General features: G+C 39.5%; 2 protein-coding genes across 4 annotated transcripts; both read right to left on the bottom strand.

Moving 5' to 3' along the window:
* Positions 1-3,485: 3,485 nt before the first annotated feature.
* On the bottom strand, positions 3,486-32,726 carry LOC588325 (monocarboxylate transporter 12). The gene is made up of 6 exons (XM_788015.5): positions 32,148-32,726; positions 13,714-14,010; positions 12,366-12,907; positions 10,403-10,628; positions 6,466-6,609; positions 3,486-5,231 (listed from the first exon to the last, which is right to left on the bottom strand). The coding sequence occupies exons 1-6, from the start codon at positions 32,341-32,343 to the stop codon at positions 5,020-5,022; spliced, it is 1,617 nt and encodes a 538-aa protein (XP_793108.4). The 5' UTR covers positions 32,344-32,726; the 3' UTR covers positions 3,486-5,019.
* Positions 32,727-54,173: 21,447 nt separating this feature from the next.
* On the bottom strand, positions 54,174-62,504 carry LOC105438784 (blastula protease 10). 3 transcript variants are annotated; one of them, XM_030975493.1, is made up of 9 exons: positions 62,103-62,504; positions 59,937-60,171; positions 59,200-59,411; positions 58,605-58,808; positions 57,574-57,936; positions 56,859-57,161; positions 56,783-56,825; positions 55,797-56,025; positions 54,174-55,301 (listed from the first exon to the last, which is right to left on the bottom strand). In XM_030975493.1, the coding sequence occupies exons 1-9, from the start codon at positions 62,226-62,228 to the stop codon at positions 55,169-55,171; spliced, it is 1,848 nt and encodes a 615-aa protein (XP_030831353.1). In that variant the 5' UTR covers positions 62,229-62,504; the 3' UTR covers positions 54,174-55,168. The 3 variants fall into 3 exon arrangements, with proteins under 3 accessions (XP_030831353.1, XP_030831354.1, XP_011665326.2); XM_030975494.1 differs by having other exon boundaries at positions 56,783-56,831; positions 56,871-57,161; positions 62,103-62,503; XM_011667024.2 differs by having other exon boundaries at positions 56,783-57,161; positions 62,103-62,502.
* Positions 62,505-63,518: the final 1,014 nt, after the last annotated feature.

Here is a 63,518-nt window from a genome sequence, read left to right as displayed (position 1 = left end):
ACCCTAATTAAACGCCTAAAACCCCCGAGCTTTCGGGGGTTTATGGCCCCTTGAAACTTGTGGACCCCACGCTATATTACATAAACACTCAACTCGCTGCGATCTGATCTCTCCCACCCCCCCCCCCAAACTTTGAAGAACGTAACCCCCGAGCTTTTGGGGGTTTATGGCCCCTTGAAACCCGTGGACCCCACGCCTATATTATATATTCACTCAACTCAGGACCCGCGGAAATCGCAAGATTCTAGAGGGGGGGGGGGGGGGGGGGGGGGGGCGCAGGCAAAAAATTAAGTTTTTCATTTCGGGGGCTCTATTTCAAATTTTTGGGGCAATTTTCGTGGGCTACTTTTTCAACTTTCGGGGGCTCTTTTTTCTGGGGCTACTTTTTCATTAATTCATAAAAGGATAGGCCTACACTTTGTTGAGATTTGTTTAGTAGGCTAAGGTTTCAGGCTTCCTACTTCATAATTGCCTATTTAAAAAAAACAAACAACATTTTTTTAAGTTCAATAACTAAGTTTTCATGCATTGATTTGATGCAAGAACTGTAACATAATAGACCCTAGATTGTGATTATTTTTGACCATGAATTTCGATAATCATTTTTCAAAGTAAAATTTTCACAAGAAAATCAGACAGTCGTTTAAAAACGTAGACATTAGTAATACTTTTACTAATTCTAAGCTCAGGTTTCGTAAATCTTTTCACGAAACTATATTGAAATCGCGGCAATAATCATGCAAACCAACAGATAACAATTTCAAAGTGTCAAATCTCTTCGACTCGATCTAAGCTCAGCTGAACTCACACACACTACAGCGTAAGTCCAGGAAGCTCGAACACCGGCGCCGCAGGCGTCGGACGCCTGCGGTGCGGGGTGCCGGTGTTGGAGCTTCCCGGAGTTACGCTGCACTGTGTGTACTGTATGTGTGTTGACTGAAGGCAGCTTGCGACTGAACTGTCAGTCCAATGGTTTTCTTGTGAAAACTTTCTTTTAGAAAATGATAATCAAAATCCAGTATACATGGCCGTAGTAATCACAAAATAAGCTTTGATTTCATACCTCCATTCACGAAAACTATATAAAAATCGCGGCAATCATGATGGAAATAGGTCTCTAAGTTTGGACGTCGACGGGAATTAGCCCCGTGTATCTCTCTGGCTTGTGCAGCTCGTACAAAGCACACCCTATAGCAAGAGGGCTTACTCGGGGGGTAATCCCGCCCTTTGCATAGAGCATTTCATACGCAACATAATGTGAGTTGCTCGTCATCTGTCGTGTCTCTCCTTGATACGGATGTAATGTTGAATATGCATGAGGTATCTCTGTCCTGCATTATGCATATCGCGTCTGTTTTCGCCCTGGACGTCGACACAGAGGAGGACCTCGCGCGGAGTATAGCCAATTCCACAGAGTAGACTCTCCCACGGACGATGGCACCGGTCACCGCGACCCCGAGGGGAGGGTTCAGGAGGAGATAGCTGCACCAACTTCGGTCGGCGATCTCATTAAAAAACAATAGAATACAAAGGCCGGCGGAGACGTCATGCCCCCCCCCCCCCCGCGGAGCCTTCTCGTATTATTATTATAGAAGATTGACTGTTATGTGATGCACTTTGTACATTTCAAGATGTGGGGGGGGGGGGGGGGGGGGGTGGTTGTGATTTCGATTAAACGCAAATTTAAAAGAGCGATTCCTTTCTTGAAAAGTCCTCGTAAATAATCCAGGTTATAGGAATGAAATATTGATTTCTCTTTAAAAAAATAAATACAGTTAAAGGTGAAGTCCACCCTGATATAAAGTTGATTTAATAGAAGCAGAAAATGAGAGGAACAGGTCAGTCAAAGTTTGAGCACAATCAGATTAAAATGAGAAAGGTATGCATTTTTGAAGTTGTAATCAATCATACAGAAAATGGCAACCATATTTTGCGAGCTCCGTACAAATCATTTAGAAATTGCTATGTTTGCCCTAAAGAAAAGGGCAAATGGGAGAGGAGTTTACAACTTCAACATTCGTAACATTCTTATTTTTAATCGCATTTCGATCAAACTTTCACTGACCTGTTCCTCTCACTTTTTGACACTTAATATCAGGGACTTCCCCTCTAATTGAGGCAGGCATTTATTTATTATAGTGCATAACATTAAAAGGCTCAGGTTCGGACTTTGTGAGTACACATAAGAGTATATAAATATATGTGATAGCATATACAACTATATTGCAATAGAAACGGTCGCCTAAATCGAATATATGTGACCTAGAATTTAGATTGTCAACTAATTGCGTATAAAATACCCTGGCTACAATATAGTACAATATAAAACAAATATTATCGTACAATGGAAGGCAGTAGATATTTGAAAAGTTCATACATATAAAAGCAGTCATTAATACTTTTATATGCCGAAAAAAATAAATAAAATAAATAAAAAATAAAAAAAACTTTTGCCGAAGATGGGATTTGATCTCTTGCGTACAGAAGGTGATGTAACTAAAATCACCGCCTTAAACGGCTCGGCCATCGCGCTCTGTTACCTTACCGAGCAGTTTTCTCTAATATATACATTAAAATGGATTGAAAACGGCTTCGCGTGGTGGATGCTTCGCGGCTGCTCCATTAAACGGGCCCTTCTTTTACTTTTGCAATGCATATTGGCACGAACTTAGATCAAGATCTATCGGCAGATGTTGTTTTGTTCGTCTTCATGTCAACAATGCAAGATAAAAATTGTCGGTAAGATCGATCGAGATTCAATTGTATTGAAATTACCGACCAATTCTTCGCACACGTACGGTATCCTCGATCGCTCACACCATTTTTTAACATGTAAACCTATGGGGTAACCATGGAGACTGAACTATTTTCCCGGTAACCATGGTTACTGGGATTTTAGAACTGTTTTAACCATGGTTACTGGGAATTTTACAGAAGTAGTTTATGAATGCAATTTCGACCAATCAGATGGCTGGATTTCTTAAGTGAGGTATATAAAGTACAATATAAAACAAATATTATCGTACAATGGAAGGCAGTAGATATTTAAAAAATTCATACATATAAAAACAATGAGATTTCAAATGTTCACATGCCTCTCTCAAAAAATTGGATCTATCGTTGCTGTTTATTGCGTTGTCGTTTTCTTTAAGCCCTCGTTATTATAAGATGTGTTAAAGGTTAACAGCGAGGTTGACGAATCTATGATCTTTGAATGCTATTCGTAGTTAATGCCATGCTTTGAATGTTACGTCAATGAAATGAAAGGGCACATTTTTAAACCCCAAAGAACGAGATCATCATTTACACTGGGTAGCAAAATATTGGCAGAAATTACAGTTCCGATGCACAATTGCTATCAGAATCAGATACCAATAAAGTTTCTGTGGACTTTGATTTCTCAAAAAGCCTAATCAAACATTCAAAACATTCTTTAAAAACATATTTACATAAATTACATAAATCTTGCGTCGATGAATTTGACATACATGTTTAAACAAAATTATTTATTCACTGTGAAAACCTGAAGTTTTATCAACGGTCATAATTGTCATTTTTTTAAACCTAGAAAAAAAGGCACGCTGACCAAAAAGATAGACATACATGTTTAAACAAAATTATTTATTCACTGTGAAAACCTGAAGTTTTATCAACGGTCATAATTGTCATTTTTTTAAACCTAGAAAAAAAGGCACGCTGACCAAAAAGATAGACATTCTTGTTGTACCCGATGAGGGCTACCTGAAGTTCATATATCAAACAGCAAAATGGAAACCAGTGGCTTTGTTTTTATTCCTAGTAGAAACTCCACACGAGATACAGCACTTAGGAATGTAGTTTACTGAGACGAACAGATCATGATTTCAGAGCATGATTATCTAAGACTCTTAGTCGAATTTAAATCTTAAACTGTTAAAATCTAAATATTCACTGCCTAAATCCAGTGCAACGAAAAGGACTGTATTTTCAATTCCTTATCTGCTCTTCATTTATTTTATTTGTTTTCCATTTTTTTCTACAGAAATAGTGGAACAAATGTGAAGAAATGTAAAAGGGCGATTGTGTGCAACGTAACCCATACGGCATATTTCATTTATTCATAATAATTTACTTATATAGCGCATAACACTTACTTTATCAGAAGTCTCTAAGCGCTCTACAATAATGTAGCATAATGACCCTGGCTTTTAGCACAGCAGCTGTCAAGCGCTCTGCGTTTCAAGGAACAAATTCCTACCAGGTCCCCATTTACTTCACCTGGGTGGAGTGCAGCACAATCCATATTTCATCCATGAATGCAAAACCTCTTGATATGACTATGAAAAATGGTAGCGTTACCATGAAACACCATTATTTAATGCATGTAAAATGGACGAACTACTGGCAAACTTTTTAGGGGAACGATAGAACAGAATCACATGTTCCTCATTATTTTAATTTGCACCATCATTTTTTTTGGCATCGGCGATCGTTCTTTTGACAAAACCTATAACACCACCGCAACAAAAAAAAATATTATATAAAATGAAAGTATATAACAAAAAATAAAGTTCAGAGGTAGCAATTCTAACCTTTTTCTTCCTCCGACTAGATTTGATCACAACACAGTGGTAAAATGCAATTTACTCGTACAGTATAAACCATATTGCACAATTTGTGCGTCAAAAATTATTTATAGAATAATAAACTGAAAGACAATAATAATGTACATGTACAATGGGTATTTCACATTATATGTGTCACACTGATTATCAATATATGAGGTATTTTCTACTGGTCTCCATCTACATGACTAATATAATATGACAACAATGAGAAAGATATATCATATATTCTGAGCAAGAGATTCATTTCACACACAAAAAAGAAGGACCATACCACTGATCTCTACGGAAAAAAATTGTAAAGATCGGTAGTCCATATATACTTTGTATACATTTTCTCTCTCTCTTCTCTCTCTCTCTCACTATATCTATCTCTCACACCACAAATATCTCAATAATCTTTCCATTCACTATTTTATAAAGCAGTGACCCTGTCGCTAATAACCTCATTTTGTAAGGCAAAGTGTATCGAAGTTACGTCGGTGGTTGCAGGTAGTTCTTTCTCTTTTCTGGCACGGAAACGATCGAAGATTTGAATGATGAACAGCGCCACCGACGACACGATGAAGAGAACGGCGACCATAACTAGACACGTTTGGTAGGACTGTGTGAGGTCAAATATTGCACCTGCATCATGAAAAGTTTGGTGGGAAATAAGAACGGAATTATGATTCGAAGCAATGTTCGGAAGCAATGGGAGCTATGTTAATGTCCACATTTGATTTAATTTCCTTTGGTCTTGAATCAAGTTCCACCCCAAGGACACAGGCGTAAGAGGTGGTGCCCCCCTCCTCCTTTCCCTGAGGGGGGGGGGGGGGGTACATCCGCATCTCAGGTGCTTGACAAGGTAAAACTGTTTGAAAACTATACATTCTAGGGTTCACAAGTCCCCTTGTGTAGTGACGACATTATGCTCGAACAAACCGCTTTCCGACAACGCTTTGAAAAAAGCTGCGTTGAACTCTACACGATTTCCGTCTGCTAATTTTCCAAGATCCCGTTGCTAATTGAACAAAAATTGTTATAGTTGATAACAGTGTACATCCACCATCTCACATGGTTCACATTGCATGCACAACAAGCACGTAACCAGAGTTTGATGTTGGGGGCGGGGGGGGGTACATACATGTAATCGACCGATCGAGGTAAAAAAAAAAAAAAAAAAAAAAAAAAGGGGGTCTAAAAAAGTTCAACCGATCTTTTTTTTTTTTTTTTTTTTTTTTTTTTTTTTTTTTAGGGGGGGGGGGGGACACGTGCCCCCCGTGGCTACGTGCCTGATGCACAAGCAAGGACCTCAGGCATATGAGGTAGGGCCTCCCCCTCCCCCTGATAATGTTTAGATTAATAGTATTCTCACTATTCTGGCAACCGCCCATCTTATTCGTGCATCTACAAATTTTGTAATCTATATTTTTACTGAAAAGGTATCCACATTTAAAAAAGAAGGAAAGTTACTCGATAAAGAGATGCTACCCCCCCCCCCCCTCTCCTGGATATTCAGCCCGTATGCCGATCAACCCCTTAGGTGTGCTGTGGTGAGCAAGTCCAACTTATTTGGTACCGTATATACGTCACAGACCACACCTAGGATTTTAGTATATTTGATCATTGCATCAGGTTAATAGCCCTACTAAAGCTATTATCGGAACAAAATTATATGAAGTGAATAGACACTTTTTTTATTAACTCGTTGCTTACTGGAACCGGGTGGTTCCTGTGATAAAACTATGGGAACTAGATACTTCAGTAGTCAAAGGGTTAATGTACATGCAGAACTGTACACTACTTGGTAACGTATACAAGGGATATCAAAGGACCTTGGACTTGCCCGTCAAAGTGCCCTGATGAGTATATAGCTTACCTGAAGGAAGGGCACCAACAAGGTAGCCCAAGCCCTGGACAAAAAGGGTAAGTGTCTGAGCCTCGTCACCCCACCTTGTCCCGATGATCTCCACACAGCCCATGTACGGAACCACCTGGTAGACACCCCGCATACTTCCAACACCTGCGCAAAACATATCAATTCATTGATTAAATATCCATGAATTTATGAATTTATTTGTATATGCATCAATCCGATCATTAATTTACTTATTCAACCCTTCATTTCATTCATTCGCCTATCCACCCACCCATTCGTCCATCCATCCATTCATCTATCTATCCATCCATCCATCCACATACATTCATTCATTCATTCCGGTTTATTGACAAAAAAACTTGTAAAAACAGACCACAGACTGCCACATACAAAGTTCAAAAGGTTACAATTTTAAAAATCACATAAAAGCAACATAAAAATGTCACAATAGACAAGGAACACTAAACAAACAATAATCGAAGAAGAAGGCATCGTTAGCAATATTAAACTTCAATCCTCAAAAATGCAAAAATTGAGGAAAGGGACGAGAGAAAGGGTTCACTATTGAACAAAAGCAGCCATTTATCCCGGGGGTATACTCAGATTTGAATTGGACGGAGAAAACCCCTAGCCATTTTTAGGGGGCATTTCGGGGTATTTTTCTCGAAAAAAGACCCATTTTCAACAATTTTCGGATGTTTTTTTCGGGTGTTTGCATAGCAAAAGGGACACTAGTTTACGTCAGGGAAATCCTTATTTGACGACCCTGGGTCTATCATCACGGTATAAATGTCGGGTAATGTTTGCTCAATTTGTTGTAAAGGGAGATCGCGATTGGTAATGTCCACATTGACGTATAATTGCCCCAATTTAATTTCCATCAAGTTAGGCAATTTTTATCCAGGAGCTGCCCCAACACACAATCAAATGTGTTCATTATTTGGTCATTTCTCTTCTTCTTCCCCCTCCTAGTCTCCCCTCTCTCTCCCTTCTTCCCTCTCTTTCTCTCCGCCTCTCTCTCTCTCTCCCACCCCCCCTCTCTCTCTCTCTCTCTCTCTCTATCAGATTCTATTCCCCCGACCACTGTGTGTCTACCTCTCCCCTACAATTCAATTCTGCCTCTCCTTTTTCTCTAAATAAATCTGCTAGCTAATCTGCAAACATTCATCCATTTCCCATCGGGTTTTTGTCTGGAGTAGTTTGACAAATCAAATAATCCATTTGAAAACCTCTATTCACCAGATTCCTTGGGCATTATACAAAATAAACAAAACAAAACGGGCCTGCAGTTGTACCGGTGAAATGATTTTAAAACTCGTAAAGGCATGAACACATACATCATCCCATTTTCATATTTTGGCATTCAGGGGGTGTTTCACAAAGACTAAGATTGACTTAAAGTTGGACTGAACTGTGGCAGGCTGTTCATGCCACTGTTTGCTCTCACCATTTACTGGTATGTCTCTCAAGAGACTTACAAATCGTGGTCACGAATCTACAGAATTTACATTTTCTGATAATTCATTATTGAAGACTGAATGTTACCTAAAGATCATGATGGTGAGAACAGCCTGCCATAGTTAAGTCCAACTTAGTCGATCTTAGTCTTTGTGAAACACTCCCCTGATCTGAGGCAGTTTCACATGAACCTTGTTACCCTATCCTTGTAACACACTAATTCACAATGGTTTAACGATGGAGGTAGACTATACATGTTTACTGAAGAAGTGAAGGAGTAAAACATGATTTAGCATGAAACATATTAGTTATAACTCAATAAGAAATACCGGGGCCCTCGCCAGCTCTTTGGAGATTAGGAGGGCAGTAGGGATTCCTGATGGGGGGGGGACAATCGGGAATACTTTTTCTCCATATTTCCTTACTACAAAATTACACATAACAGGAGCTGCCATGAAACAGTCACACACAAAAAATTCTATCTTCTTATCTATTAGGCTATAATCAAATCTGCAAACGCCCGATCCTACCCATCGGAGTTTAGTCCGGAATCATTAATCAACCGCCTCCCCCCCCAAAAAAAAAAAACCGTTCGGAAAAAGCCGGGTGACTTTCCTAGAAATAATGTTCATTGGAAGAATTAACGTAAGAACTACCCCCTCTTAATATAGTTCTGACAGTCCTGGATACGCCACTGCTTACATATTTTGCAGGAGCAGCCCTGCACCGGTAACAAAGGTTTCTTTTATTGTCTGTCTGTCTCTCTCTCTCTCCAACAATTCTTTCTTCCACTTTTCTATAACCATATTTACTATCAAATCTGCAGACACCCACTCAGCCCGATCTGGTTTTGTCCGGAATAATTTGACAAATCAAATAATCCAGTCTCAAACCTCTATTCACTAGATTCCTATTGATCTTGATTCACTGGGCAGTGAGCCGAGCAGTGATCATTGTTTGCATTTCAGCTTCCCTCTCGTAATTTCGGGTGAAATCGAACCTATTATCAATTTCGTATATAGGTAGCCCATGTTTCACATAAAAACAACGGCTATTCGCCATTCTATTTAAAATTGAAAGCTGTACCAGAGATACATGTATAAGAAGCAGCAAATAACAATTACAGGAGTGTTGCTATAGAGAGAGGAATGGGGGTGGTGTGTCTCACAACCCCCCCCCCCCCCAGTGGCGGATCCAGGGGGGGGGGGGGGGAGCCCGGCCCCCCCCCCTTGAGAAAAAAAATCATGTAAAATCACGTGATTTTTACCTTTTTGGGGGGTTTGGCCCCCCCCACCCCCTGGCGCTCAAGGGGGGGGGGGGGGGTGCAAATTGGCCGGCGCGTTTTTCAAATTTTCGGGAGCAAAAAAAAAAAAAAAAAAAAAAAAAAAAAAAAAATTGTGCTCTGTACCCCCCCCCCCCCCCCCCCCCCCCCCCCCACTGAGCGACTTTTCGGCCGGCGCGATTTTCAAATTTTCGGGAGCAAAAAAAAAAAAGTTGGGCCCCCTCCCCTAAGAAATCCTGGATCCGCGCCTGCCCCCCCCCCCTCCAAACATTTTCTGTCGCAACTTTGAAATTGTTATAGTTTTAGACTAATTTTAGACACCGATGGTGTTGGTCACACGAGTGTAACTGGGTTATACCTCTCGCGTTATCTATCCAAAATAGTTATCACCAACACGCAATCAGTTTACCTCATGAATGGTTTATTCTTTGATATATATAACGTTTATCCTCTCGGAGCTTTATTGATAAATATATCTCTATGACGGTAAGATTGATTAAGAGTGTTGAAATGATATAAACTTTATACATCAAGAATAAGAGATATTTTCACAATCGGTGTGAAATTATTTTATATTTATAGGTAGCAGTGAACAATACCTCCAAATTGCAAGAAGTGATCGGATTGGGATTATTTTATAGTCGGTTTTGCGCAGTCACACCGCCGAACCAGACTCCAAACCGACCAATTCCTTGATATTCAGTCAGGGTATAATGTAATGCTGTTTTGTTTGGTGTGTTGGCGGTCCCGTCAATAGGCCTGCCTTCACTATCTCGAGATTGCCAAATATCCAGCTATTTGAACTATCCCGATCGCTATCCAGCTAATATGCGTTTTCATCAGACTGAAGTAGCCATTAGCGGGATATTCGGTAGGGATTGTCATCCTGAGATATCTTGGGATAGTTTGCAAAATATCCCACTATTAATTTTGGCGAAATATCCAGCTATTTGTCCGATGCGTTTTCACCAGACCGAAGACTCGCACTATGCGCCGACGCTGAGCAAAATGTCTCGAGCTAATTTCTCAAGGTCGAGTTTCAAGTTTCGAGTTTCAAGTTTCGAGTTCGAATCTCGAGCTGATGAAGACGCGATTTGTAACTTCGGGATTATTTCCCAAATCAGAAATAGCGGGCTATTTGGCAATCTCGAGATGATGAAGACGCGCCTAGTGTGACTGGGACGCTCCACCCCTTACCTAGTATAATACCAATGCCGACGCCGAAGCTGTTGATGTACATGACGCCGACTGTGAAGGCACTGGTGATGATACCCTGTATGGCCAGGATCGAGACGTTGCTGACCGGAAGACGGTCACCGAAGAGGGCAAGAAGCACTTTGGTGATTAACTCAGCTGCCGCACACGTGGAGAGGACCAGAGCACTCTGGCGCTGTGAAAACCCAACGTTTGACAGATGGCTTACCTTCAAGAAGACGGGGAAAAAATGTTTTAAGAACATCATTCTAAAATCTAAAGAAAATACAATACAATTAACCCTGTCCGCAAGTCAATAAAATCTATCGAAACGATATATTATTACGACAAACAGAGAGGACACTAAGGGACAAACAAATTTCAAAGATCGTAGAAATTTACATTTTACACAAGGAATAATAATTAAAAAAGGTGTGAAAGCCTGTGTGAAAGATACTTTTAAACTGTGTTGTAAAAAGCGGGGATGGATTCATACAAAGAGACATTAGGCCTATCACCAAGGGTAGAAATACTGGCTAGGGGCAGGTATTATGATAGACCAATAAAGCAACCTAATTCTCAAACAAAATTCATGTTAGCTTCATTTACTTGATTGATGTTAATACAGATTATTCATCACTACATTATACTGTAACTATACTTTTCTATAATTGTAAGTCCTTTGCGTTTGAGTCATTATGATGAGCGTTTTTCCTTGATAAAGCGAGCTTTAACATTCGGCGAGAACTAACATCTGTGAATTTATCCCAAATATAATTAATGCTCCCAAACTGTATTTTGGTTTTATACATTGTGACCTACTTTCTTCGTGTTCATGACTTTGTGATGCGTGAAAGATTTGCGATCGATACCAGTCAAAGGCCTGGAGAACACATTTGAATGGGTTTGATTTATCAATTAATGTCATTCTTGACAAAATTATTATACAAAAACAGATTAGGAAAACTCTTTTACAGTAGTCTTCTGTTGATATAGAAAAAAATAACCAGATAGAACCTTATTTGGCAAACTTGTTAAACATATTTTGGGGGTCTGGGCAGCGTTTCTCGAAACCGTCATAAGTACAAGTTCATCGACATCCCATTGAAAGGCGTGTATTAAGTTTAACACGCGTTTCAATGGGATGTCGGTGAACTTGTAGTTATGACGGTTTCGAGAAACACTGCCCTGTTTATTAGACATGGTGGAGGAGGGAACTAGTAATAGGGAGTTGTTAGAGGTTTCCCAGAGGACCAGCCGTTAATATTGCCTACGGCCGGTCGGTTTGTTGTCGGAGGGCCGGTCGGGCAAACTACAATGGACCGGTCGGGCAACTGAAACTACAATAGGCCGTTCGCACCCAATTTCCTTGACCAAATTTAGCCCCGTCCCAGTCCGCCACTTTAAAAGTTTCTACATTCTAAATAGAAATACAAGAAGAAACCTTCACTCAAGCAAATGATAAATGTGCTCCATCCCTGTTGTTTGAGTAATCTAATGAAAAACATGAAAAACATTAGCACGATCGGATCCAAAGACTTTCAAAAATCCTCTAATGTCAATACCCTATTGTACATTCCAGAGAAATTATATTTGGATTACGTACTACATTATTAGCCATGTTCAATCCCTGCAGTAGTAAATATCTCATGTATATTTCACTTACACCATTACCCCGTGTCCTCACACAACATTTTCTGTGATTAGGCGTGATTAGTTTTACCGTTTCGGGATAGTTATATGATGAAATTGTGTGTGTGGACGCTTACTAACGATACTATAACGAAACATCGTTTAACGAAACGCGGGTTTAAATTGCCATCGTCTGAACAAGACTAATGTCATGTTCGCCCATATCATTAATTATTGATGGGCAAGACTTGGGTTAATATTACGAACGTCTTTGCGATTGCGTTCAATATTCCTACATTATTGCAAGTGAAAATTGACGAAAGCTGCAACTTACAAGGTTAACCCAGTAAAAGCTCCACGAAAATGTTGAGATGAAAACCGAGACAAGGAAAAACCAGGATCTCCAAGAGCCAAGGATAAAGAGCCACTTCTGGCATCCTAACTTCTCTTCTTCTTCCTGGACAACAACGTTCTCTAGAAGATCAATGGCATGTTCTTTATCACTTATACAGTTTGAGTTCGTACCATGTGTCTTCGAGCCGCCGCGCAATGAACATCCCTCATCCTCGTTTTCATTATCGTCACAGTCCTCGGAAGAGTTCGTCTTCCAGACCCTCCGATCGTCCGTATCATCCTCTGGGTAAACCTTCTGCAGGTCCCGTTTGTACTTGCCTACCGAGTCCTCGAGGGCCTCTGCGCATTTGCTGTACTTTCTGTCCACCCTTTCTACCTCTTTAGCAGTCTCTTCGGGTGACTTGCAGAGTAAGGCGAAGGGAAGCCCGAGACAGAGAACGAAGATGCCGCTGATCCTTAGCGCTCCACGCCACGTGAACATTCGGATTAATCTCTCCATGACAGGACTGAACACCAACATTCCTGTAAAGCAAATAAACAAAAAGAAATGTTAAAACTATCATTTTGGCATAATATAGATCGTCAGGTTTTTGGTGTGTTCTTGTGGCTACAAAATACTCTAGCATGCAAAAGGCAAATCAACAACAAAAAATGAAACAAACAAACAAAAAAGGCCATCAGCCCATGCTTCTTTTCTTCCTCCTTTTGTTGCTTTTTCCTTTTTTATATTTCTGATCGATTATACCACTAATACATGTACAAGGTTATTCAAATATATTATTGCACCCAGGAGCGTAATGAGCAAAAACAAAAAACATCAAAAAAATCAGGGGGCCCAAGCCAAAAAGAATTGATTATTTGCCAACTGCTATAAAGGCAATACATGCGACTCGGACATCAATCTTTTAAATCGAGGGGGGAGGGCGTGGGGCAGGGAGTGAGATGGCTACACCCACTCTTTGCTGTAACAAAAATACGCATTATATCAACTTCAAGTTAGCAACGTCTCTGCAAATTACATCTGTTTCATTTTTCGAAGTCTTTCAGTGACCAAGTAAGAAATGTTTATGTTTTACACGGGGATTGGCAGTGTTGATTCATCATTCCTTCGGATAGTAATTGGCGACTTTCTCCTTTTTATTTATTTATTTATTTTTTTTTTTTTGGGGGGGGGGGGACAGCTCCTCTTTGATACAGCTTACATACTCCTCTCATTTGAAATTAAAAATACATTATGCAAGGGAGCATTTACATTTGTAAATAGTGTAAGTGCATTCTTCTACGGCACGTCTCGCCGACGATGCATGGCTTGTCCCCTATCAACTTACCAGAGGTTCCTCCGATCATGATAATAGAAGTGGCCCTGCGACAGTTCTGGGTCGGGAAGTACTGCACCATGAGGCACAGGCTGGCATGGAAGGAGAGGTTGATACCTAAGCCGTACATAGTCCCGTACGTGAAGTACAGCATGAAGAGTTGCGGCGCAAACGACGACGAGAAAACACCGACGGCGCACAGGAGAACCCCCAGAGCTGTTGTCATGCGAAAGCCAATTTTTCTTTCCAAGAAAGCCGCTAGCGGGCTGGCTAAACAGTTAAGGCCAATGTTGACAGATCCCACCCATCCTGTAAAGAGAAGAAAGAATAGAGACGAATACGCTTGTTACAATGGAATTGTATTTCGATTCACTACAGAACCCCTTGATTATCAACTACTAGAATTATCTGCTACGTATATAGCATATCACAGGATTACATTAACTTAACATTCATTTATTGTTGCTATATCAGTAAGCCTATGGCAAGCTTTTGACTTGTCGGAAGAACTTTTAATCAAGAGGAATGCAAAATATTAGTTAACAGGTTTATTGAAAATTCGCGCACACCACAAAATACGATTGGACGATTTGAAAATTGTATTGTATTTATTTATTTACGGTAAAAACTCACCATCAATCAAAACAGACTGCTTTTAAGCGAGTCCGTGCATATTGTTTAAAAAAAAAAAGTAAAATCAAAACAATACCATTGAAAAACAAATAAAGCAATCAATGGACAAAAAAAGGACATAAACTGCTTTGCTTGGGGGCAAATGCCTCAACCCCCCCCCCCCCGCGGCCCCGGACCCGCCCCTGGATTCAAACATGTCATGCACAATATGTTGTATCCTTAAATTAATTTTACACTGGAAATGGGAAGGAAAAAATGGAACTGACAATAAAAGATCCTCAATTAATGTTTTCAGGATTACTGAACTACAAGTTTACAAAATAAATTTAACATGATCGGAAACACTTTCGAAAAATCAACTTAAAGACAATTTCAATAACCTATGGCATTGCCTACACAAATCATGTTTGGATTACGTAACATGTCATAGACGCTTGCACGTTTCAATAGATGACGCACAAGGATATTACTGCGTAAGACATAATTATTTCGAAAGTTGCTAGAAAATCAAAACAGCTTCAATAAATATCTATATATTTTTGTTAAGGGATTCGGTAACTTTGTCTCAGATTCTTTAAAAATATTCTGGATTTATCATTTAGCTCATGCTGCAATGATAACAAGTCAACGCAAAGCGTAGCATCCCCTCGCAGGGTACAAATGGCCTATACGTCAGTACAAGTTACCTCCATTGGACCATACTATATATTTCTAGGCAAGGAAGTTAAACTACAATTTCACATATATAATTACGTGTTTTTTCATTTTTTTAATGAGCTATGACCTTTCACCTTTGACCTACATACTCAGAAATCGAACTTAGGCTGTACATGTATTTTGATACCATACCTTATTCAGCACTGTGTATACATGCGTACTTGTTTACTTTATAATTAAAGGTATCGTACGGCATTCCACAGGGAGAGTCTGCTAAGACATATCGTCATGACGATTTTAATCTTGTGCATTTTTTAAACGAAAGACATTTTCAATGTGAAAGGTGTATTCAAGTTTTCTTTGATAGCTAAACTATCCGTTGGTTATATTTCACAGATATTTTCCAATGCAACTCACATAATTTGAGCATATTAAACTTATATTTCTGTGTCCCGTACGACATTTCAGCTCTATCTTGCCTTGTAAGGGAATTGTATTGTACACTGTTGGTCATAATGGTGGAATAATTATTTTTACCCCAGTTTAGGGAAGGATTTTAAAAAATTATTTATTTCTAATAGATCTAGATAATGGCATACATTCTCAGATTTTATTGAATATTGATTTGCGAGTGTTTCTTTTGCGTGACTGCTAAATCATATGTGTGCTACTATGCTAATCAGCTAGGGAACCTACGTCCTTAAATCATAATTGACAGTAATGAGGATTAATGCCTAACAAAAGGGCACTTATATAGCTGATCGACACGATTTTTATCCTGGGGCCTCACAGTAACGAGGCCATTGCTTAGCCCCTGAATCATGACTGTACGCAGTGTTTGCTAGGGTACGCGGCCGCCCCCACAAATCCCCCAAAACGAAGAAAATGCAATAAATTGTCAAAAATTCATTGCAATTTCCCCCCGCCCCCAACAGGAAAAATTTCTCTGTGTGGCCATGCCTTGAACCATAATGCATGGCCCTACACTCTAAAAAAAACTGCTCAATTTGAGTCAAAATGTTACTCTTTTGAGTAGTCAAAAGGGAACCACCCGACTTTTGAGTAAACTTTACTCAGCATGTGTTGAGTAACAAATTTACTCATCTGTTGAGTAAAAATATTACTCAATAAAAGACTAAATCTCTACTCAGTTTGAATGAGTCAACCTTTACTCAATATTTACTCCTTTGTTGAGCGGTTCCCTTTTTACTCAGTACTGGGTAGAAACGTAATCAACTCATGTCGAGTAAGAAACTGCTCATGAGTTGAGCCAAATTTTACTCAATTAACGAGTACATGTTTTGACTCAAATTATTTGAGCAATTTTTTGCTCAAATATTGAGTATGATGTTATCTGGGTAACGCTTAGTTGCTCAATCAATATTGAGTAAAAACATTTACTAAGTTAAGTACATGTTTTTACTCAATACTGACTAAAACAAAGGTGGATTCAACTAGGGTTTTAACATTTTGACTAAGGGTTTAACTAAACCGCTGATTAATATTGTTCTTTTTTTAACAGCTGTTAAGTAACCATTATTTGTCAATAGAGAATATAAACCATAATTTTGCCTGATTTCTAAATTTAGCATTGATTTGAAGTTCTTCATTCACACACTATTATATGCAAATAACATAAAGTCAACGACATTTTAAATTCAGTAACATAATTTTTGGACTTTAATTTCCCAAATCAGTTTGAATCACAGTGAAAACTCAGAGTTCTCTCATCAAAGAAAGAATCTCATTATTAGTCCATCTGTACTAGGGTCAATGGTTTAATAAGATCCTTGGTACGAATTCCATGAATGAGACGATCAAAGAAGTCCCATATGACAGCTGCCTGGGCAGGGTAATCCAGCTGTAGTACTTGAAACATCTTGAAGCAGTAGTCAACTGCTGCTGTCAATGAAGAGCATGAATAGGCGCTTCTCTCGAGGACTACATAACACTGTCCTGGCTTTCTCGGTGCTCCTCAAAGCACCAACAAAAACAGTGGGCTCCTTCCTCTGAAGGAGGCCAGAAAAAAAGTCCAAGCCAGTTCCTTCCTAGATGTCGGTTGGAGCTCTTCCAAGCTCGATCCATGAGCTCAGAATTTCTTCCCAATGTGTCACAATCATCTATCTCAGTTCTTTCGCATCTTTCTGCACGCGCACATGCATGCACGAGACATGCACATGGCGGACAATGAAAGAGGACAAAATATACAGTTCCTTAGGTAGACAAAGGAACATACAGCTGCAATTATGTAAAAATGTGTAGAACAGGTGTCACATGCATATTGACAGCTAGTTGCACTTTCCATCGATCCAACTTTCACTAGCACCCGAGGTAAATTCGGGTAAGAGATCAATGTTGAGTTATTTATCACCTGCCGCCGCGTAATACCCAACCGTAGTTTACTCAAAATTGACACAAACGAAGTTCTTACTCAATGTTGAGTCATTGATTTACTCTTTATCGAAGGTAACAAATTACTCGGATGACGAGTACCACTAAAATTGACTTCTTACTCCAGCTTGAGTACTGAATTGCTCATTTTGTTACTCAGCTTGTTTTACTCGGCACAATTTACTCGCTGACATTAAGAGTGTACAGAGGAATTTTTCCTGTTGGGGGCGGGGGGAAATTGCAATGAATTTTTGACAATTTATTGCATTTTCTTCGTTTTGGGGGATTTGTGGGGGCGGCCGCGTACCTAGCAAACACTGCGTACAGTCATGATTCAGGGGCTAAGCAATGGCCTCGTTACTGTGAGGCCCCAGGATAAAAATCGTGTCGATCAGCTATATATCAGTGCCCTTTTGTGAGGCATTAATCCTCATTACTGTCAATCATGACTTAAGGACGTAGGTCCCTTAGCTGATTAGCATAGTAACACACATATGATGAAGCAGTCACGCAAAACAAATACTCGCAAATTAGTATTCAATAAAATCTGAGAATGTATGCCATTATCTAGATCTATTAGAAATAAATAATTTTTAAAAATCCTTCCCTAAACTGGGGTAAAAATAAATATTCCACCTTTATGACCAACAGTGTAGTAATTTACTACTATACTGTACTATAAAACAGATCTTCACTGCGTAGTCTTTTTCTTCAAAAGCTTGATAATGTTGTCTGAATGGGACAGAATCGCCCTAAAGTGTTTTCTTGAATTTGGTCGAAATCAAATAGTGTTAATCTTGAGTAATGTTGTCTCTGTGTCCTGCGATTAGTGTCAAAGTACCCCCCCCCCTTTTTTTTTTACCTGTGATGAGTTTCTTTATAGAGAAATGGTAGCCTTAAGTTGGAATCTGACAATCTTGGGGCGCGTTTATCGGGGCTTGCCACTATATATGTACATATCGTACCCCACTATTGAACCCCACTATCATACACAACTATTACGATCGTGATTTGCGGGATGTCGCGTTTATCGTCCCTTCACGATTCAAAATAAAGGCCTTGTGTCTGCCCAGCTGTTTTGACCCGGGAAGCAGACAGTTTCTCGGAGGTCAACTTCACACACATGCTTGTACACAACACCTGGGTGGTCCTATTTGTATGTGAGGTTCAAAACAGTTTTGCGTTTATCGATCTCTCAGAAACGTGATTCTGGCTGTATGTCACATACAAAACACACCTTTTTTGCGTTTTAGATATGCCCATATCTAAAGCCCTTTAAAAAAGGCTTTGCGTTTATCACCTTCTAAATTTGCCTGAAAGACGTTTGAGAAACCTGATTCTAGCCAAAAATCTGGTAGATAAACGCAACTTCAATGAATCGAAACGTGCCAAAATATTTGCAACATTAAACTTCTGTGTGATCAAAATACAAAAATAATCCTGTTTGACGTTACTAGGTGCGAATAATGTCAACTGTTTCAACAATCATAATATCACTCCTGAAGACGGACAGTCAACCTGTCCGAAACGTCGAGTCTACTCTCCTGCTCCTGCTCTGCAACTCTACTCGCCTACTCAACTCTCCAACTCAATCCAGTCTTCTACTCAAACCTCTCATCCCTCCTACAACTTTCTGGTTTACAGTCCTTTTCAGGACTATACTCACTTCCGAAAGATACTCTTCCTTCCAACCTCCACTTTCTCGCCTTTCCATCTCACTTCTATTTTCTATCCACTTTCCTCAGTCCCTCGAGGACTTTACACATGGTGTACCGTAAACCTCTTCCGTGATTAATCATAATATAATTGTAATCAAAAGTTACTATTAAATTATTAATAATAATCAAATTTATAGAAATTTCACAATCCCTTTTTTACCCTCATGTGAAATTCGGGAATCGCAACAGGGGTCGCTGAATCTTTGGTTTTATTTTATTATCTCACGTGAGTCTTCATTTTATTGTATACTTGGAATGCCTCATGTGAAATTCGGGAATCGCAACAGGGGTCGCTGAATCTTTGGTTTTATTTTATTATCTCACGTGAGTCTTCATTTTATTGTATACTTGGAATGCCAAATAAAAATGATACTTCTAGGATATTTCACGTGGATATGCCCGTATGCTTTGCCAGCGTAAACATATGCTAACTGTATCCTTGAACAATACACGTGTGATACTCACATGATAAAGGACGTCAAGGGTCATTGATTTATCAAAGTGCGCGGCATTGTTTAATATTGTAAAGATATTAATCGTAAAATTCGACTTTAGGATTTCGTTGCAAATTATAATGGTCTTACTAGTGGGAAAATATTACATCTAAGAATAGAAGTACACGGTAAATTCATTTTGGCGGTTAGCCTCTTTTTCATATTGGAATTGAGGTTGAAGCCAACAACGGCGTGAGCAGGAAATACAAGGTCATGTGAGTGAAAGGAAGAAAACACTATAAAATGTTATATATTTTTTTATTGTATAGAATGTTCTTTTACAGCATTTAAACCCATGTTCCTCTTCGCATATGCAGTTTAACGGTTTACAAACATTTGAACCTTCTGAACTTGAATGAGGACATTGCAAGACTTGAGACCGACCCCGATTCGACCGATTTTAGGCCACTAGCAGTAATGTAATTGCTTTTCGGTCTTTAGTCGGTCTATTTTTGAAACCAGGCTGTGGGTGTCCTTGTTCTTGGTTGCAATTAGGACGAATAAATGATTTTTTTTTTCTTCACACCGCAAAACCGACTCAGATCGACTCCAAAACCAACAGATCTAAGACCATTTTGGGGAGATGTAATTGGGTTTATAGTTTATTTTACCTGACGGCCAAGAAAGCATTAATATACTTGTAAGTAAGCTACCAGGTGACCGACGGCTTTAAGTTCTCTCCGAAGGACTTGCTAATGAGGATTAATGCCTCACCATAGGGCACGAGTGCATCGACTCGGTGTTTAACCCGGGACCTACAGGTTGCGAGACCACTGCTCTACCACTGAGCCATCACGTCTGCTTAGTCAGTCTGGTGTCTATCTGGTTGGCGTGACAGAGGAATTACAAAAAATCGCTCCGTGAGTCCCCCTGTAAAATATATCCGTCGAGTCAACAAGAGCCGTTGAATTAAAGGTGAATAAATTAAGGGAGTATTTACGTCACCATCAGAAAGTCTAATATTTACTGGGATCATAATACCACAATGAGTCCAATGAGACGCTGAGAACGTATCTTAGGATGCTGTGTTAATGCAAAATAACATTGTTCACAAATGCGTTCATAAAAAGATTTATGGCGTTGTAAAGCCCTGTGACACTCGTATTTCACATTATGTGTTGTTAGGTAGGAGTCGTAGGACGAGCTGTAATTTTGCCCTACCTTTTAGCAACAAGTATGCAATTCGCATTCTGACTATTGAAATACAATTGGATACCACTGAACTCGAAGTGTAGACATCAGTGGTGCACGCCCCATAGACAAATACATTACATGTATATGCGAGTGAGTACGCGTCCTTCAACTAGTCTACTCAAGAAGACGTTTCAATGAGAGTGTCAATAATTTGCAAGCCCCTCAACGTTTATCTGTAGCAGACTAGCAGCAAGATGATTTTATGAAATTATGTGCAAAATATCAGATCAAAAGACTTTGGTTTCTCTCTATTATTGATAATTGAAGCCCTCATTATTTGTGTCCACAACAAAGTAAGTGCTAGCTCCGAAATTCAGATTTGATAATAAATATGAAAGAATGAAATTAAATAGACGAACAATCAAACCCAATCGAAATCGCTGAGCTAGATTCCAATAGCTCCTTCATAATCAAATCTATACCAGGGGTTTTGATGATATTCTAGCTCTTAGTTTGCTTTATGACTTCATTTCCTTGAATTTTTGAAGTGGACTCTTTTGCCTTACTTTTCACATTCAAGGTCTTCTAATAATCCTCAGGACATGTCGTCATGAAATTATGCAAATCTTTATCGTAACTCCTCTTACTCTGAAGAAATTTATTTATAATATTCCTTTTACAACTAATTCTTCTTCATATTTACTTGCTAATCTACTAATACTATCTATCCTTATTATCTAATTTACACAGTAGTGCAGCCCTACGACTAGAATCAGAATTTTAATTCTTTTTCTTTTTCTAATTAATTTAGAGTAAATACACGTCTATAACTGCATTGCAGCATCACCATAAACCTGTCTTAGGAGCCTCATCATCAATATAATGCTGAGAAACTTGTTAAACTAAACATGAGTCCTATTCTGTAAACTGATAAAATTGCATCATATTTATCCAATGCATATATCTAAATGAAAATCCTTACCTTATTCTAGATGGAATAATAACATCTGCCTTTGGACAATCAGAATCAATGACTTTCAATTTCAATATAACATAAACTTTCTGTTCTTAGTCCGCCTTTAACGGGATCCGCTAGCTATTCATATTCGTAAGGACCACTTTTCGGAGGGCTATTCATAATTTGAGCAAAAGGGTCATTATTCATGAGGACCGCTATTCATCATCGAAGGTCACTTTTCATAAAATGAGAAGAAGGTCGCTATTCATTATACATAATCGGAGTCGTTATCCATTGGGGTCCCTACTAACAATACGATAAGAGGGTCGCTATTCACCCTTCTTGTATTATGAATAGCGACCCTCATTTCGTTTTATGAATAGCGGACCTTATAAGAAGTGACCCCCAATGTAAATTACGGATAGCGACTCTCATTTCACATTATGAATAGCGGTCCTCACGCCTTTACGAATAGAGACCCCCCCCCCTTTCGTTTTGTAAATAGCGGTCCTCCAAGAGTATAGGAAGTTCCAGGTTATGAATAGCGGTCCTTAAGAAAAGCGGTCCTTACGACTAACGACGTTACCCCCCCCCCCCCACTCTACAGCGGTATCATGAACATGCTCAGCCCCTACCCCTCTTAATCTCAAAAGTTCTCCATGGCCCCACCTGTTCTATCCCAAACGTTGTTAACTTTAAGTTTCCTCTAATTAATGCATATTAATAATACATTTTCAATTAAATGTACATGTACAAAGAACACCGACACATTTTCCTCCGGGAGAGGAGACTTTAAAAGAGTTTAAAGGTCATTTGCAGGCCAACAAAATGAAAAGCTTAAATTCCAACGGCATTTAAAAGACAATATTAATTTAGAACTTCCCTCAAACGAAAGGGCTTGAAATGGCTTTTAGTGGGAAAATAACGACCATTAGTTGTCGAATCGACTTGTGTGATTGCAATCACCGAAGTAGTAGTCTGATTTTCAGACCCTTTAGCCGAATGATCGTATGTTTTGTGCTGAACAAAGATTCAATCAGTTTAATTTTGGCCATTACAAGTAGTGGGTTATTGATGTAGACAAATGCTCATGTACCTGTTACAGCTCATTTTATGCATGCATGTTAATACCAAAGAAAAAAAGATGTCAGTCAGTCACCCAATAGTGTCTGACAGTGAAGTCTAGACGGTAAACGGATTTCTTTGTATAATTTGAATACTATAGGACACTGCTAAATGTTTGAATTTTACAGATAGGACATACATGACATATTCATAATTCCTGCAAAGTTCTACAGAATTTGATGTTGGCTGCAAAAGGGACACAGTATCTTTCAACCTTTTTTAAAGCTCCGCCTTCTATACACACAGTATACACACACATGTACGCATGTCATTCTTCAGTACACAAACACGAGCACATGTTTACTCAATCATCTTCATGCATATATTTACTTACATTATACATCACAACATCAAAAAAGCAATCATACAAACAAACATAAGGAAAAAAAGAAATATGCAAGAAGGGAGAAGAAAGGAAACTACATGTACATGTATGACAAACTGCTCCATGCAATCCTGGCATAAATTGGAAATTGACACAACAAAGGAAAATAAAGCAAAATTATTACCTCGCAAACGTAGCCTACACCATTTGAGTCTATAGACATAGACATGTGCAAACAATTCAAAATCTGCATTCATAGATTTCATTTATAATAAAATATAAAAGAACGTGAAGGTTTATGGATTTGGTGCGATTTGAAATGAAAGCCAATCATACAGTACTATTTAAGATGTTGTAAATTTGTAAAACCTACCAGAAGAAAGTTTCAAGCGAAGTTATTCAATGTAAATGTATTAAAGGCTCTCTCTTTTATTCTCAGGAGCTAATATTTTAATAATATACTTAATCGGCATATTGCTTGGTAAACAGTCACAAATTTAAAAAAATCCAGCGTGTCATTGAGGAAATCAAAAAGCGGCGAACACAATAGAGGACTAACCAATATGGCGGTTATCACGTGATCACGGACGCTGGCTATATTTTGAACCCGTAAGAGCCTTCTACTTATGTTCAGTTCTGTTCTGTTCAGTTTTGCCCCCGCCCTGGAATACGCCTACGATAAGACCCTCCACTATACACTCCCCTATATTAGTATTTATGCCTCAGATGTTCGAAGGAATATTTCAATTTCTCAAACGCAAAGTAAATACAATTGTCGCTCCAAATTCAACAAGAACTTACAATGGGGACTATAGACCCCCACGGAAAACACAGAGGCGGTGAGTATATTGAATTCCATTGAATTGAATTCAATTAAGTAACCATTTCTATGGACTATTTCGTATTTCGCTTTCTAAAACATAAACGTAGAAAACGTTCACCCTTATCGTGGGCACCTAACGAAAGGGAAAACGGAACGGCGATCTAGGGCAGCTTTCTGTTCGGTCGGTCTGTCATACTTCAAAATGCAATTTACTCACTCATTATTTTATCAGGTTCCGCCCTGGACGGTGAACCACTTCATTTTTTTACAAACACAAACAAAGAGAGTCAGAGGCATGATACGTATAAGGAAGACATATAAAGAGGTGAATACGAACCTAATCGTTCAGTATACTGCTGCTTGATTCACAATAAAACAAGACTACAGAATTTTCTTTTTTTTAATACTTTTCGAGATAAGCTCAATCTTATACAGTATGTTTGCGGTTGCACCATGTGTGAGAGAGAGAGAGAGAGGTTTGAGGAGTCCTGAAAAGGACTCTGACTCGGTAATCTTTCTTGGAGGAGTGTAGTCCTGAAAAGGACTATTTGTTATCTTTCTTAGCATAGTTCTCGGGAGAACTATAGCGCTTGGAGAGGATGAGTGGCTCGACGTTTCGAACAGGTTGACTATCCGTCGTGGTGCAACCGCAAACCTACTGTATATCGACACTTACAAGCAGCATCTCTTTTCACACTGGTTTTGCTTAACCCCGTACTTTGCTTAGCCCCGTACTATCCTTAACCCCGGACTATTTACACTCGCTGTTTTTAGTCCCGTACTAGCGCCTATTCCGGAATAAGAAAATTCCAGCTGTTCTCACTGCATTTCGTTAACCCCGGATATCGTGAATGTTATTATTGGACATACTTCGCATTTGGCCAGCTGCGATACGCTCCATTGCGTAGTACCGGACTATTTTTCGTTTCTGTTCTCATTCATTTGCTTAGCACCGCAATTGCGGGGTTAGCAGGAGTTAGCACCACAATTGCGGAGTTAGCCCTGCTATTTTGCAGGGTTAGTTAACCCCGTACTATAGGTGGGGTTAGCCAACTTTAGCCCACTTTGGTAAAAACCAGTCTGAACATAAAGTGGAATAGGCTTAACCCCGTACTATAGGTGGGGCTGACCCCCCCCCCCCTTAACCCCACCTATATAGTACGGGGTTAAGCAAAATATTGCCAGTGTGAAAACATTGCTCACTCTTGCTCATTAAATGCGTTTCGACGCTGTTCAATAGTATTCAACTATTCATCCACATCATTTTATTCGGTTATGTTTTTGTTGTAAACACGTATTAAAGGAAATATCATGCACACGTTAAGGCTAAATAGTAAATACTCAGTAGGCTTATACACCTTGCATTATACATAGGAGGTTAATTCGTCCTTGTTTTCACGAAGTGACGGTAGTGAGGAAAATCGTAACGCAAAGTGAATGCAATTTTTTTTCACTACCGTCACTTCGTGAAAACAGCGACGAATTATACCCCAAAATACTGTACCTTCCATCCCCCCCCCCATTCTTTTTTTTTTCACATTCACGGTGGGGAGCTAGGGGTGGGCACCATCATCCTAGTATGCAAGCACAGACCCTAATTTGACACTTCATCAACAAATCGTAAATTAATCGTTGTGCCTTGCCTTGAGAGAAGCCTATACCTACTGGTTGTGTCCTGTGTCAGGAGCAGCTACAGTACATGGCCTGTGGTAGTCTTATAGTGCAGACTCTCTTTTACGACTGACCAGGGCAGGGTTTGTGCTTGCAGACTACCATCATCCAGAGCAGTACAATCATCGAGTAAGCCAAGGTAGGGCTATACAGGCAGGAATCGTAGGATACAGTAAGTCTGTATTAACAACCAGCATAATATTCAACTTCTATCAACGGTATGTAGTATAGTTACTTGTACTTAGCTGGGATCTCGATGAAATCATATCTAATTTCATAAACAGCCGCTGATCCATAATGATCCAGGGCAGTCAGTATGTATAGTCTGTAAGCGCAGACTCTAACTTGAATGCAAACTAGGCAGTCGGGGAAACGTGACTTGCCTAAAGTCTAAACAGAGTTAACAGTGTTGTTATTTTTATCTTTTTATTTTATTTTTTTAATAGGAAATGATATTAAGGCCAAAAAACTTGCAAGTTTCTCGTCCCTGCCCGCCTCCTTTTGATTACTAATTACTATTCAGAAAAAAGCCCCCTCCATTAAAAAAGGAAGTTGGGAGAAGAAAAAAAAAGACGATATCTGGGATAAGACCGAGTGGCATCTCTGATATTTTGAATATCTTGAATTCAATTAGATAGCCACAAAATAGCAGCTTTGCCTCAAGAACTTTCAACTTTCTCATTTCAATTATTCTCATTTGCGCAGTCCCTAGCTATGTAGTTGGGGGCTAAAAGTGTAATATCATCTGTTTCTTGGCATTTGGCACTAACCCAGATCCAAGGTGATGGTGCTGCTATTCTGTAGACCAGCTTATGGTCGTTTTAATCTGTTGCCCTTTCCCGAATGCGCGCGCGTGTATGATATGCGTACTCCCCACGAATTCACCTTCCCCGAAAAAAAAACTTCCGTACGTGCATATTATGGTGTACTAGTAATATGTGAGCGCGCACGGATCATGTAGAGAACAGTCCAGGCAGTGGACTACTATTCTGCAGTGAAGGTCCTTACCATTGGTGCTATACCAAATATAGTATTCTTTTTCTTCAAATGATTTCCCTTCCAAGCAATTTGTATTTAATGTCGTGTTGGGATCGGTGTATTCATTATTGGCAGTATGAGAGGTACATAAATATGAAGAAGCAAGGAGAGATTTGTAATTCCGGAGTCATGTGAGAGTATTTATTACCTCCAAACTTTGGAGAATCAAATCTGTCACATCATTATGAACTTCCACATAATATGTATGACACAAGATGAAGAGGAGCCAGCTAGAAAGAGGGTCTTGATCTAATGGTGATCAAAACTTAACTCCCCCCAAAAAAGTCAGAACATGTAATATTTATACAGAAGAATACAGGTAATATGAGGGTAGGTTACATTGTGTCAAAGGGACAAATACATGAGTGAGAGCCGCCAAAGCAATGGACTACTTGGTAGTTTTATGTATGGGGCTTATAACAGAGGTGGTATTCCCTGGGAAGTGGATTGTGAATGCACTTGGTCTTTCTATTGGGAAGGAATATAATGCTTTCATGTGCATCTCAAACTGGGCATCTTGTCAGGGTATAAATATGAGGGTACTTTATAATTAACTGGGTTTTGGGACAATACAATTCAACATTAATATGCTGCTGTTGTGTGTTTGTTGCATCACGTCATCACGTACCATATTTCAATATTTGTTTGTCAATTCATATTGTAAAACACTATTGTAAAAGTTCATATATATATATATATATATCAAAACCGTAAAAAGGGAAAGTGATCTTTCTGGTACTTCATTGTGTCACAACTCACAAATCAATGTTAGTTTCTTTCTACTCAACCAATTCCATATGTACATCATTGCTCTTACCATGCCCATGGACCATGCTTTTACACATGACTTGGTATTTTGGGTGCATTTAATGAAAAAAGACACTCTTATAGCAAATTGTTTTTACACTATTTAATGTATTGCGATTGGCATTTTGAGATCGAGCAATCAGACATTTACAAATTAAGGTGTCCATTCGTTATTGCTGTATAAGCTACTTACACCACATACTACTACTACTAGTTACACCACAGAGATACCAGCACATAGCTCACATGCATACAGCGGAAATTCAGACCTCAACACAAAATATTAATCACTTGTGCAGTTAATACTCCTATACACCTGGACATGCGTTGCCAGGATTCTACAGCTAATTCAAGCTGAACGCATGTACATTTTTTGTACTGTTTCTGAATTTTGAAACTTGCTTAGCAAGGGAACTGAAATAATAATAATAATAGTTCGTCCTTATATTGTGCATTTCAGGACCGCAGGCCCTCTAATGTGCTTTACAGATATTTATTATTACTCCGGTCATCGGATTCATATGCTTACCCGCACACAATGTATGCACATTCTCCTCTCCCTGGGGAGCATGTCAGCCAGTCGCCATTTTACAAGCGCCACTTGCTTTTTTTTTTCATTGAAATTATATTTGTGTTTGTATGCATCTTATTCAATGTACTTAAAAATGTATAATCATGTAAAATGAAGAAATATTTGTTACTTTATGTATATGATTATGTTTCATTTTGAAAATGCAGAAATAAAAATAAACAAACAAACCTGGGTGGAGAATGGCAAAATTAAATGTAGATCAATGTCTTGGGACTTGAACCGCAGACCTTGTGTTCCACAGTCCGCTGACATATCCACACGACCCCAACATTTGTTCTGTCATAGTGGCATCATTTGTTCTGTCATAGTGGCATCAGTATGATGCCACTATGACAGAACAAATGTTGTGGTCGTGTGAGTATTACTCAGATGGAACAATATCTGTGATATATATACCTTGGTCATCTATTGCATTCAGCATTGGAAAGTATTCAGGACTTTTTGTTGACAAACACAAGAAATCGACGACGATCGAACATATAGCTACAAACTTGGCATAAAGTCATTCATCTATACATTTGCCATTCATGACCTTAGTGCCTTATTGACTAGATTTATATTTCATTTACTGTTGAGCACCAATCAGCCTGAACCAGGGCTAACCTCATCTGCAAGTCAGACAAACGAAACTACATACAGTAGCTTTTAGTTCATGTTATAGTACTTGGTACTTGGTACTTGGTAGGATTCAGCGCTCAAAATACACGATTCGCCCCCGTGAGCTACATAATCGCCCCGTCGGGTTGCTCACGGGGGCGATTGCAAAATTAAAAATCGCCCCCGTGGAATTATAAAATAAAGATTTTCTTTTCTGTTATAACTTTAACACAATATTGAATTTCAATTTTCAAATGAAATGGAACTTAGATTAGCGTGCAAGATTTCTTGTTTTATGAGTAGGCCTATTATTACCGATTCAGCTCACAGTGCAGTGCCGCCGTCAGCATTGGTTATAGGCCTACTGCGCCCTTAGTAGCGGTACGTGTCACGCTGCCGCGCTATGTCTGCTGGAGCTGGAGGCGATCGCGCAAGGGCAGAAACATGTTCATGGAGAAGTTTTTCGTTGTGAAAGCGTTAACCCGCTGAAATCTGGTGATTTCAAATGACTAGCAAATAATGAACCTCGACCAGTAAATCAATATTAGGGACCATTAGATTTGCACGATGGGAACGTGGACTGAAACGTGTGACCTCCTTTTAAGGCAGTGCCAGTGCTTAAAAGGACGTGACATGTGACTGCCAGTGCCTTAAAGGGAAAGTCCACCCCCAAAATAAGTTTGTTTCGATAGAGGCAGAATAATAAGAAAATCAGGTGAGTGGAAGTTTGAGCAAATTCTGAATGAAAATAAGAAAGTTATGAATTATTGAAGTTGTTCAATCAAATACAAATTGGCAACTCTGTGACTTATCATACGAGCTCTCCTTCATTTGCTTTGTGCATAATATTCCATAAAATCATGTTTTCTTCGTTATTGATGACGGAATATATATTTGTTCCTTGCAGGGGGAGTATAGAAACATATTTGCAATTATTATATTTAGGGTGCATGTATGGTTGAAATTTTTCTTGAGGGAAAATGAAAATTTTAGATTTTTTTAGTACTGAGCAAATGGAAGTTGAGCTCGCATGATACGTCATAGAGTTGCCAATTTGTGTTTGATTGATCACAACTTCAAAAATCCTAACTTCCTTATTTTTAATCGGAATTTGCTCAAACTTTCACTGACTTGTTTCTCTCATTTTTCTACTCCTATTAAAACTAACTCAATTTCAGGGTGGACTTCCCCTTTAAAAGGACGTAACACGTCCACGTCCACGCAAATCTAAAAGTCCCTATTGAGAAGAAGAGGAAGACCAAGATGTCGTGGAATGATATGATAACATGGACAGATCTACGGGGGGGGGGGTTAGGGGTTTAACCCCCTCCTCCCACCCCGGCCCCCTTGGGCTGCCAAGTGAAAATGTGATATTAAAGCGGGGGGGGGGGATGCTGGAGAGGAGGACTACTAATCTAATTATTTTTTTCATGGGGGGGGGGGGAGTGAAGCGCCGTTTTAGCATGACTTTCTTTTAACTCTTACTTTCAGATAACCCTAAGTTTTTGGTTGCTGCTTTATATGTAGTTGATAATGCATGATTAAAGTAAAGAGAGAGAGAGAGAGAGAACCACCATCATTTTGCAATGGTTCAGGGTTTGTGTAATGTACATTTGAAACCATTTCTTAGCGTCTCAACCCTAACAAAATGGCAAAACTATTTTTGAGGAAAAGCATTATACTGAATTAAATAAAGAATAATAGCTTTATATTGCATCATACTAATACTGATACGGGCTAAAACAATGTGGTATTTGTATAGAGGTATTCCAAAATGACATTCTGATAATCAACATTTGTTCTGGTATCATAATGTATATACGCATAATACAACTGATCTTTATGATTTCTTAACGTGACATAGCTTCTTTTTCCCCTGCAAACAAAAAAGAAAACAAGGATATTTAATAAAGGATCATGAGACAAATAATCATTGTGATTCAAATTGATGCAAGGATTTTTTTGAATAAGCAATGCTTTTCACCAGAATCTTCTTTGTAAAAACGACTTTTACAAATCTCAGCCATGCAAATCTGCCACTGTGTTGTAAGATCACTTTCAGATTAGGAGAAGTGTATTCTTTAATGAGTATTTTACATTGAATGGAACGTCTCAACTCAGTAAGCATGGCTGAGATTTGTAAAAGTTGTTTTTACAAAGAAGATTCGGGTGAATAGTAGTGCTTATTCAAACAAATATTCGCATCAATTTGAATCACAATCATTATTTGTCGCTTAATCCCTTTTAATGACCTTGTTTTCTTTCTCGTTTGCAAGGGGAGAAGAAGATATGTCACGTTAAAGACATCATAAAGATCAGTGTTGTATGCGTATACACAGGCCAGTAACAGCTATGTAGCTTGTAAATTTGTAAGAGGGAAAATGCTGATTGGAATGATAATGATGAAATAGCAAATAATTGAGGAGTATCATAGGTACCAATTCAATGGATATTTGTATAAAAAAGAGCCCCCGTCAGTACTAAAAGAGCCCCCGTGAGAAGGCTCACGGGGGCTCTTTTTTTGGGGGAAGAGCCCCCGTGGACAAAAAAATAATTTGAGCCCTGGTAGGATTCCTCCAAAAGACGCCGTAAAGGTGTTTAAACTGGAGGTGTAGAATACATAGAGAAGGACAAGGAAAACAAGGACAAAATAAGACCTAAGACCCCCCCCCCCCCCAACAGAGTAGTCCTTCCTTTTGTTAACACTATCCTCCTGCTCGAAACCAGCATTCCAAGACAAGAATATTATTGTTGCCTTCAGAAGCCCTAACACTCTAGGAAGTAGGTTGGTCCATCCAAAAAGAACTTATTAGGCGGGCAATCGAAGCAGGATAATGTTTAATAATAATAATAATACTCAGTTTTTATATAGCGCTTATTAGAATCACTAAGCGCTTCCAAACTTGGAGATTATTACCCCGGCTTTAGCTGTGCTGCCATTGCTTCCACGTATGTTGACTAGGTTCTGAGCTTGAAGACTAATTGAGGCAGGCCTCGATCTATATCCTCATGGTTGACCGTGCATGATTGCGTCGTAAACAAAACAAGCATTTCCGAACATAATAATCTGCCTTTTGTCAAGTAACTGTAAATTATTGATCGAAAATGATCGTCTTGACCAGAGGGATAACAAACGTATTTGTTTGGTTTTAGAAGTTGGTTTACGAAACGTGAATCGAAATATACCATGGAGTCCATGCATGGACTCTTGAGCGTCGTAAATTAGTGCCGACAAAATATGTCTGACTTTGAATTTAGGCGAACCATAATTTATTAATTATTATTTACCATGCCTTTACTTGACTCATCTGCAATAAATGAGCATCTACACAAATCATTTTGGGAATCGGCATTAATTCTATGTTTCCGAAATTTGATCACAGCGTGTAACATTTTTTTAATCATTTGTTATGAAAATGGAAAAAATGAAAACAGTGATGTATAACCTCTGTCACTTTCAACTCATCAAGCAAATCAACTTACCCGTTTCGATAGCTGACGTTTTAAATTCCTCCTGCAAGGGACCAAATAGCAATGGATAACTATGAATATTTCCCCACGATACGAAGTAAACAACGGCTAGAGAAACTGTCACAATCCATTTCCACTGTCGCCGATACCTATCCGGCAGGATGGCTGGGCAGGAGAGCCTCTCCCACCAGCTGCAAGTGCAAGACATAGTATACTGCAAGCTAGCGAGCTGTTGTTGTGTGTCCGAGAAATGCACTGCACTATATCCAGCAGGATCGATAGTCGTGAAGCAGTTCAAGCAGCAGTGAAAATATTAAAAACAAGCAATCTGGAGCGAAGGTTGAACGGACCAGGGAGGTGCACTGTTTGGCTAGCTCACTATAGATACAGCGATAAGGGAATTGTGACCCATATTGTTTTCTCTTTCTTTCCTTTTTAATACTCCGTGCATATCCATATCGACGAGCGCTCGTTTACGGCGGTCACCGTCGAGCTTATCGTCTGCTTACCCAAACACGGTAGTCACGACTGTAGATCACAATGCATTATGATTCTACATGACTTTAGTTCACAATGCATTATGCGAGTCCGTTAGTGCGCGTGTATGGCGCGCCATATGCCCAATAACCCGAAAACCTTGTTTATCGCCGATAAACAAGGTTTATCGATAAACCTTGTTTTTCGATAAACCTTGTTTATCGATAAACCTTGTTTATCGAGGGAAACTGTGTTTATCAGTCGATATACAGAGTTTCTCACGATTAACAAGGTTAATCGCTCGATAAACCTTGTTTTTCGCTCGATAAACCTTGTTTTTCGTCTTGTTTATCGGCGTTAAACAATGTTTTTCGGGGTTATTGGGCATATGGCGCGCCATACGCGTGTCTATATTTTTTTTTCTTTTTACCTCTTCAGAGGGACTTTATTGTTCCATTTCAAAATACATATATATTATTTACAAAACCAGTAAAATGAAACATGAATTATATACAAGATCAACATAATATCTTAAAATGATCATTTTAACATTTCTAATACTTTCTTAACTTCTTCAATATCGAAGTATTTTATATTTTCTTTGTATTTCAAATAACATTTTAATGATGAAATAAAATTATTTATTAACCTCTTTGGATTGGTTGGTACTTCTCCAAAGTTCCGCTTTACGTAGTCTTTGTATATAACTAGTTGAGCATAATTTATCCAAAAATTAAGTAAAGTATATTTTCTGTTATCTATTTTATATCCAATCAATAACATTTTCATATCAATTTCAATTTCTATTTTAAAAATGAAATATATAATTCTTGAGATAATTTTCCAGAAACTCTTAATTTCTTGCAACGAAATATAAAATGTTCAATAGTTTCTTTTTCGTTAGACTGTACGATTTTCCATATAAAGAGATTGTCTTTAGATGGCAATATTCTATGAATTAATTTAAAATTATATTGTTTGATCTTATTGTCTCTTATGTTATTAAATTTGAACTGAAATACATCTTTCCAAATAAATGTTTCTGGTAGGCCTAAAATATTTTGCCAAAAATGGAAACCAATTTTCTCTTTTTTCTTTTCTAGCATTAAATTATAATAACTTTTCGCCGTAGTAAATTCAACGTTTATAACGTCTAAAGTTGTCTCAATGTACATTGTTTCATTGAGACTTGGTGCGCGTGTCTATATACCCAAGTGATGCTGATCGCTGGTTGCGGATGATTGCGACTCTCTTCTTATTTTGCTAATCTCCTGGTTGAATCAATATAATAGATGACTGTGTGCGTTGGTTGTTTGACGATGTATGCACTTACTGCATTCTCTGTGAGATAGATTTCGTCACAAAACCATAATCATAATAAGAAAGACGAATAAATATCTTATCTTATCTTATCTTGATATAAGGAAATGTTAACGATAAGTTAGTTGAGATATGACATTACTAGACTTTGACTGCATGTGAAATTGATTTTCGCTGGGATATTCGGGATAAAATCACATTGTGAGATTGCTTTTGTAACAAAACCCGGGGACAAAACCAATCATTTGGAGTGATTTTTGTGAGGGAATCACATGTGTCACATGCTTGACAGGGGATGTTTCGGCTGAGATAAAGGGAAGTCCACCCTGCATGGCATTAAATTGGTTTTAATAGAAGCAGAAAAATTAGAGAAACAAATCAAACAATGCAGTGACAGTTTGAGAAACATCGGACAAAAAATAAGAACATGACACGTGATTGGCAAAGCGGTCAGAAATTGTGATGTCACCCCCTCAAAATTGTCCACTGATCTGAATGATGACAAAATGACCTCAAATCTCCATTTCTCTGAATGTAAATGGAACAGTAGGCCCATTTTATATAGGGGTGCATGAAAGAACATGTAATCCGTGGTATATGATCGACATATAAGCATTAAGAAAAAATACATTTTAGATCAAAAAGGAATTTAATGACATTTCTTGCAATCAACAAAGGATAAAAATGTGAGAAGGTGATATCAAGAGAGCGCATTGCCATTTTGACTCACAGAGTTGAAGTATTTCATGAAAAGTTATATGTGGATTTAAACAATCCATAACTTTCTTATTTATTGTTCGATTTTTCTCAAAGCTTCACTGATCTGTTCTTCTGATTTTTTCTCCTTGTTTTATACAAACTTATTATCAGGGTTGACTTCCCCTGGCGGTGATCTGATTCCTTGTCCGAGATAACTTATCTGTTATCTCGCCCTCCTATACTTATTATTGCAGTATATTGTTCTAACCTAACGAGCAGGGAAATTATTATTTACATCTCTCTCTCTTTCTCTCTCCTCTTTCTTTGTTTTCTAACCCATATCTCTCTCTCTCTCTCTCTCTCTCTCCCTCACTCCCTCTCTCTCTCTCTCTCTTTCTCTTTCTCTACCTCTCTCTCCCTCTCTCTGTCTCTGTCTCTGTCTGTCTGTCTGTCTCTCTCTTTCTGTCTCTATCTCTCTCCCTCTCTCTCTTTCTTCCCCCCCCCCCACTCTAGTGGCGGAGCCAAGATTCTGTGGCCGAGGAGGGGCCTTATTTTGAAAACTCTCCGACAAGAATAAAATATTGTTATGTGCATCTTCAATCAATCTTCGATTGTGGCTGCCTCGGTTCACAACTAGCAAACCAAAGAGTTTCATTCGACAATTACACGAACACCCTAAAGTTGTTATTCCCAAGATTGAAATGACGCGGTATATTACGAAGATCCAGTTAAAGTTCACGAACTGTCGTTCAAGTATTCACTGGTCATAGTCACCAAATCTTCGGATAACAATCTGTAACACAACAGGAAGAGAAGCAAACTACATAGGCCCGAATTCACAAAGCAAGGTTTGAGCTCAGACCAAGGTTTGTACAAACCTTGGTCTGATCAAACCGGGTTTGTCCTCAGACCTCCGTTGTGAATTCGGGCCTATAATGTTCATACTTATGAGACATGTGCATCATATAAAAATAGCTTAAAGATAAACTTTAGTACTGGTAATGTGATTGCATTGTGAAAGAAAAGGTGTGGAAAGGATCAGAAACAGTTGATCATGTAGCATGTAAGTATTGGTGAGCACTGCAAGGTTCTGGAGTCATCAAATCATAATAAATTTGACCGATTCTTGGTAAAGTAACAAGCACTCACATGATATATGGGACAACACACATGGTGTCGGGGCTAGTACCTTGATTTCCTTGTCTTTCTATGCTCATTACTCAGCCAGTATACATTTTCTTCCAAAATTGTTTGGCACATGTCATTTATTTGTAATCTTGAACATTCAGTGACAGTTTCGTTTGATTCTGTGAGAATTTTTTTTTTTTTTTTACCAGTACTGGAGTTTTATCTTTAATATGAAAGTGATTGAACCTATAACTTAAACTGTGATAATACAAAACTGTCTCTTTGTTTCATAAGCAACGAGTTATAACCTTAGGCTAGACCAGGGATCTGGCTAGACAATGAAAATATAAGTCAACTTGAATGGATGCCGGGAATGGATGTAATTAACTAATTATTATGCAGTCTATTTACATATAATACTGCAACAAAACAACTTCAAAGTACAAGTATAAAGAATAATATCCTAATAGCCAAGACAGTACATTATAATGCAGTCATAACCACACAGTGACATTGTAACAAAAATGCATAGAGAGCTGAAGGAGAGAGAGAGAGAGAGAGAGAGAGAGAGAGAGAGAGAGAGAGGCTGAGAGCAGAGAGGCATAGCGATATGAGAGGGATAATCTAGTACAATGCACGCATCTCATAAGTACAATGGAAGAGCACACATAACTTTCCTTGCCTTCCAAGTTCCAAAACTCTGTATTTATAACAAACAACAATTATTCTCTCATAAGCTTACACTACTTCATAAAACAATTCAACATTAACTGCCACTATTATATTAAGTGATTTCTTACCAATTCGGGTCTGTAAAACAGGCGCGGATCCAGGATTTTCCAATAGGGGGGGCCGGAAGTTTGAAAATTGCGCCGACCGTTTTTTTCAAGGTCATATTAGAAGCACCATACCATTACAATTTTTGACATTTTCATCGGGGGGGGGGGGGGGGGCTATAGCCTCTTATCCGAAAAGTACTTTCTGGTTTCACAATTCGGCTAGTGAGCGAAGCGAGCGAGCAGCAACAATTTGTGCAAAATATGTATTTTGTGAAAGTGTTATTTATAACCCAAATAAACGAGAAAAGATGTCAAAAATCATATGCGGGTAGCTCGCTAACCCCCCCCCCCCCCCCCCAATGACGCGCGAAGCGCGGAAGCTTTGACCTTTCATTAATTATTAGAGAAAGAAGACGATTTGTTGTACCATTCTCGACTCTTAATCCTTCTCTGAATTCAGTTTTCCCCCTCCCGCGCAAAGCGCGGAAGCTTTGACATCTTATAGTTTAATGAAATTATTAGAGAAAAATATGATTCGTTGTTCCATTCTCGACTCTAATCCTTCTCTGAATTCAGTTTACCCCCTCCCGCGCAAAGCGCAGAAGCTTAACGTTTCATTAAATTATTAGAGAAAGAAGACGATTTGTTGTACCATCCTCGACTCTATTACTTGACTGAATTCACCCCCCCCCCCCTCCCGCGCGAAGCACGGAAGCTTTGGCCTTTCATAGTTTAATGAAATTATTAGAGAAAGGAGATGATTCGTTGTTCCATTCTCGACTCTTAATCCTTGTCTAGATTCAGTTCCCCTCCCCCCCCCCCCCTCCCGCGCGAAGCGCGGAATCTTAGACGTTCATTAAATTATAAGAGAAAGAAGACGATTCGTTGATACCATTCTCGACTCTTAATCCTTGGGTGTATTCAGTTTCCTCCTGCCCGCGCAAAGCGCGGAAGCTTTGCCCTTTCATTAATTATTATAGAAAGAAGATTTGTTGCACCATTCTCGACTCTTATTACTTGACTGAATTCACCCCCCCCCTCCCGCGCGTAGCACGGAAGCTTTGGCCTTTCATAGTTTAATGAAATTATTAGAGAAAGAAGATGATTCGTTGTACCGTCATCGACTCTTAATCCTTGTCTGAATTAAGTTCCCGTCCCCCCCCTCCCACGCGTAGTGCTGAAGCTTTGACGTTTAATTAATTATAAGGAAAAGGAGACGATTCTTTGTACCATTCTCGACTCTTAATCCTTGTCTGAATTAAGTTCCCATCCCCCCCCCCCTCCTCCCGCGCGTAGCGCTGAAGCTTTGACGTTTAATTAAATTATATGGAAAAAGGAGACGATTCTTTGTACCATTCTTGACTCTTAATCCTTGTCTGAATTGAGTTCCCGTCCCCCCCCCCCTCCCGCGCGTAGCGCGGAAGCTTTGACGTTTAATTAAATTATAAGGAAAAGGGACGATTCTTTGTACCATTCTCGAATCTTAATCCTTGTCTGAATTGAGTTCCCGTCCCCACCCTCCCGCGCGTAGCGCGGAAGCTTTGACGTTTAATTAAATTATAAGGAAAGGGGACGATTCTTTGTACCATTCTCGACTCTTCCTTGTCTGAATTAAGTTTTCCCTTGCCCGTGTGATGCGCGTAAGCTTTGACGGTTCATTAAATTATTAGAGGAAGAAGACGAAACGTTTAACCATTCTCGTCTCTTAATCCTTCTTTGAATTCAGTTTTCCCTCTCCCACGCGAAGCGCGAAAACTTTGACGTTTCATGAAATTATAAGGGAAAGGAGACGATTCTTTGTACCATTCTCGACTCTTAATCATTGTCTGAATTGAGTTCCCGCTCCCCCCCCCCCCCCTCCTCCCGCGCGAAGCGCGGAAACGTTGACGTTTCATTAAAGTATTAGAGAAAGAAGATGATTCGTTGTACCGTCATCGACTCTTTATCCTTGTCTGAATTAAGTTTTCCCTTGGCCGCGCGTAGCGCGTAAGCTTTGACGGTTTATTAAATTATTAGAGGAAGAAGATGAATCATTTTATCATTCTCGACTCTTAATCCTTATCTGAATTAAGTTTTCCCTTGCCCACGCGTAGCGCGTAAGCTTTGACGGTTTATTAAATTATTATCCTTCTTTGAATTCAGTTTTCCCCCTTCCACGCGAAGCGCGGAAACGTTGACGTTTCATTAAATTATTAGAGAAAGAAGATGATTCGTTGTACCGTCATCGACTCTTTATCCTTGTCTGAATTGAGTTCCCCCACCCCTCCCGCGCGAAGCGCGGAGGCTTTGACGTTTCATTAAATTATTAGAGAGAGAAGACGATTCGTTGTACCGTTCTCGACTCTTAATCCTTGTCTGAATTGAGTTCCCGCCCCCTCCCCCCTCCTACGTGAAGCGCGGAAGCTTTGACGTTAAATTAAATTTTAAGGGAAAGGAGACGATTCTTTGTACCATTCTCGACTCTTAATCATTGTCTGAATTGAGTTCCCGCCCCCCCCCCCCTCCTCCCGCGCGAAGCGCGGAAACGTTGACGTTTCATTAAAGTATTAGAGAAAGAAGATGATTCGTTGTACCGTCATCGACTCTTTATCCTTGTCTGAATTAAGTTTTCCCTTGGCCGCGCGTAGCGCGTAAGCTTTGACGGTTTATTAAATTATTAGAGGAAGAAGACGAATCATTTTATCATTCTCGACTCTTAATCCTTGTCTGAATGAAGTTTTCCATTGCCCGCGCGTAGCGCGCAAGCTTTGACGGTTTATTAAATTATTATCCTTCTTTGAATTCAGTTTTTCCCCTCCCACGCGAAGCGCTGAAACGTTGACGTTTCATTAAATTATTAGAGAAAGAAGATGATTTGTTGCACCTTCATCGACTCTTTATCCTTGTCTGAATTGAGTTCCCCCCCCCCCCCCATTCTCGCGCGAAGCGCGGAAGCTTGACGTTTCATTAGATTATTAGAGAAAGAAGACGATTCGTTGTACCGTTCTCGACTCTTAATCCTTGTTTGAATTGAGTTCACGCACCCCCCCCACCCCTCCCGAGCGAAGCGCGGAAACGTTGACGTTTCATTAAATTATTAGAGAAAGAAGATGATTCGTTTTACCATTCTCGACTCCCAATCCTTGTCTGAATTCAGTTGCCCCCCTCCCGAGCGATGCGCGGAAGCTTTGAAATTTCATTAAATTATTGGAGAAAGAAGACGATTCGTTGTACCGTTCTATATTACACCTACCATGGATAAATCACGGCCGGGAGCGTCATAATTTTGTGTTATCGGGCGAGGGCCGGGCCGGGGCGTAGCGACCAAACGAGATTTTGCAATGTTGAATGCTGAAATTATGCATTCTAAAAAATCCCTAAGCCCGATATGTATGTTCTTTCCGCTATATTTATTTCTAGCTATATTTCTAAATTTCCTGGGGGACTTGTCCCCATATCGGGCCCAGGATCGCCGCCCTGTCCATGATTACTACCAACATGAGTTCTAATAAAATCACAAGCGAGTCGATACGAGCTGATTCCAAATGAAGGGCAAAATAAGAGTTGTCAAGCGGCCCTACCGTTAATTAAAATTTGACTGTTGAGTATATAACTTCTATTTAAAAGACATCCAAAATATTGTGCCCTTTTCAAATTTCTCACTAAAGAGTGATGACCGCAGGGGCTGTTTTTAACGTTTAACTTTGAATCCGCGGCTCGAGATTTTATGCGGCCGGCCCGGCCCCCCTCTTTTCAATAACGTTTGCCAATGAGCATTCTGGAAGGTCCCCTAATCTCCCGATTACAGTTGTCCCATATTTGTCGTTACTGTCACTTAGCGCCATTTCCTTGCCTTTCCCCCTTCTCACCGACTTTTCTTTCCCCACCCCCCCCCCCTCACCCTCCCAGTGTTATCTAGGGTACGCACATGTATGTTCCCTCTCTTTGAAAGCACCCCTCTGTCTCCGGTGTGTAAAGTCAGTACGGGCCGGATTTTTGTGTATTGCGGGCCGGACTTTGTTTCGTGAAAAGTAACTCTTTATCGGAAATTTAGGGAACACAAATTCGGTCCCTCCGACCCGGAGTTGGAGGGAGGGGGGGGGGGGGGGGCTTTTTATTTATCTTTTCTCTTCTATTTTCTTTTCTCTTCTTTTTTTCCTTTCTCTTCTCCTTTCTTTTCTCTTCTCCTTTTTTTCTCCTCTTCTCCTTTCTTTTTTTCTCTTCTTTTCTTCCTCTTTTTTTCTTCCTTTTTTTGCGCCGCCAATAGGGGGGGCCGCGGCCGTTTCGGCCCCCCCCCCTGGATCCGCCACTGGTAAAATGCTCAACAATCACTGTTGCATCTTGCAACTTCACTGTTAGAAACATTCACTTGAACAATGATGGTATACGGCTATGGCGGGCGAAACATGCCATATACATGACAACTATACAACCATACATCCATTCGATGGATGTAAGGTTTTAACCAATCAGATCGCAGGAAACTGTACAAACTATACAACCATACAACTATACGACTATACGGCTATGCATCCATCGAACGCATGTATAGTTTACAGCGTGCGGGCCGCGAAGTGCCATAATCAAAACTATACAACCATACAACCATACAACCATACAACTATACGACTATACGTCTATAAAGCTCGGGTTTCAACTACTGCTCGTGCAGTGGTTTCTCTCTCCCCCTCTCTCCTCACAAAACAACTGCTGCCGTGCAGTGGTTTCTCTCTCAAAACAATTAACTACTGCTCGTGCAGTGGTTTCTCGATCTTCCTCACAAAACAACCACTGCACGAGCAGTAGTAAGGAGAGGGGGGGGGGGGGGAGGAGAAGAAACCACTGCACGAGCAGTAGTTGTTTTGAGAGAGGAGAGAGGGGAAAGAGAAACCACTGCACGAGCAGTAGTTGTTTTGTGAGGAGAGGGGGGGGGGGGGAGAAACCACTGCACGAGCAGTAGTTGTTTTGAGAGGAGAGAGGGGAAAGAGAAACCACTGCACGAGTAGTAGTTGAAACCCGAGCTTATAGACGTATAGTCGTATAGTTGTATGGTTGTTGATTATGGCACTTCGGCCCGCACGCTGTAAACTATACATGCGTTCGATGGATGCATAGCCGTATAGTCGTATAGTTGTATGGTTGTATAGTTGTACAGTTTCCTGCGTTCTGATTGGTTAAAACCCTACATCCATCGAATGGATGTATAGTTGTATAGTTGTCATGTATATGGCATGTTTCGCCCGCCATATACGGCCTCTACAGTACACATATGCAATACATCTACAACACAAGTGCATACACAGAATGCATGCACATACATTGTATGCAAAATACTTTCTTTTACTTCTATAAAAAAAAGGGGGCTTCTGTTATATAAGACAAGGGGGCTCCTGTTAGCATTAGATAACAACAGTCTATAAATTCAGACTGAATTAACTAGTCTTCAATATAATATTATAACAATCCTCACTACACACTGCTGTAGTGACAATGATCACCCCCAAAATCATAAGAAATCGGAATTGCACGTGTCCCTGTGCCCCATGTATATACGCCATCGTAAAGCACTTCATTCTCCGATATTAAAACAAAAATTGTGTAAAGAAAGCAGAATTAGAGTGCCCTCGTAAATTAACCATCTTCCGACCTGAAGCTAATTGCACGTACGTAACTGATGATTCATACAGCAGAATGTAGAAATTGATCTACATTCGAGACTGTCTTCTGTTCCTCTGTTACAAAAAAAAAGACCGGAGGTAGTTTCGTAGCATAATGATAATTACACCAAGTACTATTAGTTGTCAGGGGGTGGTCACTCTGCATTGATGAGACAAATGAACGAACACGTCCGTGAGCGTTCTTTTTATTCCAGGAGTGTTGAGGGTAGAGAGATGTGCCCCTCCGTGAACGGAGGGATACCATGCGTGTTCCCAAATTCTCCGGCTCGTAACAAAAGAAAAAGGTCTACCCGTATTGACTTTACACACCGGACTTTTGCTGAAACGGGGGTGCTAAAAAAGGCTCGTATAAGAAAAGAAAAAGCTCAACCCGTATTTACTTTACACACCGGACTCTTGCTGAAAAGAGGGGGTCGCTGGGAACACGCATATATGCGTACACTAAATAACACTGAGTTGGGGGGGGGGGGGGGCGGGATGCAATACTAATTATTTGATCACCCAAAAATAATAAGAAATCGAATCCTTGTCCTTCGTTTTGCGTAACAGTACTAGGCTGACAGCTGCGTACAATGATTTGACCAGTCCATGATTTGACCAAGAGGTTAGTAACTTCTTGATTTGACCATAGACGTACGTCTATGATTTGACAAACTGCGTGAAATGGGCGCGGTTGATCGCACGCTGATTGGCTATTGACGCGTGACGCCGAAGGCAATACTGAAACCGCCATCTTGATTCCCCCAAAACAATTCACATCTGCGCCGCGTATTTGTTTTTCTGTCTGATATTTATTTGACCAAATCAGGAGCGATAATTTTCACCCCTATATTTTTCATCTGCCTCTGATGGATGGTGTTGAGTGTTCAGTAATTTGACACCACTGGACACTACACTACGTATAGTCCGAGCAGGCGCGGATCCAGGATTTCTTAGGGTGGGGGGGGGGGGGCCACTTTTTTTTTTTTGGTCCGAAAAAAAAATCGTAACGACTCAGCCAGCCGCGGGGGGGGGGGGGGGGGGGGGGGAGAGGGGAGACACTTCTTTTTGGTCTCGAAAATTGAAAATTTGACATTTTGTTCCGTTGGGGGGGGGGGGGGGGTGAGGTTACCTTTTTAGCTCAGCCATTGGCATATTTTTTAATTTTTTTTTTTAAATAAAAAAAAAAAAATCACAGAAAGGGGGGGGGGGTGCTCCAAAATACACACATAAAAAACCGTAGGGGGTAGGCTCAACCCCCTAACCCCCTCCACCCTTCCGTACGTGCCTACTCGTCTGAAAATAGTTTTTCCCCTCCCGCGCGAAGCGCGGAAGCTTTTACGTTTCATTAAATCATTAGAAAAAGAAGACGATTCGTTGTACCATTCTCGACTCTTAATCCTCATCTGAATTCAGTTTTCCCCTCCTCCCTCCCGCGCGAAGCGCGGAAGCTTGAACGTTTCATTAAATCATTAGAGAAAGAAGACGATTCGTTGTACCGTTCTCGAAAATAATCCTCGTCTGAATACAGCTTTTACGTTTCATTAAATCCTTAGCGAAATAAGACGATTCGTTGTACCGTTATGACTTTAATCCTTGTCTAAATTCAGTTTCCCCCCTCCCACGCGAAGCGCGGAAGCTTTTACGTTTCATTAAATCATTAAAGATAGAAGACGATTCGTTGTACCGTTCTCGACTCTTAATCCTTGTCTAAATCAATTCCCCCCCCCCCCTTCCGCGCGAAGCTCGGAAGCTTCGACGTTTCATTAAATTATTATAGAAAGAAGACGATTCGTTGTACCGTTCCCGAAAATTATCCTCGTCTGAATTAAGTTCCCCCGCCCCCCCCGCGCATAGCGCGGAAGTTTTGAAGTTTCATTAATTCATTAGAGAAAGAAGACGATTCGTTGTACCGTTCTCGACACTTAATCCTTGTCTGAATTTCAAATATGTTCTTTTTCTATTCCCTTTTCTTCCTACGTCCTCTTCCTTTACACTCCTCTCTTTTTTGGCCGACGTTATTGGGGGACCACCCCACCGCCCCCCTGGCTACGCGCCTCCTGTCAGATGAACATGTTGATACCTTGTCCGCCCCGGAAGCTCAGGGGTTTAAGGTTTTAATTTACGGTCAGATTAGCATTCAGGGGTCCGCCTTAGCACCCTAGACGGGGTCCAGGGGGCAGAGCCCCGGAAGTTCAGGAGTTTAGGCATTTAATTACGGTCAGATGAGCATTATTTTGATACCTAATTGTTACAATGGCAGGTCACTAATTGGCTTGGGGTTTAGGGGGCGGAGCCCCGAATCTCAAGGGTTTTAGGCACTCAATTACGGTCAGATGAGTATCGAGGGGCCCGCCTAAGGGCTCTTGGTTTGGTCCAGGGGGCAGATCCCCCAGAAGCTCAGGGGTTTTAGGCGTTTAATTACGGTCAGATGAGCATTTTTTATACCTTATTATTTGTGACACTAGCAGGGACACTATTTGGCGTGGGGTCCAGGGGCAGAGCCCCAGAAATCAGGGGTTTTAGGCATTAAATGACCGTCATATGAGCATTTAAGGGCCCGCCTTAGGGCCCTCGGTGGATTCCAGGGGGCAGACCCCTTAGGATTTTAGGCATTAATTTAATCATGGTCAGATGAGCATATTTTGATACCCCATTATAATGTGACACTGGCAGTTAACTATTTTTTCTTTCTCGCTCTCTTTCTTTCTATTTCTCTTTAATATACTTTTTCAAAGAAAGTGTTGGGGGAGGGGCTCGAGGATCCCGATCCCCGCCTTTCCGCGGGCCCTGATATGTAGGCATCTCAAGAAGCATTTTCTTGCCTGGCTGTAAATTTAGGAATTTGTCATTTTCCAACAAACGCATGAAGTGAGGAAAATTATCTCATTTCAGCATTATTTGTTAACCACCGTTATGGAATTATAAATAAACCACGTTTGAATTCTATTTCTCCAACCTCCCTACCCTATCAGTATGCCAGTGCCCCCCCCCCCCTCCGATCTACACCTTGTTGGCGGGAAAATTGCAACTGATATCCTTTACCTTTCTTCATTCTCTTTTTTTCCTGTCCCTTTCTCTCCTCTTTCACTTTCCCTTCCCTTCCTTATCTCTCTTTTAGGTTTGCTGGGGGGGGGGGGGGGGAGGGGCACGGTCATTTTGGTCCCCAACCCGCTCCACACATTGTTGGCGGGATAAACCGCAACTGATCTCCGCTTCTTTTCTCCTTTTCTTTTTTTTTTCTTCCTCTTTTTGTTCCCTTTTAGCTCTCCTCTTTTCCTTTTCCTTCCTTCTCTCTTTTTTTAGCGGGGACGGGGGGGGGGGGGGGGGGGGGGGCTAGTGTCTTCCCCCCTCGATCCACAACTTTTTGGCGGGAAAATTGCAACTGATATCTCCCTTCTTTTCTTTTCTTCTCCTATTTTGTCCTTCCCTTTATCTCCTCTTTATCTTTTTTCTTTCCCTTTCTTCCTTCTCTTTTATTTTTTATGGGGGACGGGGGGGGGGGGGGGGAGGGGGAGGCAAGTCCTTCCCCCGATCTCCTTCTTCCCTCTTTTCTTTTCTTTTTCCTCTTCTTTTTTCCCTTTCTCTCCTCTTTCCCTTCTTTTCCTTCTCTCTCTCTCCTCGGCCCCCCCCCTGGATCCGCGCCTGAGTCCGAGTGTATTTGACACGGCCCTTCTTCTTCTTCTTCTTGATTTGTTTTTGTTTGGCAATCAGTCACAGTTGACTATTTTTGCCACACACTATTTTTATGAATTATTTATATATATACATATGTACAATTTCATGTCATAAATGACTATTTTTAGGATTCTTCTCTTTCCATCCTCTTTCCTTCCTCTTTTTTTCTTTTTAGACTCTATAACTTTTTTTAGAGAGAGAAAATTCAATAAATTAATAATTTTGGAAAGAGACGACGGCCCTAGCAAGTTGTACGTACGTACTTGTGTTTACGCGCACGTGCGCGTTCAAATATCACTCACGTATGCACATGTGTACTTCGCACTTACCCCCACCCTTTTCAAAATGCCATCTTACCAGTCTTTGAGGTATATTTCGCAGACTTTCGGTTTTAACCTAGGTCACTCCGGCATAGGTGAGGGGGTGCCAGCTAGCATGTGATGTTGGAGGTGATCACCGAATTGTTAGAAAAAGTAAAAGGTCAAATTAGTTACAAGTATTGTGGGCTTTATTGGTGCAAGAAAAAGGAAAAGAGAAGATAAGAAAAGAAAAAAAAAAAAAAAAAAAAAAAAAAAAAAAAAAACATCAACATCAATTTAATGGTTTTGATACAGCCGCTTCGTTCTTAAAACAAAGCGAACTATTGCTTTTTGTTTAACTATTTCTGAAAGTTTAAGTAGTGTCATGATTTCCTGTGGATGTGATAAATCAGTTTCTACGAGTAACATAGCTCTTTCTATTATGTACTTTGGGCATTCAGTGAGAAAGTGGTTTACAGTTTCAGTACGTCCTATGCAGTTATTGCAATGGCCTGTCGAGTGTATATTCAATCTGAAGAGATCTAAGTTCAAACCTATCACTCCTATTCTTAATCTATGGAGAATACTTTCTTCAAATCTGTTCAACTTACATTCATATGGTTGATTTACTGTAGGCAGTATATGTCTAAGAGAGCTATCAGAATTCTTCCATCTGTCTTGCCAGAGTTTTATATACTTGCTGGTAATAATACTCTTTATTTCAGAAAAGGATAATTTATTACAAATTTCAATGTTATTTTGTAAAGCAGATTTTGCATAAAAATCTGCCATTTCATTTCCGTGTACACCACAATGGCTAGGAATCCATTCTAAGTGTATGTGTTTTCCTTGATACGATAATTTTGTACTTAATGTAATAATTTCAGTTACAAATGTAATATCTTTTTCATCCTTTATGGCGAGCAGGGCGCTTACGGAATCACAAAAAATAACAATGCCAACATACACATTAATGTTCTCTAGCCAATTAAGCGCAAGGACGATTGCAGCCAATTCGGCTCTGAAAGATGAGATGTGATCCGCCAATCGTTTGGCTTGTTGAAAGGAGAATGCTGGTACATAAAAAGAAGCAGAACTTATTCCAAAACTTGGAACCTTTGACCCATCTGTATAGATGTGTAGTTGTATTGGCCATTTGGTACTGATCAATTCTAAACTGCGTTGACGTAAATAAGATGGGTTTTCATGTTTGTTCACTATTTCGCTTAATTCTATCGACACTTTTGGAGCATTAATTTTCCAAGGGGGGAAACTAGGTATAGTGTAAGGTTCGATAGTACAATGTTTCATTAGTTCTGTTCTGCATCCAAATGGCTTGTTATTCTTTTGGAGCTTCAAAAGTTCCATTTGCCAGCTGGGCTTAACGTTTAATATGACAGGGTGATCTCGATGCATTTCAATCTTTTGTCTGAATCTGTCCGCCAGCATCTGTCTTCTTAAGTCTAAGGGCATTTCACCTAGTTCAACTTGTAGTGAATCTAATGATGTAAGAGGAAGAGCTCCCGTACAAATTCTCAAGGCTTGATATTGAATGGAGTCAAGTGATTTCTTTATACTTTGAGCCGCACTGTCATAGGCTTCACAACCAAAATCTAATAACGATCTAATCAATGCTCTATATACCATTAGCAGGGATTTCGAGGAGCTTCCCCACCGCCACCGACACCGACACCGCCACCGACAGAGCTAGGCTCTGCTCAAGGCTTTAGGAATTGTGATAAATGTCAAAATATAGTCTTAACCTGCAGACTAGGGGCGTCGCTAGAGAAGGGGGATGGGTGCGGGGGGCGACACCCCCACCTATCATGATATTGTCGGTAAAATTGCGCTGCCGTTGGGGAAAAAAACGAGAAAAGGGGGAGGGAAAATGAGAGGGAAAGGAAAAGAAACAAAAAGGAAAGGAAAAGGAAGGATAAAGAAGAGAAGAAAGAAAGAGGGGAAAAAAGAAAGGAGAGGATAAAAGGGAAAAGAAAAGAAAGGAAATAAATGAAAAGAAAGAAAGAATGAAGAAAAAAAAGAAAAGGAGGAAATGAAAAAAAGGGGGGAAAAAGAGAAAATGACACAAAAGAAACGGGGATGAAAGAGAGGAGATAGAGGGTGGCTAAAAGCATGAGAGAAGAGGAGTGAGGGGATGATACAGGGAGAGGAAGAGAGACAGAGACAGAGAGAGTGAAAGGGGGGGGGGGTCTGTCGGGTGGAGTCATCTCGTCGAGGGAGAAAGAAAGATATGCATAGATATGTTGCCGTGTCGGATCAGCTATGGCGGTATTCTCGCTCACCCCTGTCTCGCTCGATCCTCAATGCAGAAGTTTGAGCTCGGTGAGATGTATAATGTCGGCCGGCCGGCGAATTTTTTCTTCTTCTACGAACTGTGACTTTTTATCCGCTGTGACGACTTCGAGAGAGACTACAACTAATACTATAATACTTGTATTTTATCGAAGTTTTACCAGCAATCATTAAAAATCATTGTCAATTGTTATTGTCAACCTTAATATAATATCAGCAAAAGCGGTTCAAAAATCGCACCACCTAGCTTCGAACCCGGGAAATTTGTGTACAAGCGCAGCGCTTTTTCCGATCACGCCACAGCAAATAGTTGCACATTGGGGTTGCGCATTTTTGTACCATGGAGATATAAGATAGATCTCCATGTTTGTACGTTGCTACGATACTGACTAGTATTGACGGAATAAACGTTTATTTATGAGGTCAAGGAAAATGACCATGTATGCATGCGCAGGTGTAGATAATTCGAAGGAAAATTAGCCCCCGGCCCTGGGTTAATAATGGGTTAGATTTGTAAACATTGGCACATTGGCATTAATGTATTTGTCGGTAATTGGTGGCTAGTTTTGTCGGTGATCGATGGCCTCTACACCCCCCCCCCCCCACCGAAAAAGTTCTAGCGACGCCCTTGGGTATACAGACAGACCCTAAGAATGTAACCTTTAAAGGTGAAAGTGCACTAGGTCATGATCACGTGCCTTCTGCCCTCTACCCACACTTTCACATACGCATATTACTACTCCCTCTGTCAATCAGATCCGGCGAAATTGTATTCAACATGATCGCAAAGTCTTTCGATAAATCAACTCAAGTGCTATTTCACTACCCTGTTGTAAGGCCAAATAAAAAAAAACATGTTTTGCGTCCTGTTTTTTGGAAAAATAGGAAGGAGGAGGCCCTTTCTTTTTCTCTCTTTCAAAATAGCCGCTCAAAATGGCCGCTCGGTACATTTTCCCTGTCAGTCGGGTTATTTATCAAGATGGCCGCCGACCTTTTTTAAAATCAGAAATAGATCCATTTTAGCAGTGTTTTTCATGTGTTTTTTTTCTTTAAAAAAAAAAAAAAATCAAAAAAATTTCAAAAAACAAAACAAAAAACAATCAAAACAATTCCAAAAAAAAAAAGGAGGCGGCCCCCAAAAAGGAAGCGGGCGGGGACGCTAAACATGTATATTCTTTACATGGCCTAATGCTTATTGAAATCCTGTTCGGAGTATTATGTCGTTGTTGTTTTCGCGCAAATTCAGTATAGGCGACACGCGAGGCTAGCTATTGAAATAAATAGCCGTATGCTGATTTTTTAATTTATTAAAGTCTTTTCAATCGTGTTTATGAAGCTTTAAAGCCCACTGTCCTACTTGTAGCTACTTGCTCCCTCTATATAGAAAACTTCTCCAATCGGTGCCTGTTGGTCCCCCATGATCCTCTTTTTCTTATGTTAGTTGAGAGCTGAGTTAATGAGATAGCCACCTGTCAGTGACCTTGCTGTGTGGCCTAATCCCTTCTGGCCCAGTAGTATTGATGGTCTTTAAGTTGGTTGTTGTAAGCGTTTGAAGCACCTTGTCATGGATCATTGAAGAACTACAAGACAGCAAAAACGCCTCTGCATTGACATACACTTTGTCGGTATGGTTTATACAAACAGGATTACGGATAACAAGGGTTTACATCTTCCCTCCGATTGGTGTATTATTTCGGAAGCAGTTACTTTGAAATATGTTGACGTCCAAAAGTGCAAACGGTAACATCTATTGAGAAAGGGAAGACGGGATTTCGTGATTGTTCAACTGTTCAAAGTGGACAATACTACTATCTTTTATAATCTATATACGGGCAATTAATAATTATAAGGTTAACCCTATTCATTATTATTTATTATTTATGTTGACAATTACTTATACAAGATCAAATTTTAGGAAACCAGCATAAAAAGGGGAAAAAAATCACTTTTTGATAGCATTGTTCATCTGTTTGCATTTTTATAAATTATAATTTGTTTATTTATGTTAACACTCTGTGCACTCGCGAGAGATACCCAGCACAAGATCTGGACACATGATGGGAATTTCAGAGTGAAAAATTTTTGCCATATGCTCGTTTAAAATTACGAAAGGTAAATTCTATTCAACAAAAAGGCGGGGAATTATGGAATAATATTGACAACTCAATAAAACATGTAACCATTCTTAGTTCTTTCAAGTCGAAATTCAAGTTGCGTCTTCTTGCCACATATAAATGACTTCCGTGATGCATACAATTACCATATAAATTATGTCGTTCTGTATTATAATTGTGTTTTAGTTTGTAATGTCCTGTATAAGTCTTGCATTTTGTTTTATTGTGATTGTTAATGTTTTGTATTTTCCACATTAGTCATTTATGTTATGGGTCTATCCACTTTTCTCAAGCCATCGGCTTTATCGGGTGCTAATGATTCAGTACAATTTTCAATGTATATTGTATGTGATTTTGTTATGAAATAATAAATTGAATTGATAATTGATTTAATACAACTATATAATATAACATATTTGAACATTCTGATCACCCCCCCCCCCTCCCACACACACCTGTCAAGGTAATACAAAGTTTTGGTATAAATGGGTTCATGAATTTGGTTCAAATGAATATATTGAAAGTATTATGCGATCCTACAATATTCGGTGATTGTTGTCACGGTTGAAATCGAGTCTAAAGTTATGAAATTGTAAATAATAAACTCTTTATGTCGTATAGCTCCTTCTCAATGCCTAGATATTAATTGAGCTATAAAACAATGTTTTATGACTAAAATCGACCGATTTGCTTTTTCCGTTGACAATTATATATCATAACTACATCTTTTGAGATTTTCATGGTCGCAGCTACCATTGTATGGCCGTAAGCGCTATTTGATATTTTATTTTTCTCGAAAGCAGAAGTGTTTTAGGGCTAAATTTTCCAGTGCTTATAAAACATCCACAGGGGCATCGAAATATATCAAAATTGTAAAGAATCACTATCCAGCCAATTTTCAAAATTTCCCAAAACTTTGTATTACCTTTGAAATAACTAATATCATAAAGATTTCGTTATGAGGACGTTTGGGGAAAAAGTGCAAAATCAATTTCAGTTGAAAAAATAGGTTATTTTTTTAAGTCTAAGCTATAGAGTTGATGTGACTTAAACACTGATTAAAGAAAGTTCTCAGGCCTATCTTTATCTGAAAATGGTTAACATGTTTGTTTTAAATATCTCCTCAGAATTGCTGAATGTCAATTTTCTTGTTCTCTTTTACTAATGTCCGATTCTTTTGCTCAAGCTTCAAATTCTCTGTATCACGAACTCTTATTTGAGGACTGACTGTCATTTTTTCCTTCATATTTCATAATCACTCCCTAATTGCTTTTTCTCGTAAATAACCAACATCCGAGTCTCTTTCTACAGCTTCCCTTTCTCTTCATCCCGAACTTTTATTTGAAAATGGTTTACATTTTCATGTAATTGAGTAATTACCCTGGTGAGTTCGTCATTTCTTGTTCTCCTTATCCAACGTCCGATTCTCTTTCTTCAACTTCCATATCTCCTTACGTAGTATCGTTGATAATAAACTGTTTAGATTTTCTCGATTAAGTAGTGCATCATTTCCTGGACGTCCAACCCTCAAGAGAACAATTCAAGATGTTTTCGTTTGATAGCCTAATAATTTTGTTTCTTTCATGAAAGTTAATGTCCTTCCTGTTCTCTTTAGAAGTCTTCTGATTCTCTTATACAATCGTGTAATGATGTTTGTTTGAGCAAAATAATAAACCTTGATAGATTTTCAGCGGGATAAGAACTCATTAACTTCAGACACTCTTTGTATGTTAATTCACATGTTTTTACGATTCCGGTCACGTTAGTCATCAGCTGGTAGATGCTTGGGGGGGGGGGGGGGGGGGGGGAGGTCCCTGGATATTTGCCAGTACATGATGTTGTTGTAGTCATTTCTTTATTTCAAAGAAAAGTATAGCATCACATGAATTTGCACAAGTGCATTTTCTCTTATCTTAATTTATTTTAAATATTTGTCGTAAAGAGTCAATGATCTTTGTAGCTTCATTGTTATGTACAGAGTTTTGAAAGCAATGATAGCATTTAGGTAGAGAAAAATTCGGATGTGTGAGTTGATATAAATGCAAAAATGCAGAAATTGTGGTTTCTACTTTATTATAGTCATTATAGGCCTATCAACATGATTTTTAAATATGCTTTTCTATCCCCTTATTCTCTCTCTCTCCCTCTCTCTCTCGCTCTCTCTCCCTCACACCGAACACAAACACGCACACGTTTTTCCCCGTCTCCCTCTTTACACACACGCACACGCCTGGACACATTCTCTCTCTTTCTCTTTTTATTTCAGCTGACATATTTGCCTAGTCCATCTAGTACAATTCACAAGGAACATAATCGGTAAAGAAACTCTTTCATTTGTATCATAAACATGATAAATACAACAGTTTATTGAATAAATTAGTATTTACAGTACAGTATATTATAAACCAACGGACCTGCCGCATATACCATCTTCTACCTTTTAATTCTATCATGAATATTTCAAAGTACATGTATTACATTGCAGAAGATGGTTCACACTAGGCATAGTTTCGTATAAAGACAGAGTGCAAAAAAATTTGCAAAATGATAGCAACTGTGGATTAGGGAGTGATAATTTTGAGTAACAATCTAAATTCTAAAATGTTTCGCTTAAAAGTATTTGCACGGCGTCGATGGATTAATCATTGTTCAACTTAAAACACAATGAATGGACTTGATCACAGTATAGTTTATGTTATATCCTGCATCAAAAATTTGTTGGCTTTTGATTGGTTGAGAGCTCGTCACATGACCAGAAATATTTGACCTATTTTTAGAAAGTACTATATGAGAGTACTATTTTGGTTTACTATTTTGGAGTTGAAAAAAAAATGTGAATTTTTTTTGGAATTGAATCAATTTTTTTTCTTCAAATCTTAATTAATGAAAACAAAATATTTTAAATCTTTTTAAATAAAAATTGACATTTTTTTGTTCTAATTTTTTTTCTTCCCAAAAATGTTTTTTGTTTTTTTGTTTTTTTGAATAAATTTTTGATGCAGGATATAAAACAAATATACCATGCCTTCTATTCGAGGTACTGGTTAAACTATGGGCCTCGGTGACTCCAAAAGTAAAATTTGCTTCGGGGCTGCGCCCCTCAGCAAATAGTACTATTGGAGTCACCTCTTGCGCATAGTTTTAACCAGAACCTCTCAAGGCAGTGTATATTTGTATAATATCAAGAAGTTTATAAACGATCGATTACAGGAAATTTGTTATACTCATCACGAAAGTCAGTCTGTATAAATAACCGTGAGAATTAATTTATGCCACGGATGACCTTTAACATAAAGCCGCCTGATCGTGTAAGAAATTTGAAATGTTTTATTTTCTGTCAAAAACTATACAAACAAAATTAAAAATGTTGTTGCATTTTTCGAATTATCATGACCCATTTTATTAAAGAAACCTGACAACATTTTGTGTAACATATTTTTCCTGCAACATTCAATTTCATGGCCACTTATAGGAAGGAATTTAAAGCTTGTACTTTGTTTAATATTTCAATTTCTTTCACTTCACATTCGGGAAAGCATTGTTTTGGATGAAATGAAAGTTGTGATGCCCAAACAATTACGTGAACGCACGTATTTTACTAATAGTAAAAAGAAGTCCATATTAGTTTCATGCCTATTCACGTTTTATGTTAGCACAATCATGGAGTTTTTCGACAGCGTGATTATTGGAGGCAACTAACTGAATTTTTCAGACGCACCCAACAGGTTACTGGAATATTGTAATATCATACATGTATATGACTAATTTTAATCGGTTGGCTACTCATTATGTTGCCTAGTTTCACAGAGTGCCTTACTAGTAGGCCTTTGTATTTTTTCTATAAATCACAATTATTCTGGTTGTCATTTAGAGAAGTGAAAATAAAGTGGAAATATAATTGAATGAATTGAAAGTGAAATTGTCTTTACAAAACGTGCTGTTTTAAAAGAGAGAGTGAGAGAGCTGGACAGCTAAAAAATAAGAGGAGGATGGGATGGAGAGATAGCATGAGAGAGGAGGAGAGAGAGAGGAGAGAGAGAGAGAGAGAGAGATAAATATATATATATAGAGAGAAAGAGAGATAGAAAGAAAAATAGAGAGAAAGAAAGGGGACGTTCCTTGATTAATCAAAGTGTCCCATTTTAGGCAAGTATGCAACCTTATTGTACTTTATCTGGTCGATGAACCCAATTGGGTCTCTACATCACGCGAAGCTGAGGTTGGAAGTCCGTGTATAACTTGTCTCTCCCTTCCTGGGGATGCGGCCCTTTTCATCGACTCTTGGATACACCACTGACATCGAGTTGGGGTGGGTGGGGGGGGGGGGGGACTAGGTTAAAGGGAGTGTAGCCTGACGAGACTATTGTGTCTTTCCCGTGGACTGACTCGGGGCCAATCGGGTATACGATTACGGACGACGCGACCGCAGCAATCAGGTGCATGCAACATACGCGAAACCGAAGCGTGAGGAGAACATGCGTGTAGAGATTAAGTCACTGACTACCGTTAATGAAGTCAATTCGTGCCATTCGTGTAGTTGTCCAAAAGGAGACGTAGATGGCGTTAACCAGTATTTGCCAAGCTACACTCCCTTTATATGATGTCTATCGTGCGATATGATGCTGTAAATCCTGAACGTGTTCCTGCAGAATCAGACCTAAATCGCATTTGGATCCAGTTCTGTAACGAAACGAAGGTACCCCCAGGTGTTTGAGATCCACAGAGCCTGGACAATTACAGGAGAAAAATAGAGAGTAAAGGAATATTAATACAACCAGTATCACTATAGTGGGGAGTTTCATGGCTGTAGCAAACGAGAACGAAAGCTGATAATACCGAGACTGTTGTATAGCTTGACTACTTGGAACTTATTCGAGGCTTCACGAAACCGACAGCCCACAAGACCGATATATCGGTCTCACAGTCTTACAACTCATCTTAAGGTTCAGGCGGGCCGTCGGTCTTTGGCTATGAACGAATATGCTATCACAACATTCAAATGATGATATTTTAAGACGAAAGATATTGTAAATTGGTTTCTCTATGTGCTACATCTTCATACTGAAATAGGACATTGCATTAACAAATTGGATTAGATGCAAGCTAGTCCGACATAACCAATTATTAACATAATTGAAATTGCACAGGAGTATTTTGTGAGCGTTTACAATCGCGTTATATCAACAAATCAACAGTGACGTAACCCCACCCTAGAACCTACCTCATAGGGACTTCGACTCCGCTTCCTGGGTTCACACTGACGTAGTCACCGGAGCACTGGGTCGAGGGCTCGACGTCGAGATGGTGAATGGTGAGCTCGACGCGACGTCCGACTGGAGCGACCATGGTATAGAAACAGACTGCGTTGGTGGAATAGTCGGCGGGATAATTCGGTGAGGCCATGGTGCCCGCGAGAGCTCCGAAATAACCACCGCACGAACCAACGAATTCTATTTGAAAAGCAAAATGGATTACGGTGTAAATAATTGATTCTACAGTATTCTGTTACAAAAACATTATTTTGTTTATTTCTGAACTAGAATTTGTAATCTGAAGGTTACAATACATCTGCCATTATTGTGTTCAGTTGGGTAGATTTTCCACGAAAACGAAACTTATATTTCCCAAGTAAGTAAAATAGACATCAAAAGCAATTATACAAGCATCAACAAAAACAATTTTCTACTTTCACCTGTTTTAATTTACTTTGTTGAAATATGTAACAATAGTAGGGCCTATCTATTCATATTTCGCGAAGTTTTCCCCTTGATACAAAGTGTGTAGAGGTGTCGTGGTCGAGTGGATACGCCACCGCACTGTCAATGACAAGGTCTGCGGTTCGAGCCCCACCGCGGCACTAATGTCCTTTGACAAAACATTGATCTACATTTGCCATACTCAACCCAGGTGATGTAAATAGGTACCTAGCAGGAATTAATTCCTTGAAATGCTAGAGCGCCGTAATGGCACCGTGCTAAAGCCAGGGTAATAATCGGAAGCGCCAGCTATGAGTGTCAAGTCTGACCTTGGACCTACTACGATATGAGTGCTTTACAAGAACCCGCTCTTATCATTATTGAAATGTTATCATTGGAGTTAAAATATCGAGAGGACATGTCAACGAACAGTGACGGTCGGCGTTACATTAAATCTAAATCAATATATATATATATATATTTGTTTGCTTTTTTGTTTTTTTATACATACCTCCACTCTCTTCTACGGTAGTTGTCGGCATTTGGGTTGTTGTCGTCGCCTGTGTCGTGGTCGTTGGCATTTGAGTTGTTGTCGTCGCCTGTATCGTGGTCGTTGGCAGTATGGTGGTAAGTTCATTACCGACCAGGGGCCCGTTGATGTAATATGTGGCCCGGAAACCACGACCGGTGACGAAGGGGTCAGAGTGGAAGGTCAAGATCATCTCGCTGTTCTGCGTATAGAACGCCGACGGAAGGTCACTGCCGCAAAAAGTTCTTCCTATCAGGTCGCGGTCACCCGATCGGACATTGAGGTAATCGTATTCGCAGTTTACGTGTTCCTCGAAGTCGAAATCATTGAAGACGAGCGTGATCGATGATCCCGGTCCTCCCTAAATAGATGAAATTTAGAAATATGTTGGTTTAATCATTTATAATCACAGACTTATCAGCATCTGGGAAAATTATATAGATTATCATGATTTCGGCGGGTTGAATTTAGTTTCTTTACTTTAAAACGAAATTAAATTTACTTTGATCTTTATGACTCGTTTTCATGTTTCTGATACGGCATGTTTGGTTGCCCCGCCCCTTCCCCCAGATTTCCAAACATGTTAAAGAATTGACAACTTTATATTTTCTTAGTTATTTTGTCTGTTGTCAAATATATTTAAAAACAAGAATTTATATGTTTACCCACACCCCCCCTCCTTTGAAATTTCTGAGGACTGTGCACCCTTATAGAAATATATTTGTCTCGCCTCTGCAAACTTCTTACACCAATCAATTTTGTTTATGTATTACCTGGATACGGTAGGTGCAGTCCAGCAAGTCGTCATAGTTATTCGGGTAGTTTACCGACTTGATCTCGGCGACGGCAGCCGTGAACGTGTGCACGCATTCTCCGGTGGGGCCTACGGGCTCCACAGGATCCCCGTTCTGCTGGCAGAAGGTCCCGCTATAGCCCGGTGGACACACGCAGTTGCAGTAGGGCCCCTGGTAGCCGTCGTTAAGGCATACGATCTCCGCCGTGCATTCCTCGTTGCACTTGTAGATGATGTTGGCGAGTTTGATGTCGAGGAAGCTGAGGTATTCGCGGTTGCCGAGGAGGCTCAGTTTGGAAGAATCCTTTGTGGTGATCGTTGGAAGGCCATTCTTGGAAAAGTACTGTATAGAGAAGATATAGGATTGTATAAATATTAATGAAAGTGTCATTTTATCATACAGGCCTAGTAAATAAACTGACTATAAACATCTACGAATGATAAGTTACTTGATTCCATATAGATCATAAACCTTCAATTTTGTGTATGTCTTATTTGATCACTAAACTCAACGGGTGTATACGCCTATATAAATCATAAACATAATCTATTTGTATTCTTCACAATAGTTTCTTTGGACGTGTTGAGAATTTAATTCATTATTCTTCATTACATAATCATTTACATACAAACATTTAAAGTAGGCAGAAATGGACAGATGTACTTGTCGGCTATTGAATATGCTTATGTTTGAAGCGGAATGAGACGTTTATTTTGTTGCATTTTCCGACAGAATAGTTAGTGTACCGACAATTAACAAATAAAGATATCTATGGGGGTAATATGTCACCCCTCCAAACAACCTTCTGAAGCTTTCATCAGAAGTCCAGATTAATTTGAGTAGTTCATATACCCCAGCAACACCGACGAGGCCGACACTAGACCAACATCAGACATGAAAGACTGAACGAACAATATTAATTTACCCTTCATGTTTAAAAAATGGTCGGTTTGGAATTTGTTGGCGGTGTGACTGAGGAGGAAGAAATTGAAATAAGAATAAATACATACATGGGTACCGTAGTGCATGAGCGAGCTGGGGTCGTAAGGGATCTCATGTGTGGTCACTTCATTGGTGGTATACTTGGCAAAGTTGACTTCGGTGCCGTCCTGTATGTTGTTCCAGTGGATGGTGACGTGGTCATCGCGATCGGGACGGGACTGCTCGTGATGGAACCCGATGGCGTGCCCGATCTCGTGCGCCACTGTACCGGGCTGTAATATGAAGAAAATGGTGATGACGATAAATCACTGATCACTGTATTATTGCATTACATCGGCTGCCAGCATGAATAATTTCGTATTGTCAGTGGCGGTAAGAGCCTTCGCGCGGCAAGCCGACGATTAGACAAAATAAAAGGTGCATACAACTGTAATCGTCTGCTGAAAGCCAGATGGCAGACGCACAAGAAGGACTTTATGATACTTTTGGGCAGGCTACTCAGTAGTTGAGATTAGTTCTCGTTTGATTTCATTTTCTTTCCATTTTGGGGGTGTGTGTTTTCTTAACCTCCATCTGTTTCGGGAGGCAAATTTCTTCTCTGCTCCATATTTCCTGTTCCATTGATATCGTGTTATTTAGAAGGAAAAGAAAATGATCACTCACTGCTTCACATCCAAAGCCGATGGATATGGGCTGAACGCCGGAGAACACCCGGCCGAGATACGACCAGCAGCCTCGTGAATCCTTCTGGAAGGACAGCCTTGAGTCGTGTCTGAGTTCGGTGTAGACCTGATCAGTGCTGTAAGACTGGAACTTGATACAGGTGTTGTCGGTCCACTGCTTCATACCAGCCATGATTACACCGATGTCACCAGCTGGACACGTATAAAATATAAATAATTAATTTACAGATATCAAAATGTAAACTCTTAATATGCAGCTGGGTGTATTAATAAGAATGTATTTTATAAGAAACCAAAGTCTTTGTCATAGGCGTATCACTCAGGGGGGGGGGGGGGGCTAGGGGCAAGGGAGACCGCGAACCCTCTTGAAATAAGAACCAAGCAAAGCTAGCATGGTTTAATGGTTTAAAGGTTGCTCCCAAATTTAAATATAGGCTCCTCGAAAGGGCTATTATAATTTTCAAAAGAATAGAGGCAAAAACGGTCCTGTAAAGTGTACACTTTCCTTGGTGCTGGGACAAAGAGGTTTGTAACTTAGATCCATCTCCAGATTGCCTGTAAGAGGACTAAAATTGAGTTTCTTGGAAAACTTCCATCTTCGGACAATCCTTGAGCCGCCCATAGTTGCTATGTCGGGCATTATCCAGCAATACGTACACAAAAGAGGTTGTGATTAATTACTGCAAAATGTATGTATATAAAAAATAGTCAACTTACCAGACTCGCTGGAGATCTCATACGGCACAGTCTTTAGCGGCCATCTTCTCTGCTCAAAGGCCACTGCTTTCCTCTTCTTTCTCCTCCTACCCGCATCACCACCATTGCCTTGGACGTTATCACCGAGCATAGCCCAGAGACTGGCCCATTGTTCATCCGTCATCATGATGTCAGACTGGAAAGCACCCTCACTCTCAGCCTCCATGGCGGAAGCAGGTACGTACACGTAGCCGTTCTAATCATAACGATATACAAAATGAATCTAATTAATGTCATGAGCACATTTAGAAGAGGGGAAATAAAATTTATTCACTTTTAAACGCAACGACCGAGAATCTAAATTGGAGACGACTTCTTTGAATTAAAGGTGATAAAAATTAGAAATAAAATAGCTATAGTAGGGGTCAGACGCGTACACAGGGGGGGGGAGGGGGGTTGGGGGTTAACCACCCCCCCCTTTGGTATTTGTATGTGTATAAACCCCCCAAACCATTACAAAAAACAAAAAAAAAAAAAATCCCCATGGGTAACCTAAAAAAGTTGACCTTACCCCCCCCCAACGGAGCAAAATGTCAAATTTTCAAATTTCGAGACAAAAAAAAAGTGTCCTCTTACCCCCCCCCCCCCCCCCCCCCCCCCCCGCTTAATCAGCGGCTGGCTGAGTCGTTGCGAAATTTTCGGCCTGATTTATAAATGTTAACCCCCCCCCCCCTCCCCTTGAAAAAAATCCTGCGTACGCGCCTGGTAGGGGTGGACATGACAATTTTTTTCATAAAAATAAATATATCCAAAAACTAACTAACACGGCGGTGTATTATTCTTTTTCTTTTGATATAATTGTTCATGATATCACATGGACTGATATCCTTTACGATGTGGTTGGATATAATCACCAACCGGAATTCCCACAATTTACAAAGGTGTGAATATATTTCATTGTTGCATCGTTTCTTTTATTTAGTCTGCCATTTATGAATTGTCTTTTTTTGTTTTCATTGCCTCGCAGGACAAGGACGAACCAAACAACTCTGCGTGGGAAATCCACCCACATTGTCAATATGTCCCAGCCTACTCTGAAATGTGTTTTTTTTTCTATTATTTTACTTTTTAAATTGTAACGAGTCATCTTGTAGACAACAACGCGGTTTAAAATTCCAGCTTCAAAAAAATCAATTGCTCACATGTCCGTGTTATAATAAGGAGCACGATTGACAACCTCTTTCACACAAATATGAATCGGAAGTTTCGTTTAGATCAAGAGAGAGAAAAGAAGAAAATTGGAATCTTATATAGTTATGTGACCAACCTTGAGAGTTTTTGAATAAATAGCACCAATCTAAGACAAGAGAGTCACGGATAACTGTTTGGTCTTTGTTATGTCCATTCTAGTATAAAAGGTCAACGTTTATAAGTCCACAAATACGAAATGGTTTTCACACCAAGTTGTGATTCCATAATATACTATTACCCCGGTCATTGGATTCAGTGCTTGCCCGCACACAATGTATTGGTATATACGTTGCATCATCTGAAGAAAGGAAATTGTGTAACAACCAATTTTGTATCAAACAAAAAAAGTGCAACTACCTTCTAAGTATAAGTTTTGTAAGGTTTTGAGTCTCGAAATTTGTCAGTATATCTCACGCCTAAAATAATGACCGCCAAACTTGTTGCGTCTGTATTCATTTCAAATAAAGTGAAAACATATTGACAGGCCAAATGGGACCAGGTGAAAATGTCGATGGATGAAAAAATAATTGTACGATGTAGATCTATACCTCGACGATAACGAATAAGTTTGTTTGGTATCGTAGATAAAGACGATAAACTACAAATGATTAATTGACACAGATTACTTTTTGAATAGGATAAAAAATTGACCGATATCAATACTACAATAATAGAAAGTTTTCAATGCTAATATCATGAGAACCACCAAGTGACTTTCTGGTATCAGAAACCTTTAAACATCCAATGGATTATCCACTATTTTCTTCTTTAAAAGCTAAACAATAAGAATAAAAAGAAGGGGGTTATAGGCACAATAGTAAATGGGGGAATGGTTTTGGGATAATGAAAGGGGACACAAATATAATTTAAAAAGAACATTAACAACATAAAAACAAACAACAAATATACATATTGAAGAGATCTTGTAAAACTTACGTCATCATCTGCTCCTCGTCGCTCTCGTCGGACATCTTTGGCCTTTGCGGGTGCGCCTTGAATCTCTAAGAGAAGAGTCATCACGATGATGAAAAGGACGACGATCGTCTTCATCTTCGCTGCCATATCTCGAGAAAATCTTAATAATACAAAGATTTATACGAATGACGATGTCGGGGAAGCTGATTCAAGACAGTAGGTTGTCTGTTACTGAAGGTCGAGATTGATGTTGTCCCGTGTGGCGTCGCTATAGATCTTGAAGATTTGCAGGAAGGTAGTTCCTATCTTGTCTAGGTCTCGTCGAGTTCTGATGACTCTCTGCTCCAGACTCCTCCCATTTATATAATCCCGCGGAGCCGGCCGGCGTCCAGACCGAAACCAGGGAAACAATTTGCTCTGTTTTGGGGAAAAACACTGATACTTTTCTTTTGTAATCTTAAATTAAACGATGATGCATCGCTACGTCTGCGAATAAACCAGTGAACCAAGACCAACTATCATTCTGGTACTCTACCCTGCTCATGCATATTCATGAGGAAGAGGCGAGCTCGCTTCGCATCATCAGATGAGAAGAAAGGATTAAATCCAACCCCTGATTTAAATAACAATATGCTAATTACATCGTCATAGACAGAGCGAAATAGGCTCCTTGAAAAGAGTGACGTTTTCTTTAGAATCGTCATGATGCCCATAATGTATTCGATCTTTGAAGACAGCACTGTACTATAGAGGCTTTTTTTATTTCGGCTAGGTCTTTCACGGGTGTGGATATGCCTGAATTAAGTGGGCGGTAAATAATAGTATATTATCTAGGGATTTCTCGATTTCTTTTCATCGAGGGTTCTTAAGAAATTATCTCAACTATGTATTTTTCCTGGAAATAGAATTAAAGTCATTCTTATTCTTTCAAATATTTCTTTTTCAATCGTTGACATGTAGGCATATAGTGTATTGTAATTGTGTCTATTTTTGATTTGTTTGTTTACGAGTTGCGTGGAAACTTTTCTTTTTGTTCTTCAATCTTGGGATTATCTTTAATTGTATTTTACCTGAAAATAGAATTCAAGTAATTCTTATTCTTACAATTTTTATTTTTCAATCTTTGAAATGTAACCCCAAAACGCCCCTAAAATCTTGATTATTGATTCAATGCATGTATACTTTTTCATTTTAAGTTTTACCTTAATATTTTTTTTAGGCCGCCATCCTAGTCAAGCATCGCTTATGATTGCGGTCTCCTGCACTTTTTCAACAGATAGTTTGGATAATACTTTAAATTTATAATAATATGTTATAGAAATATTAAATTTCGTCAAATTTTTTTTTACATCAGTGAAGTTATTATTGTTTTTATATTTTGTATTATAACTAACGTTTATATGTTCTTTGTTATTCAGTTATTTTATTTGGAAAAAT

The sequence above is a fragment of the Strongylocentrotus purpuratus genome, unplaced genomic scaffold, assembly GCF_000002235.5.
Source record: "Strongylocentrotus purpuratus isolate Spur 01 unplaced genomic scaffold, Spur_5.0 spur5_scaffold_8, whole genome shotgun sequence".
Classification (NCBI taxonomy): domain Eukaryota; kingdom Metazoa; phylum Echinodermata; class Echinoidea; order Camarodonta; family Strongylocentrotidae; genus Strongylocentrotus; species Strongylocentrotus purpuratus.
The sequence above is the reverse complement of the archived record's forward strand: the minus strand, read 5'-3'. Positions and strand labels throughout refer to the sequence as shown.

Coding starts and splice junctions, on each gene's coding strand:
- LOC588325 (XM_788015.5), bottom strand. CDS start 32,343: ATGTCTTGCACTTGCAGCTGGTGGGAGAGGCTCTCCTGCCCAGCCATC. Junction 6,610..10,402: donor CGGCATTGGTATTATACTAG/GTAAGGGGTGGA, acceptor TGTTTTGCGCAG/GTGTTGGAAGTATGCGGGGT. Junction 5,232..6,465: donor TGTTGGTGCCCTTCCTTCAG/GTAAGCTATATA, acceptor TTCATGATGCAG/GTGCAATATTTGACCTCACA.
- LOC105438784 (XM_011667024.2), bottom strand. CDS start 62,228: ATGGCAGCGAAGATGAAGACGATCGTCGTCCTTTTCATCATCGTGATG. Junction 60,172..62,102: donor GACGAGGAGCAGATGATGAC/GTAAGTTTTACA, acceptor CGTTATGATTAG/AACGGCTACGTGTACGTACC. Junction 55,302..55,796: donor GGAGTCGAAGTCCCTATGAG/GTAGGTTCTAGG, acceptor GTAATTGTCCAG/GCTCTGTGGATCTCAAACAC.